This window comes from Choloepus didactylus, chromosome 19 (genome assembly GCF_015220235.1).
Source record: "Choloepus didactylus isolate mChoDid1 chromosome 19, mChoDid1.pri, whole genome shotgun sequence".
Lineage (NCBI taxonomy): Eukaryota > Metazoa > Chordata > Mammalia > Pilosa > Megalonychidae > Choloepus > Choloepus didactylus.
This window is the reverse complement of record NC_051325.1, coordinates 53,594,400-53,657,500: the sequence shown is the minus strand read 5'-3', so window position 1 is coordinate 53,657,500 and position 63,101 is coordinate 53,594,400. Positions and strand designations below refer to the sequence as shown.

At 45.9% G+C, this 63,101-nt stretch overlaps 1 long non-coding RNA gene across 1 annotated transcript; it reads left to right on the top strand.

The window, feature by feature from the left end:
• Positions 1 to 2,688: 2,688 nt before the first annotated feature.
• LOC119516165 lies at positions 2,689 to 57,387 on the top strand. Its single transcript, XR_005213214.1, has 3 exons — positions 2,689 to 2,785; positions 53,729 to 53,871; positions 55,976 to 57,387. It is a non-coding gene; the product is annotated as an uncharacterized LOC119516165 (long non-coding RNA).
• Positions 57,388 to 63,101: the final 5,714 nt, after the last annotated feature.

Sequence of the window (63,101 nt, the reverse complement as noted above, 5' to 3'; positions counted from 1 at the left end):
TGTGTACTTAGTTGTTTAATGTCTCTTCACTGCTAGAATATAAACTCTAAGGGGCAAGGATTATGTCTGCCTTGTTCTCTATGTATTGTATATGGTAGGTGCTTAATAAATGTGTTGAATAAACGAAAGAGCAAATGAAAACTATTCTTTGTAAAGCATCTCCTAATTTGAGGACACCAGAAGGCTTTCCTCTTGATTTCTCTCTTCAAACTTTGTAAACCCAATTTGGGGGGAAAATAAATGTATGAGAGAGAGAATTGACTTTGTAGACTAAACTTGAGCTGCAATTCTAGCACTGTCTCTTAACTGCATGTAAACAAGAATCACATTCCCTCTCTGAGCCCCAGTTTTCTCATATGTAAAATGGGAATTATAAAAGCTCCCTCATGGGGTTGTGCTCAGGATTAAATACTAATGGATGTCAAGTGCCCTGCACCTTGTAAAGGTTGGTTTTCCCATCTTCCTCCTCCTGTGCTCCTTCTCTTGAGTTTCCTGGCCAGTGTTGGTGCCCACTCATGTGCTGTCAGCCCCCGCGCCCAAGAGGCCTGCCTGCAGCGTGGTGGACAGTTCTAGATGTGCTTGTGACTTCTGATCTCCAGCACACAGTCCAGTGTGCTCTGCGTGCACAGGACAGAACATAAGAGTTCAGGGCCCCAGGCACAACCTTCAACCAACGAGGATCGGGCATTATGGATAAACACCCCAGCTTCCTCACCCCTTCATGGGAGGATTCAGAAGTGCACATCATACCACCTCCCAAAGGTCCCTAGTGGAATGGGGCCTCAGTGGTCCATAAAGGTAACCAGCTCATTAGCATCCCTTTTATTGGCTTTCCTCCCTTCCCTCTCTCCTGCTCCCACTCCCGCACTGGGCTTCCTGGGATTGTCTCCCAAATAAACTACTTGCACCTAGGTAAAGTAGTTGCTGGCTGTGCCCCTCAGGTCTTACCATTTTGCCCAACTTTGTCTGCCCAACTTTTTTTTTTTTTTTTTTTTTTTTTGGTTGTAGTTTGATAGTTTCAGGTATCCACCACCAGCTACCCCAATTCTTTAGAACCTAAAAAGGGTTGTCTAAAGTGTGCGTAAGAGTGCCCACCAGAGTGACCTCTCGGCTCCTTTTGGAATCTCTCTGCCACTGAAGCTTATTTCATTTCCTTTCACATCCCCCTTTTGGTCAAGAAGATGTTCTCCGTCCCACGATGCCGGGTCTACATTCCTCCCCGGGAGTCATATTCCACGTTGCCAGGGAGATTCACTCCCCTGGGTGTCTGATCCCACGTAGGAGGGAGGGCAGTGATTTCACCTTTCAAGTTGGCTTAGCCAGAGAGAGAGGGCCACATCTAAGCAACAAAGAGGTACTCGGGAGGAGGCTCCTAGGCACAACCATAGGGAGGCCCAGCCTCTCCTTTGCAGCAACCGCCTTCCCAAGGGTAAAACTTATGGTAGAGGGCTCAACCCATCAAGCCACCAGTCCCCTATGTCTGTGGTCATGTTAGCAACCATCGAGGTGTCTGCCCAACTTTTATCTGCTAGCATCTGTCACTTTTTGCATGAGAGTTTTTTTTCCTGGCTGCTGGAGTGGTGCAGCCTAGAAGAGCTGTGGCTGATGAATGGAAGAAGATGGTGTATAAACGCTCCAGCTCCCTGGCCCTTCCGGTGAGATGACGCTGAGACAGGTGATCTACACTGGCTCCCAGAGGTCCTTGGCAGGATTAAGCTCCAGTTGCCACAGTGCTAACTCATCTTGATAACTTCCTTAATACTGATTGCCTTCCCTTTCCTGGCTCACTCCTCTTCCCTTTGAGCGTTTCCTGCACCTCCCAAATAAAACTATTTGTCATTGAGTCTTTGTCTCAGGATCTGCCTCTGGAGAAACCCAAACCGAGATACGAGGTCTGCTTTGGGGGGATCCAAAATAAGACAGATATTAGACCCAATTGCAAACAGCTGTGCTCCAAATCTCCCCAAAAGGACATGCCGTTCTTCAATTAAGCAGTACCCCTATAATACCACCATGTGAGGCTGAAGCAGATGACTCCTATTCATGGGCATTAGGACCTCATATTCCCCGAGGCATTAACAAGCCTCACACCCCACCCTTTGGCACATAATCGCTCCCTTTGTGTCACATGAGCGCCTTTGTTGTATTTCACAGAAAGTTACTCTTGCTGAAACACAGAGGATGCTCTGTTGGCAGCCTTGGAAATGTCCTTCGGATCTCAGGCCGGGGGGCATCTCTTGCTCCTATTTAGTTACTCTCTGGGGATGGCCATGCATATTGAATGTTGGCAGGGAAGAGTTAGCCCGGCTCAATAAGAAATGTTGCAGAGTAGCTGATGGGACATCCCGAAAGCAACTATCACTGGGACCAAGAGACTTTATGTTGCTTTCTAAATTTTCTTGCTTTTCATAATGACAAGCATGAAGGATGTTTGTTGATTTGGGAGAATCCTGCATCTATTGCCTTCTCTTCTGAGTGGAGTATCCCAGCATTTTCTTTGGGAACCACTCCTTCCTTACTCTCTGTCCCGGAGGTTACCGTGGACTCCACCCCCAAAGAGCATATGACCTAGTGCCAGTCAATCAGAGCAGCCGAGGTATAGTAGCCACAATGATTGGTTCCGGGGTGGGGGACATGTACAAACTGGTCCAATCAGAGTTCATTTCAGGATTTGTTTGGTAGCTCTTGGGAAAACACAGGCTCTCTCCTGAGTTTAGGGTGAGTGGGGCAGCTGACAAATGGTTGTGGTTTACTGAACATCTCAATTCCAGAGAAGTTATAAATGGTAAGTTATGGGGTCTTTTGCACATCAAACATTTCTCCCTACTGTAGTATGTTGAATCTCTGTAGGTAGCAGAATCCTTCTGGTCACTTTTGCTTGTTTAAAAAAAATCTCAGCCTAAAATAATTTTAAAATCTGAGTAAATACCTTATTTGAACTTGTGTGGGTCAAGATACTGGTTCCGTTGCTATCATGAAAGTTAAAATAACTGGCCTGGGTAAAATGAAAGTTTAGTTCTCTCTCATGGAATAGCCTCAAGAAAAATGTTAGAGTCAGCAGTGGAAACTCACAAGGTCTGGAGTTCAGACTCTTGCTCTCTTGTGGCTCTGCATCCTCAACACATGGCTTCCATCTTGTGGTGTGAAGTGGCTGCTCCAGTTCCTGCCATCACATCCATATCCCTGCCAGTGGGAAGGGGAGAAGGAGAGGGCACCTCTGTTCCTCTGTTCCTGCTAATGGCACAGCCTAGAAGCTCATGGTCATAGAGTTGGATGGTCATCCTGGTCTCCACCACCTCCTCCACCCTTCTCAGCTCTGCGCCTGGGGAGGGAATGGAGGGCCGTGTCTGACCTGTGTGGATAGCATCAAAGGGTTCCTTTGCCCTCTGGCTTTTGACTGAGTTTAACTAATGAGACACATTGGCAGGAGATGGGAAGAAGGGAGCAGAGTAAAATTTCAGTATTTATTCCCCAGCTCTCTCTTGTTGGGTCACCCTTGACCAAAGGTCACAGCTTTTGCCAAACTAGCCTCTCCATAGGGCTTGCTCTTTCTGGACCTGGCAACCACCCCCTTCTTTGCCCCCTCAGGCCTTGGGGTGGTAATGCCCCATGGTTACTGTCTACCAGTGGTAAGTTCCCACAGTTACTATCTGGGGTTTGTAGTGTCCCCTCTGTTACTATCTAGCAGTGGTAATTGCCCCCACTGTTACTAGCATGGGGCTGTTGCAGCATCCCCCCTAGGTTCCCGGCACCTGGCCCACACTCTTATAAAAAGTCCATTCATAAAACTCGCCTTTGTTCAGCATGAGCACCTGACCTGCTTACTGCCAGGACCCTGACTGATGTGAATTTTTAAAACCCTTGGTGGTAGATGCCTTTGTTATCATCCCTGTTTTACAGAAGAGGAAACCAAGGGACAGCATGGTTAACTGAGTTGCCTCAAATCACAGAGCTAGTTAACGGTGGCCCCGGTGATTGAAACGAGGCAACCTGGCTTCAGTAACTACATTCTTTACCGCCATGTGGGCCTCAGCATCTTGGAAATGTGGGGAGAAAAGAACTAGGTTGTGGATCAGTCTCCAGTTCATTAACTTGCCGAGAGCCCCAGTTCCCTGTCTTTTCATGAAGGGGATCAGTCCAGGAGTTGCAAACTCAAATGCCTATAGGGACTGCTCCGGTTTGCTAAAGCTGCTGTTATGCAAAATACCGGAAATGGATTGGCTTTCATAAAGGAGATTTACTAGGTTACAAATTTAAAGTTCAAAAGCCATAAAAGTGTCCAAATTTAAGGCATCAACAAACGAATAACGTCACCGAAGAAAGACTGATGACGTCTGGAACACCTCTGTCAGCTGGGAAGGCACGTGGCTAGCATCTGCTTGTCCTTTGCTCCCAGGTTCTAGTTTCAGAATGGCTTTCTCTAAAATGTCTCTGGGCTTCTGTCTCTCTTAGCTTCTCTCGCTCAGCTCCTGTGCAACCTTGCTCGTTCTCCCAGGGCATTTCTCTCTAAACGTCTGGGGGGGGGGTGGTTCTCTCTTAGCTCCTCTGGGGCAAATTCTGGGCTTCATCCCTTAGCTCAGCATCTCCAGACATCTTTCTGTCTGCATCTCTAAGCATCTGGGTCTGTGTTGGCCCCTGAGCTCTTGAGGACTCTAGTAAACTAATCAAAACCCACCTTGAATGGGCAGGGTCACACCTCCATGGAGATAATCTAATCAAAAGATCTCACCCACAGTTGGGTGTGTTACATCTCCATGGAAACAACCTAATCAAAAGATCTCACCCATAATAAGTCTGCACCCACAAGACTGGATTAAAATATGGCTTTTGTGGGGGACTTAACAGATTCAAACCAGCACAGGGACCAGGAAATGACATAAATGAGGTAAGTGGCCTGAGTCATTGCCACAAAGAAATATGCTTTCTCTTTTTTATCTTTAAACACATGTCCCTCTGGGTCTATCTTTCCTTTTCTTTAAACACATGTCCTCTAGGTCTGGCATAGAAAACTGGGCACAGAAATAAGTCATTTAAGAATTACACTTAGATGCCTATAACAGACTTGACTACAGTAATTTAAACAGAGTAGAGATTTATTTATTTCACATAAGACCAGTCTGGGGTAGGTATGGCATGTCCACAGTGTTGTCAGGAGCCCCATTTCCTTCCATTTTAAACTCAGAGCTTCCCTTCTCAATGTTACAAAATGGCTGCTGGAGCTCCAGTTATCATGTTTGCATTCCAGGGAGCATGAAGCACCAAAGGACCCTCCTGGAAACCCCACCATTAACTTCCACTTTCAACGAGTACATTGACAGTGTGTATTTTCTCATTCTCAGCACTATTGACATTTTGGACTGGATAATTCTTTGTTGGGATAGGAGGGAGCTGTCCTGTGCCATGTAGGATGTTTAGCAGCATCCCTGACCTCTACCCACTAGATGCCACCCCAACTCCAAGTTGTGACAACCAAAAATGTCTCCAGAGTTTGCCAAATGCCTCGTGTGTGGGGGGGGGGGGGGGAAGTGGGCACAAAATTACCCCTAATTGAGAACCACTGGATCACTGTTACCTTCTAGAGAAGCTGGGAAATGTGATTTTTAAATACCTTACCATCCCCAATAGTGTAGGAATTTCTCTTGGTAAGAAAGAAGTGGAGATTGCTATTTGGATAGCAAATAACAGTCTTTTCTCCAAGAGAAAGGCTTCCCCTTTAATTCTGCTGGAAGAGAAGCAAGTGCCCCAGGAGTGATGATAAATAGTCTTAGTGTCAGAAGATACAAAAGGGAGTGCTGGAGACTATGAGAAACTGAGGATAAAGGCCCCATCTAAGGGGAGCAGCTGGTTCCCAGTTCCAATTGTCAACAATAGGGAGTGTGAGACCAGAGTTACTAGAGCTTCTGATGTTTCAAGAAAAGCTGGAAATCATATTTTTATATGAAACCTCCACATTTAAAAATATTGGGAACCAGTTCAATTTTTAACAAGAATTTTATGAGCTATATTTGACCCACAGGCTGCTAATTTGCAGCTTTTGGACTAGATGATTTTTTAAAAGTTTTTATTATGGAAAAATTCAAACACACACAAAAATTGAAATAGTGTAATTAACCCCCAGATACCCATCTTCAACAATCATCAAATTTTTTCCAATATCATTTTTGTTTATTCTCTCCCCCAAATTTGCTCTTTCTTGGCCAGAGTATTTTAAAGTGAATCACAGACATCTCATTTTACCAGTATATAGTTGTATGCACCTTTACCTTTTTTTTTTTTTTTAAATGAAAGCACCATGCTATTATCACACCTCTCAAAATTAACAATAAGACTCAGTAGGGACTGACTGAGGTGAAATTCACATCACATAAAATTAAACATTTTAAAGTGAACAACTCAGTGACATTTAGTATGTCCACAACAGTGTGCAACTACCACCTCTACTAGTTCCAAAACATTTTCATCACCCAATAGAAAACCCCATATCCACTAAGCCGTTAATCCCCATTTCCTCCCTCCCCACCACATCCCTTGCAGCCATCAGTCTGCTTTCTGTCTCTGGACTTACCTATTTGGGATATTTCATACAAATGTAATGATAAAATATGTGACTTTTTGTTCCTGGCTTCTTGCCCTTAACATCATGCTTGCAAAGTTCAGCCATGTTGTAGTTGCATCAACACTTCCTTTTTAGGGATGAATAATATTCCATTATATGAATGTACCACGATTTATTTATCCATCTATTGGGTGTGGACATTTGGGTTGTTTCCACCTTTTGGCTCTTGCAAGTAGTTCTGCTATAAGCATTCACGGACAAGTATCTGTCTGAATACCTATTTTCAGTTCTATTGATTATATACCTAGGAGTGGAATTATTGGGTCATTTAGTAATTCTGTTTAAATTTTTGAGGAAATGGCTGGGTGACTTTTAAGAGGCCTTCCAGCTTTGCCATTCTAAACCCTTTTGATTGGATCCCCCCTCCCCCTCCCACCTCTCCTTCTACACATGCATACAGGCACGTAGAAACAGGGAGGCAAACACACAAACACAGACATACACACAAACACACAGACATACACACACTCACAAAACATCACACATAGGCATTCTACCACACGGAGACACAACATACAGACCCACAAGGGCATACCCCGAAACAGACATCACAAACACACACACAGACACACGTGCCCTCCTTGACCACCTCTTCAAGACAACACACACAAACCTTGAATTTCAGCCTGTAAGCACTTTAGAATGGTCTGGAACTGGTGCCCGCCTGATTTCCACCCACTTCCCATCATCTTCACGCTGACTAATTTTTGACCCTGAACTTGTTCATCACTCACCCAGGCCTTCATTTTCTTTTATGCAAAACAGGGAGAACAATTCCAACTGCCTCCCGACAATGATGCAGGGAACAGTGTAATTAAAGGATTGCACACTCCTTGGGCGAGTATTAAAGTGCTTAATAATTACCAAACCAATAGCAGAGATGATGAGGCGAGTATAAGCTCCAGCAGAAGCCCAGAGTAAACAGAGAGGCCGGGAAAGGGCCCTGATGTCTCACCCTTCTGATTCTCGACAGTTTGGGACCAAACAGCCCTCCTGTCCCTTAAGCTCTTCCACTTGTGTTCTGTTAACACACGAAGACTTTTTTTGGTGGCCTGGCAAGAGGATGACAATCCAAATTCCCAACTCAAGCCTTTAAGAGAGAAAGGCATTTTGCAGCCCGGATCCTAAATTAGAAGATGATTTCTGGGTGTTTAAGTATCTCCCTTTATCTGTGGACCATTTTCACTGCTGCTGACACAGCTCTGCGGCCGGGTGGGGCCAGGGTCAAGGGGAGGCCGGGCAATAGATTCTTTAGGTGCGCCCTTGGAGGAGATGCCCAAACAGGCCCCTGGCTCCTCCATGGTCAGCCGAGGACACTCCCAAAATATCCAGGGAACAGATGCTATTTTGGAGGTTCAGCCGAAAGGCCTCTTGTGGTCCCCACATAATCTGGTTTCACTCTGAGCTTGTTTCTAAAGAGATCCTGCCTGGTCTTTTGTGCTTCTAGGAACCAGGTTTTCTCCTGGGGTCACTGAGTAAAAAAGTGAATTAGCCTTATTTCTCCTGGCCTTTCCGAGAGAACCAAACTATCTTGATTTTTAAAAATCTTTTAAAAAGTTTTTTATGCTTTGCTGTTTCTTTCCCATTGTTTTTTTTTTTTTTTCTGGTTTACTCTCTTTTTTTAAATTGCATTTTTATTGAGACATATTTGCATAACATACAATCATTCAAGGTGTACAATCGGTTGTTCATACTTGTGCATTGTTCACCACAGCCATTGTTATTGATAGCAGAGGGGACAGCAACCAAGCGCTTGAGATAAAAACTTAAGATGCCAGCTTTCAAAATTCAGTTCTTTCTGGAAGGGTACAAATGAGAAATGTTATCGTTCCCATGATCAGTTGCTGCCCTGGAGTCAATGGAAAAGGAAGAATTTTCGTTTCCTGTTATTCTGCTTTTTAAATACGTATTAGAGATCAGCACCCTTTGATGATTTCATTTGCAAAATATTCTAAAGGTGAGGAGTGGCAAAGTGAGCAGCATAATAAAATACTAGTGATGATGATGATGATGATACCAAGGTAAGAGCTGCCATTTATTTAAGCACTGATGTGAACTGGCACAGAGCTAAGCTCCTCATAAAGCTTCATCTCACTCAGTTTTCTCCACACCCCATGACAGAGGATCTCCACTGCTTCCAGGAAGCCCTCCTTGATCCCAGCCCCGTGCCCTTACCCCAGGCCCCAGTCTCTCTGTCCTTTGGGCAATTGTGCTGCCTTCCATGTGTTCCTTCTGTGCTCTTGCCATTGTGTATCTCATTCAGCATCTTTATCTCAAGGGACCGGTATATAATAGGCACCAAGTTAACATTTGTTGAGTGAATTAAATAAGACTTTGGGCAAGTTACTCATTTTTCCAAGCTTCATTTTTCTCTTCTCTAAAATGGCGATAGTAATAGTAATAATAGGAGCTCACATTTATTGAACCCTCATGTGGCTGCCCTCCCCATATGCATTCCTTATTAACAGACTTTGGTCTGGGCAGTACTGTGCCTCCCTTGCAGCTAGGGGTGGACAATGAGAAGCAAGCAGAAGTTGTTGGGTGGGGCCCATAGCTGGCAGATACACATCTTTTGCCTCCTCCCCTTCCTTCTTTCTACCTGGAACATGGACATGATGGCTGGCAGTCAGGCAGCCATTTTGATCTATGAGGTAATATTGAGGCTAGTGGAACAGAAAGATAGAAGAAATCTGGGACCCTGATGCTTCTGTACCTGTCACACCAACCCTGGATGCCCTACCTCCTGACTTTTTTTTTTTTTTTCCTTTTTAATTTTAATTGGGATTGTTCAGATACCATACAATTATCCAAAGATCCAAAGTGTACCCTCATACAGCTGTGCATCCATCACCACACTTAATTTTTGTTCAATTTTAGAATCTTTTCATTACTCCACACAAGAAATAAAGTGAAAGATGAAAAAAGAAAAAAAGAAAAGGAAACTCAAATCCTCCCATATCCCTAACCAACCCCTCTCAATTGTTGACTCGTAGTGTTGGTATAGTACATTTGTTACTGTTTATGAAAAAATGGTAAAATACTACTAACTGTAGTATATAGTTTGCAATAGGTATATATTTCTTCCCTATATGCTCCTCTATTATTAACTTCTAATTGTATTGTCATACATTTGTTCTGGTTCATGGAAGAGATTTCTAATATTTGTACAGTTAATCATGGACATTGCCAACCATAGGATTCAGTTTTATACATTTCCATCTTTTGGCCTCCAAGGTAGAGAGGCAAAAGAAAGAGGGAAAAAAAATGGCAGCTAGGCAGCAGCAAAAGGAAAAATAACCTTAAATCAAAGTGAAGAGTCAGACAACACCACCAATGTCAAGTGTATAACATGCCTCCCCTATCCCCCCTCTTATCTGCATTTACCTTGGTATATCGCCTTTGTTACATTAAAGGAAGCATAATACAATGATTCTGTTAGTTACAGTCTCTAGTTTACATTGATTGCATCCTTCCCCCAATGCCTCCCCATTTTTAACACCTTGCACAGTTGACATTTGCTTGTTCTCCTTCACAAAAGAACGTATTTGTACATTTTATCACAATTGTTGAACACTCTAGATTTCACCAAGTTACACAGTCCGTCTTTATCTTTCCTCCTTTCTTCTGGTGTCTCACATGCTCCCCACCTTCCTCTCTCAACCATATTCATAGTTATCTTTGTTCAGTGTACTTACATTGCTGTGCTACCATCTCCCAAAATTGTGTTCCAAACCACACACTCCTGTCTTTCCTATCACTCTGTAGTGCTCCCTTTAGTATTTCCTGTAGGGCAGGTGTCTTGTTCACAAAGTCTCTCATTGTCTGTTTGTCAGAAAATATTTTGAGCTCTCCCTCATATTTGAAGGACAGCTTTGCTGGATATAGGATTCTTGGTTGGCGGTTTTCCTCTCTCAGTATCTTAAATATATCACACCACTTCTTTCTGGCCTCCATGGTTTCTGCTGAGAGATCCGCACATAGTCTTATTAAGCTTCCTTTGTATGGGATGGATCGCTTTTCTCTTGCTGCTTTCAGGATTCTCTCTTTGTCTTTGACATTTGATAATCTGACTAGTAAGTGTCTTGGTGTAGGCCTATTCAGATCTATTCTGTTTGGAGTATGCTGCGCTTCTTGGATCTGTAATTTTATGTATTTCATAAAACATGGGGAATTTTCATTGATTATTTCCTCTATTATTGCTTCTGCCCCTTTTCCCTTCTCTTCTCCTTCTGGGACACCAATGATACGTACATTCTTGTACTTTGTTTCATCCTTAAGTTCCCGGAGATGTTGCTCATATTTTTTCATTCTTTTCTCCATCTGCTCCTTTGCATGTAGGCTTTTAGGTGTTTTGTTCTCCAGTTCCTGAGTTTTTCTTCTGCCTCTTGAAATCTGCTGTTGTATGTTTCCATTGTGTCTTTCGTCTCTTGTGTTGTGCCTTTCATTTCCATAGATTCTACTAGTTGTTTTTTTGAACTTTTGATTTCTGCCTTATGTATGCCCAGTGTTTTCTTTACAGCCTCTATCTCTTTCATGAAATCTTCTCTAAACTTTTTGAATTGATTTAGCGTTAGTTGTTTAAATTCCTGTATCTCAGTTGAAGTGTACATTTTGTTCCTTTGACTGGGCCACAACTTTGTTTTTCTTAGTGTAAGTTGTAATTTTCTGTTGTCCAGGCATGGTTTCCTTGGTTACCCCAATCAGACCTTCCCAGACCAGAAAAGGCTCAGGTCCCAGAGGGAAGAAATATTCAGTATCTGGTTTCCCTGTCTTAGAAAATTGGTACACCCTGTGATGCCTCAGGTCACTGTGCTTTTCTGCCCAGCAGGTGGCGCCTGTTAGCCTGTAATTCCTGACTGGTGTGAGGAGGTGTGGCCGTGTTCCCCCAGGCTCTGGGGTCTGGTTCTGAATGGAAATGGCCCCACCCCTTTCCTCTTACAGAAGATAGACCACCTAGGGGGAGGTCATTAGCATTTCAGTGGTCTCTCTTTCTGCTTGTGCTGTCTCCACCCTTCTCTGAGTCACAGCACTAGAAACTGAAAATGGCTGAGGCTTTCTCCACTGAGCCAAAAAAGAAACAGCTAGCCCCCTTCAGACCTAGTACAAGGTGACTCTCCAGCTCTCCAAGGTCAGTCGTCACCCAAAGCCTCTGTCTGTTTTCTCGGGATGCGTACCTGTAGTGAGCAGTTCACACTTGCTACTTAAAACCCCAGTTGGAGCTCAGCTGAGCTATATTCGCCTGCTGGGAGAGAGCTTCTCTCTGGCACCACGAGGCTTTGCAGCTCAGGCTATGGGGGAGGGGGTCTCACGACTTGGAGCCGCAGGTTTTACTTACAAGATTTTATGCTGTGATCTTGGGCATTCCTCCCAATTCAGGTTGGTGTATGATGAGTGGATGGTCTTGTTTGTCCCCCTGCAGTTATTCTGGATTATTTACTAGTTGTTTCTGGTTTTTTTTAGTTGTTCCAGGGGGACTACTTAGCTTCCACTCCTCTCTATGCCGCCATCTTAGATTCCCCTCCTGACTTCTTAAATGAAAGAGAGTGAAAGAGAGGAATAGGAGAACACCTCTGTCTTGTTTAAGTCACTTACTTGAGTTTTCTGTTTGATGCAGCAAAATCTAATTCTAACTGACTAGACATGGCCAGGTCCACGTGAAATGCTTGTTATGCACCTCAGTTAATCTTTGCAACATCCCTTTTAGGTAGGCATCATTGTTATCACCCTCATTTTATAGATGAGGGAACTGAGGCTCAAAGTGGTTAAATGACTGGGACTTGAAGTAAGCAGTCCACCCCCAGAGCCTGGTCTCATGATCATACATTATATTGCCCGCTTTAGTGTGGTCTTGTGAGGGATGTGGACATGCTATAAAGACTGAAAATCACTGGACACATTCACTCACTCACTCATTCACTTACTCTAATTCATTTATGTAGTTAATAAACATTAGTTAATAAACCTGGAGGTTATGAAAACAACTAGGTTGCGTCTCTGCCCCTCAAGAGTCCCCAGGTGAGCTTCTGTTACTTTCTAGGGCTGGACAGTGAGCCAGACGCCTCCATAGAGTGATGCACTTACAACCCCGGGGAGATCATCCACACAGACCTCAAAGTGAAGGGCGCCCCCTAGGGCTGGGCAGCCGACAACCCACGCAACTGGATGTGGTACCCTGGAGATGCAAATCCTGGTTTCCAGCCTCCTACTCGCATGCACTTTCCTCTGCTTCCTGCAATGTCTTGGATGGTTCCCAGCTCCTTTCTCTCTGTCTGTGGATGCTGGTCTCTGTCTTTTGTGTTGGAAGTTTTTCTCAAATGTAAGGGGTTCCTGGGACTTAAGTTCATATTTGAGAGGGAGGTACTAAAAAGTGATTTGGAAGTTCCATGTGTTCCCCTATAATATGGCTGGGCAGTGGGCCAGCTGGTTCATTCTGGGACCCAAACGCCGTTGTCAACCAGTCTTTTTGCTGGACAGGGCCACTTCTACTTCTCCATAGAGGACTCTCTGGGGTCCTGCCTGAGCCAGGCTGCCTGTGTTCTGAAAGCTGAGCCAGGAAGGATGCTGGGGTCTGATCACTTTGTTCTCAGCCCTCACTACATTCCCACTCCCTGCAATACTTGGTGTTCCTAAAGCCCCTACCCTGTCTATCCCATTGTCTCCGAAAGCAGTCCTCAGGCCCCTGCCAGGGTGGGAGGGGGCATCTGCCTGGCTACACAGTCTGGCAGAAGAGAGTGAGGGGTTTCTTTCAGCAACTTCCAGCATTGTCCCTGTGCCTCAGTCCCACCCTGCTCCCCCACCTTCAGAGGAAACTGGTGTCACCAATAGTTTCCCTTGCAAATGATAGATATGACCGATTTAATATGATGTTTAAATGTAGTTATACATTAATGTAGTAGGAGGAAAAGAAATTCAAATGAAACTGAAGGAACTGTCCAATTTCAAACTAAAAAAATTTATCACAAAAGGTATTGGTTTATTTTAAAAAATTCTTCTAAAGATAAATTAGTATGAAAAAGAGTAACATGTTTGACTCCTGAATTTTAGTTAGTTATTTCAGTTTTGGACTGAACGTGTTGACATTTGCTATGAAAGATGACAAAATTAGTCCATTTTTTCTTACATTTTAAAAAATTGAGGTATAACATACATGTTCTTCTTTTGAATGTCTTTTAAATGTCTTCCCACTGCATTTGAAATGTTACAAATGAGTGCTTGGTTCTACTCATTACTTTCTTCTGCTTAGGAAATCCTGGTGTGAGTTTTACTTACCAGATCATATGCAGCTGACCCTTCTTTTATACCCTGAATGGTATTCCATTGTATGGCTTGACTGTCATGTGTTTATCCAGTCCTCTATTAATAGGCATATTTCCAATAATTTGCTTTTGTAAACAATGCAGCAATAAATAAATGCCTATATATCATTTAACAATGTCTGTGAATAAATCTGTTGGATAAATTCTTAAAAGCAGAATTGTTAGGCCAATGGGTACGGCATTTTTAATTTTGATGAATATTGCCAATGTTTTCACCATATGGAGTTGTATCAATTTATACTCCTAATGAAAATGTATGAGAATGCTCATTTTCTGATACCCTGCCCAATACAGTGTATTGTCAAACTTTGGGAGTTTTGTTAACCTGATGGGAGACTGGTGTCTCATTTATTTTCTTTTGAGTGAAATTGAGCATCTTTTTATATGTTTAAGAGCCATTTGTTATTCCTCCTATCGGAGCTGTCTTTTTATATGATTTACCCATTTTCCCCCTGGGTTGTTGGTCTTTTTCTTACTGATTCGATGGAACTCTTTGTATATTAAGAAAATTACCTCAGTCTGAGAAATAAATAGCCAATATTTTTCCCGATTTGTCTTTTGAAATTTTATATAGTAAAGTTGTTTTTAGCCATAAAGATTGTTTTTAAATCTTTATGTTGTTAAATTCATTTATCTTTCCTTTTAGGAGATCTGGGCTTTGCTTCATTATTAGAAAGGCTTTTATAGTTGAGGTTATAAAAGGTTTCAATCAGGTTTTGTTCTACTGCAGTTGTGGCTTCATTTTATTAGTTTAAATCTATGATCCATTTGGTTCTGGTTCAGGTGTGAGGTAGGGACCCAACTAGATTTTTTACTCCTAAGTTGATTTAGTTGTTTCTTCTCATCCTTCTTGCCTCAGTGTAAATGCCACCTCCTTTTTGACCACCCTATCCAAAGTATTTTCTGTTTCATTACCTTGTTTGTATCTTCCACTTATTTTATCATAATTTGTAATTTAAACAGATTTGTTTATTTATTTTATTTTTTTGTCTTTCCCAAAAGATGTCAACTCTTTAAGGGCAGGAATCATATCTGTTTTGTTCATCATTGTATTCCCGGCAGCTTGCACAGTGCTTTGTCCCTAGGAGGTGCTTGTGATTGACATTTCTTGTGGCTGTTGGCCTTCCAGCATTGGGTGCTCCTTCCTCGGGTGTGGGCACAGGTTTTCCCTCAGGGAACCACACCTCCACACCCCTGACTCCACCCTTGGCTTCAGGGGGAGGCATGTGACCAATCATTGGTCCAACCCCCTGGCAACAGTGATTGGCTGGATTGGCCCATGCTTGTCCAATGAGATGCAGGTTCAGGACTGTCGGAAATAAAGTGGTACCTGTAAGGGAATAAACGCTCTCTCGGTTCTGGAGGAGAAAAGAATTTATTTACAATCTTGCAAGATGGGGCGTCCAGCCAAACACACGGAAGGCTGGCGCGCCAGAGGAAGACAGTGGCGATCTTTAAATCTCCTACTCCTAATTCGCAAGTCCCTCCCCTGTTTCCCCATTGACTGGGTACTACAGAGGTTACAGCCTATCCGAGAACACTAACTAATTCATCTTTTGAGATTTTAATTTGTACAGCCAATCCCAGAGAGCCAACTAGCTCATTATTGAGATTTTGAACTGATTAGCCAATCCCCCCCAAATTTTTATTTATTTATTTTTTTTTTGCTGTGAGTTCCCACCTTTGATACTACCTCATGTCTCTTTACATCAGGCAGATTCTCTCTTCTCTTTGTCTGGGGCTTGTTTAAACTGGTTTTGCCTCCATTTCCCTTATTCCATGCTGTCTCTATGTGAAAACGAAACTTATTCCTTTCTTACAGATTCCCTCCTCTTTCTTTTTAAACACTTTTAGTTTTCACATTTTAGATTCTCAAATTTGCTAAGAGCTTTTTTACATTTCTCATCATAGGGATCTTTCTTATTTTTGATTCTAGTGGTTTTGATGGGTTTTTGAACTAGCCTTTGAGCACACAGGATTATGTAGCACCCAGCTGTTATAAAATTTTGGCTGGAATGATAAGGAAAATTAAAATAGCTGTTGCAATTTCTTTCCATTTCTCGAACCTATTTTCCAACCATTCTATGAGTGGGTTGTTAATGCTAGAATTCTTTTTTAGTTTCTGAAATAAGGCTGTTAAGCCTTGTAGGGCTTTGGTGATAGTTTTATTAGGTGTGGTATTATTGGGGATGAATGTGCAACAATTTCCCCCAACTATAGCACAGACGCCTCCTTTTTCAGCTAGCATCATGTCTAGGGCCATTCTGTTTTTCCATGCCATTCGGCTAGTGGCATCTAACTGTTCTGCTATTTCTTTAATGACATTCCTGGTATAGTTGATAAATTTTACCTGATGATTGACATTTTTATTGATGGTGATTCACCAGAATAAGGACGATTTAAATTCTGCAGCTAATTGATTTTTAGCTTTAAACTCATTAGGAACTTTCTGGGGAACCCCTATACTATCTACAAACATTTTTTTTTTTTATTGAAGGAACTAGGTACACTTTGTACATTTTTTTTTTTTTTTTTTTTTTCTTTTGCCTTGGGTTGGTACCTTTTTATTACTTTCAAATGCCAGGGTAAATGAGATAGCCAATTGAACCAGAGCACAGGTTCCTTCCCACATTTCAGGTAGTGTTGGCCAGAGGATGCCCTTCCCACAGTACCACCAGAGGTCTGCTCGGGGTATAGTTAGGCTGGAGAAGTTGCCAGTACTATCCTTGCTCACATTCCACACCTGTGTACACAAAGCCATGGTACCAAGATCCTGGAGCCCTTCTTCCCATCTGGAGAGACAGGCAGAGTGGTTTCCGGGACCAAGGCGAGACGCTGGTATGGCTTTGACACTTCCCTTCTGGACTGGAGGGAAAAGGGAGGACAACGTACTACAACTTTCACCAGGAGCAGCATTTTGAAAGAGGAGTGTTATACATTTAAACTCCCTTTCATGCTTTTTTATCCCCAAGGGGAAGGGCATAATCTGAACAGTGGGTTGTTTGGTCGTACAAGCATAACAGTCACTTCTGTTTAGACTCTGGATGGTATGTTTGCCTCATTCTACCCAGGCATTTGTATTTCCATAACCTGTCTCTATTTCTGTGGTTTGCTTTAAGTCTTTGGCCTTAAGTATTCTAATGACCTTGGGGTCAATTTGAACTGGAGAGTTAAATTCTAGCCAAGTTTCCTTTAATGGTTTTTCCTTTAACCTGGGTAAGACCCATCCCTCATACTGTGTGGTCCACCAAGCAGTGTTTCAAGAATAACAGGGGTTAGGTGTCTCATAAGTTATACTCTTAAATGTTTGCCCCTGAACAATCTTGCTTTCTATTTGAACAGTCTGCTTACATAAATGCTTATATTCCTCCCTTAGTTGTTGCTGATGTTTTAGATTTTTACAGCTCATTACTTGACAAACATCAAATTGTACAGTTTGAGATTTTAAGCCTTTGACTACACTTATAACCAGCTTAGTAGAACCTGTTACTTCTTGAATATAGAACATTATGATCAGTATAAGCAATTTCATCATTAAGCTATACACAGAGCACAATGCAAACATAGGGTTTAATCCAGCCCTTCCTCCCTCCTAGTATGTTCTTTCAACTGTTGCCTATTTAAAGTGATCCTTAGGGGATCTGAGGTAGGAGTCACTTTCCAGGATTCAGGTTGAGTTGCTGGATACTTATCGTCTGGTTCAGGCACCGGTCCCTTCACTCGTGTGTAATGAGTCCAGCCTCTTTCTGCCGTTCGGACTGCCGTCTCAGTTGTCAGCAAGACTTGATAGGGTCCTTCCCAGATCGGTTGAAGTTTGGATTTTTTTTTCACAACTGGATCAGAACCCAGCTACCAGGCTGATGTCGATGGGCAGCAAATTCAAGAGGCGGGGTCTGAGCCAGCAGTCCATGGTGCCTGAGAGATGATAAAGTAGAAGACAAGGCCAGTATATAATTCTTAAGAAAAAGATCCTTTGTGTCTAGGGAGGGGAGCTCTCCAGTCCTCCTGGGGAAAGGCAAACCAAAAAGCATTTTATAAGGGGAAATTCCCAGTTCTTTTCTAGGGGCAGTCCTGATTCTTAGTAGAGCTACAGGTAAGCACTTGATCCAAGGTAACTTTGTTTCCAAAACTAATTTAGAAAGATGTTTCTTTATGGTTTGATTCATTCTTTCCACTCTCCCAGAGGATGGTGGATGCCAGGGAGTGTGGCAGTCCCAAGTGACACCCAGGCTTCTCATGACATTTTGCAACACACGGGAGGTAAAGTGACTGCCATTATCAGAGTCCATATTTTCCACTAACCCATAACGGGGAATGATTTGTTCAAGGATAACTTTAGAAGTTCCCAATGCTGTAGCTGAGGATAGAGGGTAGGCTTCCACCCATCCAGTGAGGTGGTCGACAATTACCAAAATATATTTTAAACGACCGATTGGTGGCATTTCAGTGTAATCAACTTGAATGCTCTGGAATGGTCTCAGGCCCGGCTCTCTTCCCCCTTGTACCTGTTTTCTTAAAACCTTTTTATTAATTTTTTTGACAAATTATGCACCGCTCACAGATTTGTTTAGCAACTGTATAAAGGCCTACATATTTAAATTGTTTAAGTACTACATCACACATGGCTTGTACCCCCCAATGACTCCCCTGGTGTAGGACTGCTAATATCTCCCTCATCATTTGTTTATTTAACATTTGTCTGCCATCTGGGAGAAACCATTTCCCCTGATCATTTAAGGTTGCTCCTAACTGTTTCAACTCTTTTACTTCTTTGGCAGAGAATGTAGGGACCCTAAATTCCTTAGGGATAGAGGGTATTAGGACCATTATTTTTAAAGGGGGGTAGAGAGAGGCCTCCTTAGCCTTTTCATCAGCCAACCTATTGCCTTTTGCCTCAAAAGTAGGTCCCTTCTGGTGTTCATTTATATGCACCACTGATATTTCTCTAGGTAAGAGTAGATTGGTTAATACTTGTTTCACCAATTCCCCATGAACCAGTTCTTTTCCTTTGCTATTGATTAATCCCCTTTCTTCCCAGATCTTTCCAAAGGTGTGGACTACCCCAAAGGCATACTTAGAGTCAGTGTATATTGTACCATCCTTTCCTTCTAATAATTTGAGGGCTTGATTTAGTGCATACAATTCACAAGTTTGAGCTGACCACTTATTGGGCAATCGGCTAGCTTCTTTTACTTCACAAGTTATTCCATCTACAACTGCATAGCCATTGTGCCTTTCTCCTTCTAGGACTTTGGAGGATCCATCTATGAACAGTCTTTCCCCCGAGTGCAGGGGAAGATCCCTTAGGTCAGGTCGGACTCGAGTTTGGTATTCAATTAGGTCTAAACAGTCATGCTCAGGGGTCTCTACTTGCTCAGGCCCCTTCCAGAGGAAGGAGGCCGGGTTTAGGCTATGATCTGTTGTTAAGACCAAATCATCTTTTTCCATTAGGATTGCTTCATATTTTAAGATTCGAGAATCAGTTAACCATTTCCCTGCCCTTTGAGACAGAATAGTTCTCACTTGAGGAGTACTAACTACTAATGCCCCTCCAAAGGTTAATTTCCTGCTTTCTTCTACTAAAAGGGCAGTTGCTGCAATGGCTTGAACACACCTAGGCCACCCCCTAGAGACTGGATCTAAAACCTTTGAAAGGAAAGCCACCGGCTTTCTTTGGCCTCCCCAGATTTGGGTTAGGACCCCCAAAGCTGTTTCCTTATCTACTGTAACAAACAGGTGAAAGGGTTTTTCAAGGGAAGGAAGTGCTAGAACAGGAGCTTGCACCAATGCCTGCTTGAGTTCATTTAATGCCTTTATTTTCACTTCCTCCCATTCTATCTTGTCAGGCTCTTCCTTTAGTAATTTTTGGTATAGCTCTTTAGTTCGAGATGCAAAAGAATCTATCCACAATCTACAGTACCCTACCAATCCCAGGAATTTTCTTAGCTCTCTTTTTGTTTGAGGAAGAGGCAACTCTACTATGGCCTGGATTCTTTCTGGATGGATTTTTCTTTTTCCTTCACTTATGAGGTGGCCTAGGTACTTAACTTCCCTTGCTACAAATTGCAGTTTACTTTTAGATACCCTTAATCCTTGTTCCCCTAAAAAGTTCAGTAGATTTTTCGTAGCTTGAGCCACCACTTGCCTTTCTTTACCTGATATTAATAGATCATCTACATATTGCAGAAGGGTGATTTCAGGTGGGACTGGAAATTTTTCCAGTACCCTCTCTAACTCTTGCCTAAAGAGATTGGGGGATTCCGTGAAACCCTGAGGTAAGACCATCCATCTGTATTGCTGCTTTCGCCCATTGAAGGGATCTTCCCACTCAAAGGCAAACAGGTCTCTACTTTCTGGATCAAGGAGACAGGCCCAGAAGGCATCCTTTAAATCTACTACACTAAACCACTTATGATGGAAGGGAATTTTACTCAGGAGAGTGTAAGGATTAGGAACTACAGGGTGTCGAACCTGGACAATTTTATTAATGGCCCTTAGATTCTGCACCATTCTCCAGCTACCATCTGGTTTCTGAATGGGGAGAATGGGAGTATTAAAAGAGGACATACAGGTTTCCAAGAGTCCATCTCGAAGGAGACCCTCAATGATGGGTTGGAGTCCCTGTCTTCCTTTAAGAGGAATAGGATATTGTTTCTGGCACACGACCTCCCCTTCCTTTTTTAACTTGATTTTAATTGGGGAATTTGCAACCCTCCCCTGTTTCCTTCTTTTACCCATACCTCCTCCTTAATGTCTTTTTCATTTTCTTTAGTGAGCAGGGCCAAAACCTCAATCCGTCCATTCCTTACCTCTAAATCCAGTCCCATAGGTATTATTAGGTCTCTTTTTAATAAATTACTCCCAGCTTCTGGGATGTGCAACAAGGGAGCTATGATTTGATTATTTTCCCAACAGATGTTAGTAGGTTCAAGAATGGGAACTTTAAATCCCTCCCCTTTTACCCCTGTGACGGTGAGGGAACTGCCAGAGAGCCTGGCCCCCTTTCGAAGATGATTTACAGAGGAGCAAGCTGCTCCAGTGTCTACTAAGAATGTAATTTCCTCTTGATATGGGCCCACCTTTAAATTTACTAAAGGCTCCCGGTGGGCTTCTGAGATGAGGAGCCTCTGACTCTCCTAGTCTTCAAAATTCATTAGCGGTATAACTCGACCCTCCTTCTGTAAGTCTGGGCACTCCCTTTTGAAATGGCCAGGCTTTTCACAATGATAACACCCTGCAGAGTTCTGCATTTTCCTTGCTCCTTTTTTTAATCAGCCCAGCCCCCTCCCCTATTTCGCCTCTGTCTGCATCCCCCATTTCCTGTTTCTAATCTTTTCTTGACCAAGTGGTCAACAGTGGTTATCATGATTTTAGCCTGCTGCTTTTGTTTTTTATCCTCCCTTCTTAAAATTTCTTACTTCTGCACTCGTTAATGGGGCATTTACATACCCGACTTCCTTTGGCCCCATAGGCACCTCCCTCAAGGGGTAAAGGGATTTAACGGGGTGATGTTCCTTTACTCTCTTTCCTTCAAGAGTTTTTGGGAATGGAAAATTCTGTACATCCTTTTTGCACTGTGTTAATTCTTTCCTCAACCATTGATGGGTCATATCTGGTGGGGCAGTTGGCGCCAATGGGCCTCCTGATTCCCCTGGAACCTGTGTGGACCTTATTAGGTCCTCAGACTCTAACAATCTCTGCCCTGGGGGAGGAGGGGAATAGTAGGGAGGAGGAAGGCTTAATAAGGGGTCCCAGGGTTTAGATTCTACCAACTCATCTTCCAAGTTTGGGTTTTTATCTTTCACAGGGTAAAGGGGAGTTTTTTTGTTCTTTAGCCAGCACGTGGCATAATCAGACTCCTCCTTAGAAAAGGCTTTCTTCTCATTAACATAAATTACAAGGTTGGCACAGAGCCAGTCCTCCTCTGTCCCATACTTTGGCCAGAATACGTCTGGCGGTGAAATGCTTTCTTTAGTCCAAATGTAACAACAATATTTAATCATTTTCTTTTTGTCCTTTCCCTTGGTCCGATCGCTATCGGTCCAATATTTTAACATCCTACCTAGTGGGCTATCTGGAGGGATGTCCCCGAGGGACTCTATAGGTGCCCCCTTTTCTTCTTCCCTGGCCGGCCAACTGCCTCTATTTCCCATCCTGAGTCTTGTCTGGGCTTCTTTCTCTCAGTTCCTTTCGCTTCGTCTGTCTCTGGCCCTTTCCCTCGCGGGAGAAGGGAACCGCAGATTGAGACTCCGCACTCGCTTCGTGCAGTATGTCGCACGTCTCAGTCACACACAAGCAGCTCCAGACTCATCAGGAATTCCCGACCACCAAGGCAATATATTACTTTCCTTACCTTGGTCCGTGCACGGAGTTGCCTGGTCAAACAGAGGCAAGCCCTTTCCCCCTTTTCTCATCCACAACCGGCAGATCCAAGCGTCTGGTCTCGGGCCCTTTAGCTGCCGGAGATGGGCCCCCAGTGGCGGAGTCCGAGACCGCTCAATCAGCGGGGCGCGCCTTCCCTTTGTCCACCTCGGGGGTCCCCCTCTGAAGCTTCGGATCCCGGACGAGCCCCCAAGTTGTCGGAAATAAAGTGGTACCTGTAAGGGAATAAACGCTCTCTCGGTTCTGGAGGAGAAAAGAATTTATTTACAATCTTGCAAGATGGGGCGTCCAGCCAAACACACGGAAGGCTGGCGCGCCAGAGGAAGACAGTGGCGATCTTTAAATCTCCTACTCCTAATTCGCAAGTCCCTCCCCTGTTTCCCCATTGACTGGGTACTACAGAGGTTACAGCCTATCCGAGAACACTAACTAATTCATCTTTTGAGATTTTAATTTGTACAGCCAATCCCAGAGAGCCAACTAGCTCATTATTGAGATTTTGAACTGATTAGCCAATCCCCCCCAAATTTTTATTTATTTATTTTTTTTTTGCTGTGAGTTCCCACCTTTGATACTACCTCATGTCTCTTTACATCAGGCAGATTCTCTCTTCTCTTTGTCTGGGGCTTGTTTAAACTGGTTTTGCCTCCATTTCCCTTATTCCATGCTGTCTCTATGTGAAAACGAAACTTATTCCTTTCTTACAAGGACTGCTGGACATCACTGAGAGGGAGACACATCCTCCCAGGATAAAGCCCCCTGGGGTTTCCTAAGGCCAGTGACTTTCTGGGATAAAGGGATCAGCCTCACCATTCCTAAAAAATTCTTGGCAAGGCAACTTTGGTCTCTCTTGTTGATCTTGCAAACAAAAAAACAGTGTAATTCCACATCTGAGAACTTTGGTGCTTCTGTTAAACAGAAGTTTCCATTTCTTTTGTTTTCTACACATATTCCTTGAGTTCTTAAAATACATAAGATGAGCTGAATTCTGGGACTGGCCTCCACTCCTGATGGTGATCTTTTTGCAGCTGCAGAGTGCTTCTAATTTTTTAAAAATTAAAATAATATATATTAGAGTTTTTAAAATACATAAAGTATAATGACAGAAATAGACTAGATAATGCTTGTTGACATTTAGAAAATAATGCAAATAACACTTGTACAAGAGAAGTCATTCAGAGAGGTCCAAAAAATAATGCTTGGGTGTAACAAACCACCCCAAAATTCATGGGATTAAAACAACTAACATTTTTTTAGCTTGCAGACAAAAAATGGTACCTTGTCTATATCCTACTATTAACAGTTTCCTGTCGTCGTTTCTAGAAACTTTTTATGTATATACAAGAATATTTATACATACACAGAAAAATAATGTTTTGCTTTTAATTTACAAAAATGATTATAATATGCATTCTGTTCTGTCCTTTCATTTTTTTTCATTTAATTATATCCTGGACCAGTGACTCGTAGAAAAATGAACAAGGATATGAACACATAGTTCAACAGAAAGGAAATACAAATAACACATAAGCATACTAAAGGATGTTCAGCCTCCTTTATAATAAGAAAAGATACAAATTAAGAAGTACACAGAGATATAATTTCTCACCTATCAGATTGGCAAAAATCCAAAAGCCTGATAATGCAGTCTGTTGGCAAGGCTGTGGGGAAAGAGGCACTCTCAAACCTTACTGTTGGAAGTGGGAATTGGCATAATCCTAAGGAAGGCAGTTTGGCCACATTTATCAAAGTAGCAAGTGCATGTGCCCTCTGATACAGCAACCCTAGTTCTGTGGGTGTGGCCTTCACATGTGCTTGCTCAAGTCCAAAATGATGTGTCTGGAGTCTTGTTTAAAATAGAAGCTTCTTATCTACCTCCCCCATTGTAAAAGAAGCTCTTTTTATTTTTTTAAAGAAACAATTGTATAATATTTTAATTTTTTTTCTTTGGTCATCTGATTAGCTTTCAGGGGCTCAGTTTCCCACTCTGCCTTATCTTCCTCTCCAGCTCCAGCTTCCCAAAGACAGAATAGGAAAAGCACATCTTTCCAATCTTTTACACCTTAATATTAATTAAAAGAAATTTAATTGAACTGGCTTAGACTCTACTTTTAGAGAGTGGTCTTTAGTATCTAGTATTGGGGACAATCTCCAAATACTTACAGGGACATAATTAAAAAAAAAAATGTTACTGATGCAGGTATGATTAGAGCATTACAAGCAGAGACAAGAAGTCTAGACATATTCTCAGTAAAGACACTGAAAAGAAAGCAAACTCCTAAAGAAAATTGTAGGCTCTTTAGTAAAGAGAAGCTCTGTGTGGGCAGGGGCTCTGTTGGTCTTTCTGGTTTCTGGGTCCCCAGCTCCAAGAACAGCCCTTGAACAAAGCAGATATTACCGAGACAGTGCTTACAAAATGTCCACATTCTCTTCTATATTTCTGAGTCTCCCTTGCAGTTAGGTTGGAACTATGCAGATCATTCCTGCCTAGTGGGATGTGCAAAAGTGACTTAAGCCACTTCCAAGCCTAGCCCTTAAAAGATCCCATATGAATGTCTAGCTCTCTCTTTGTCTACCATGTCCCCCGCTGAGACCACCTGTTCCAGATGGCATAGCTACAAGACGGAAAGTGGTGCTCAGTCTGTATCCATATTGCGAAAGCAAGAAGTAAACCTTTGCCGTGTTAATCTCACTGTGACTGGGAGTTTATCAGGAATTAGGAGCCAGAGGGCTTAAGTTTAATATGCCAAAGGGTGGTTTTGTTCAAGCAGACATAGGGGCACTGGGGGCAGGCCATTGTCCTTTGAATGGTCATTAAGCATTTGTTGAGCAGTTATATGGTAGGAACAGGAATAAACTGATATAAGTGAATCAAAGCTGTATAATTCGTTCAGTTAAACAAAAGAGAGAAGTTATTCCATGTATATATTTTATGGAATTTTCTAAACCAGAGCAAGTTCTTTTGAGTGGTATTATTTAGACTATAAAATAATAGAGACTGAAATATGATAGAAGTTTCTCTCTCACACATGAAATTGTCAAGGTCCATTGTCACCAACCGTTGTCCTCTTTCCAAGGTCCAAATGGCCCTCATCCCATTGGCTGGTACCTCAGTCACGTGGCCCCTCCTTGCTGCCAGGGAGACTGGGAAATGTAGTCTTTATTCTGAGCAGCCATGTGTTTCTAGGCAGCTTCTACCACTATTGAAAGGGAAGACTGATTGGGTGGGGGCAACTCGCAGACTCCACCACAGGAGGCATTACTAAAGAGTTTAGAATTTAGATTCTGGAATAAAATAGATTATTCACCATATGGTTTCAGAATTTCCGCTGACCATGACTGCCAATTTCAGGAGGCCTCGCTTGGCTGATCTTGGGGTTTGTGGTATGCCGGATGGTTGTAGAAGGCAGTAAGCACATGTGGGTCCTCAAACTAATCAACGGTGGAAGATTAGAGCCAACAACGTGTATTTTTAAATTTCTTCTGGAGGGTGTGGTCCTCAGAGCTAGAAGAGGGATTAATGTTTTGCTGATTATACAAGAAGTTGCATGTAGAAAAGTAAGATTTCTTTTGGTTCCAGACTTCTGGTTTCTTTCAGCACTGTCCTAATGCCAGGAATAAATTGGTGTCCAGGGAATTCTCTTAATCTGCCCTGATCTCTGTTATTAACAGAGCCCTTCCCCCATCCCCACCTGAACAGAACGTGATCCAAAATAAGGGAAGAAGGAAAGGGAATTTTTATTTGGAGGACCCATACTAAGTCCTAGGCCTTGGGCTTGGAAAATAATTTACCTTCTTGTGATGACTGTCTCTGGCTGCCGAGCGTCCATGGCCTTTTTATCTGTTAATAACAGCACAATTTTCTCAGGGAACCCTCCTGACTCACTCTCAGTCCCTAGGGCTCAAGTGGCACAGAGTTTATGCAGAATTTACGCAGAATTTAAGGTAGGCATGTGGCCCAGGCCTGACCAATCCGGTACTCCATCTCCTCCCTGCTGCCACAATGGTGCATTTTGGGACTGACTTGTGCTCTGAGGTAGCCAGTTAAGCTCAATTCTGCACTTTTGTCTGAACCATTGGGAAAGAGTTGCACTTGAAGCTAGCGCAACAGGGGCCTAGAGCTGTTGGTGTCTACTTTTGCCATCATTCATTCATTCATTTATTCATCAAACGCATATTGAGCACCTACTATGTGCCAGGCACTATTCTTGGTACTACAGCTATAGCAGTGAACAAAACAGCAAAATCTTTGCCTACAAGGAGATAAACATTCTAATGGGGGGAGGGGACAGACAATAAACAAATAATGTGTTATCATTGGAAATAATATGATGTGGACTAAGAAAAACAGGATAAGGGGGAACAGTAGTATGGGGGATTGCTATTTTATATAGGACTATCAGTGAGGAATGCTTTGAGGAAGCAACATTTAAGCAGAGACTCAGGGGTAAGTGAGACACCATCTTCCTATCTGCAGGGAACAGCATCCTCGGTAAAGAGAACAGCAAATGCAAAGGCCCTGAAGCAAGAGCATACTTGAAGTGTTTGAAGAAAAACAAAGGAGTCCTGAGCAGAGAGAGCAAGAGGAAGGGAAGAAGGTGAGGCTGGACAGACAGGCAGGGGACAGATTGTAACAGGCCTGTCAGGCCAGGATGAAGAGTATAGATTTTACCCTGAAGGCACAAGGGAGCACAAGGGAGCAGGAGAAGAATGTGATCAGATTTGCACTTTAGAAAACTTAATCTGGCTGCAGAGCAGGAGGCAGACTGGAGAATTTGAAATGTGAGGTGGGCAGTGTTTTGGGGGCTCTGGGATAAGCCAGGTGCAACTTAGAGTGACAATTCTTAAATCTAAAGCTCTGGACTTGGGTTTTCCAAACATTAGTAATCCAGTCACTGTCTTCATTATGTGTGCCCTCTACTTTCTGTGCCATTATTGACTTAGTATTTTTCTTTAAGTGAACACACTTATTTTACTTAAATAAATTCATTTTAAAGGAAACCTTAGACCTCTATTGTATCGATCAACTCAGGCTAAGTTTTGCGGCAATAACAAAGCAACCCAGAATCTCAGGGGATTGTTAATGACAAAAGTTTATTTCTCATTCATATTACATGTTGGCTGTGGGTGAGCTGCAGCTCTGTGACTTGTCATCTTTACTCTAGGATCCAGGCTGAAAGAGCCCCATCTCTGGGGCAGGCCGTTCTTATGGTAGAGGGGAAGAGAACAGATGGCAGAACCAGATGAAGGCTCCCAAAGCTTCAGGTTGGAAGTCACACATGTCACTGGCACTCACATTCTATTGGCCAAAGGAAGTCAGGTGGCCAACCCTGACGTCAGTGGGGAGCAGCCAGTAGGAAAGATTGGCAAATACTTGGACAGTAATACAATCTACATGTCTCCTGTAAATGGCCAACCAGCACCACTTGCTCTCAATGGAAAGTGACCACAAAAAATTAAATACCAGTCAAATAATGTTGCCTGCTGAAGGCAGTAAGTCTGAGGACAGCTCTCTTTTTTATTTAAAAGAGAGATTGGCAAGTGTTTAAAAGGTGGTAAGGATATATTAACATCAAATTGAGATGTTTGCCTACATGTAATCAGAACAATTGAGAGAAAATGGAATGTTCTTCGATGGTACATCCCTGGACCCAGTAAAGTCTCATGAATCGCCACTAGCACTTGGCCTGTACTCTCAGAATTACTCTCAGGGTGGGTGGAAGGGAATTAAATGTTTGTGGGAAGAATAATGATAGCCAGGGGCTTAGGGCTGCTGTGAGTGGTGCCCCCTGGAGTTGTGCAACAAGGGGGCCCTGGAGATGATTTCCATGGGATAACTCATTTAATCCTCCCTTCTGCTCTGCTAAGTAGGCGGCATTGCCTCCATTTTACGGCTGAGGAAACAGGTTCAGTACTTGGTCAAGACCAGAGCTAGAGGGGATGCAGAGCGGCTCCCAGACTCCCTCCAGAACTGCGGCCTGAGTGGTGTGGTTCCAGACTTGGCCACTTGGTGTCACTCTCTCCAAACTGTCAGAAGAAGGCCAGTGGCAAACTGATCCCAGGGGAAGAAAGGGCCCCTGGCCGGCCCTCCTTCCTGCGCTTTCATGCTTGGGGGTGAGGAATTCCTGCCCGTGCCCTGTGTGTCCATCGTGCGCGGGATGAGGACTGGGTCCAGCTCTACAAATGGCCCGTGCTCAGCGCTTGAGAGTTGCAATGACGGCACAGTCAGGATTCAAACCCAGATCCGAGAAAGAAGCTTGGAGTTTTAGTGCCCAGCAAGTATGTTGATGCCTATGTTAATCCCCACTTTTTCAAAGAATGTATTCCAAACGCCTAACCACGACTGCAATGTTCTTGGCAATGGAAATAACCTTCCTGGGGGAATGGTGTTTTTTTTTGGGAGTGGGGGGAGTTGTGCAGGAGGGTAGTGAAGTTAGGTTTCCTATGACTCTGGAGAAAACATTGAGAATTTTTAAGAATCATTTTTAAAATCACCCAATGTTCCTTGATAATTATTTTTAAAATTAGAAATCCACCTAAGTATAAAGAAGAAATAGAATTCACCCCTAATTCACATCACCTACGCAGAGATACATGCTATAGATACTTTGGTGCACATCCTTCCAGGCATTTCTCTCTCGCTCATCTGCCAATGCCTTTAAAACAAAAATAAGTAAATAAGGGCCCATGATCACATGAAAAGAAGTTCAAATACCAAAAGACTTACAGTGGGTCTTCGGCCTCTGATCCACAGCCCTCCTCCCAGTCCCCTCCTCCCCGGAAGCCATAGATCCCTATCTCTTAGGGATCCTTACAGAGATAACCAGAGTGTAGATAAACAAACATGTACATGGATTCCTAAAGCTGTTTCTCTAAATAGAAGCACACTACATGCCCTGTTCTGCATTTCTTTTTTTTTTTTTTTTCACTTAACAGTGTATCTTGGAGATCTTTCCAGATCAGCACTAGCAAAGAGGCCCCATTTTCCACATATTTCATTTTCTGAATATAGGAATTTATCTAACCACTTCCCTGGCGATAGGCAGATAGGTGTTTCTAGCTCTTTGCTGCGGCAGACAGTGCTGCATTTAGCATCCCTTTCATATAAATCTTTCCATGTACATGTACCTATTACTGTAGGATAAATTCTTAGCGATTGAACTGCCCAGTCAAAAGGCAGGTGTATTTTAAAATTTTGATGGTCATTGTCTAAATGCTCTCTAAACTTTTACCTACCAATTGACATTTGAACCAGCAGACCACGTGAGTGCCACTTTCCTCACATTCTGGCCAAGGCCAAGCATTATCAGACTGCTTGATCTCTGCCTTGCTGATAGGGAAAAAGGTGTTCACCTCTTTCTGATCTGCATATGCTTTGCTTTTACAAGTTAGGTTGGGGATTTAAAAATCTTCCTAAAGGTCATTTGTATTTTTTTTTCTGGTGACAAAGTGTTCTTGTCCTTTACCTATTTTTTTTTTTGTCTTTTTATTGATCTGTGAGAGCTCTTTATATACTAAGAAGATAAAATTAGGCCTTTCTTTCTTATACATGTTACAGTTGTACGTATTTTATAATGTAGATATATTAAACAATAATGGGCTCCCATTGTATACAATGTTCAGAGGCATGTGGTCATTTGACAATATGCTGTGGATCCTTTTTCATGACAGTGAGTATGCTATTGCAACAAAAATATTTATTTGCCATTTGTTTATTTAAAACTTAAAAAAAAAATCACTTCGGCACATTGGAAGTTCATCAAATGCAAATGGCAATGAATTTGTAGGAACACAGCGATAGCAAGTGTCATCAGGGAGGGCTATGAAGCATCCAGTATGTGCCATTTATTTATGTATTTTACTAACCTAGTCCTTACAACAAGTTTGTGAAGTAAGTAACTTCACCTCTGTTTTATACATGAGGAAACTGAGACCTAAAGGGGTCATGGGGTTTTTGTGAGGTCTCCCAGCTGGTCAGAGGAAGAGCTGGAATTCAAACCCTTGTCACTCTGTCTCCCGAATCTTTGCTGCAGCCTTCCACACCTTAGACTCCCACGTTCCCAGCTAGTTTGGATTAGAAACGGCTCCATCCTCTTCCTCCACCGTCCCAGGCCGGGAAGCGTCATGCAGTTTAGGGGCCAGACCACCGGGAGGCGCTGGGGGCCCGTCCCTCTGCCTCGTGCTTGGGGCTGGAAGCAGGCTGGGTCCAGGCACCACGGGACAGGACAGTGTGTGGGGCCTGATGATCCTGGGGGCTGGGATGGCTCGGGGTCAGAGAGGATGTCCCCTGCCAGGCCCGGAGCAGCCTCAGCCTCAGTCCTGGGTGACCTGCCTTCGGTAGCCCGTGGGATCTCGCAGATGTCTGGCCATCCACCCAGCCCCTCGGATCCCAGTAGATCAGGAGTTCTCAGCCTCGGCACTGTTGACATTTTGGGCTGGATAGTTCGTGGTTGTGGGGGGTCTGTCCTCTGCACTGTAGAATGTTTAGCAGCATCCTTGGTTTCTTGCCACCAGATGCCAGTAGCACCCCCATCCCAAGTATGAGAAACAAAAATGTTTCCAGACATTGCCAACTGTCCCCTGGGTGGCAAAATCTCCCCCTGTGAAGACCCACTGCTGTAGACCCACAGGGGTTGGGTCGCATGTGTGACTGAAGCCAGCCCTGCTTCAGGCAGTAGTAGTCACAGTTTGTGCCTAGAGGACCTCACAAGTGGGCACCTACTAACTCCCTCTGAGGTGGCTTCTGACACCATCTCCACTTTACAGATGCAGAAGGCGAAGCCCAGAGAGGTTCAGTGAGTTGCCCAAGGCTCCACAGCCACTCTGCCGTCCCACAGGAAAATATACACTGTTTGTGTATTAGATCCATAGGAATATTCTTCACTTCCACAAAGAAATACCCTCTCTCCTAGTTTTCTCTTTATCTATTTTCATTTTCCCCTTTGGTGAAGAGCCTGGTACAAGAGATTTTTCATTTCCTTATAATTCTACTATGAGAAAACACCAGCACAAAGTATCATGACAAATCACAGCTGGTGCCCAGCCTCAATGTCAGGGATCATTGGGGAGTGGTGGGGACTGTGGTGTTCTGGAGGGAGCATTAGGGAGTGGTGGGGACTGTGGCGTTCAGCTCTTTCCATCCTTGCACAATGTTTTCCAGCACTTATACTGGCCCAGTGTTGGGAGATCTTTCAATTTTGCGAGTAAAGCCAGAAATCTAGATTTTTAATGTGAAATTTCCTAATTAAAAAACTATGGCAATTAATTAAAATTTAAAACATTGTGCAGATCAAACAAAACCTGTCTGAGGCCCAGTTTGGCCTAAGAACAGCCATTTTGTAACCTTTCTGAAGAGCAAATTAAATGTACAGAAAAAAACACTTTCAACCTCTTAGTGGTCCCTCCCTTTCATCTTTCAACCATTGATTTAATTCCTTCATGTATTCAGCCATGCATTCATCCACCCATCCATCCACCCACTCATCCGTCCATCCGTCTGTCAGTCCATCCACCCACCCACCCCATTTGTTAGCTCATTTACTCAGCCGTCCTTGTTAGGCCCTCAATGGGTGCCTGACTGTAGACCAGGCACTGGGGACATAGTGAAGACTGTGACCCATTTTCTGTCCTTAAGAAACTCGCCATCTAGATTAGTGGGAACGTGAAGGCCAATCATAGCCACGGGTGGAACCAAATAGTGTTAAACTCTGACTGTTATTTACCAACTAGGTGACCTTGGGCTAAGTATTAAACCTTTTGACCCTTAGTTTCCTCCCCTGTGAAATGGGGCTGAAAGTAGGAACTTACCTCCCGCTGGCAGACAGATTATCAGGAAGGCCGGGTTAGGCAACATCTGCAAATGTGGGGCATGTGGGGCTGTTTCTTACAGACCCACACTGTGATCATGGCATGCAGCAGGGAAGTGGGGTGCTTGGCGTGAGGCAGGGCTGCTAGCTCGTTCGGGGGTCTGGGGCGGTTTTGTGGGGGTGGCGGCGTCCAGCATGTCCCACCATGCCCGACTTGGGAGAGGCGCTGCTTTGTCATTATTCGGCACAACTTCCCCCCAGCGGGGTGGACACCACCCGCCAGCCCGGAACGCACTGATTTTCCCACCCTTGCTTCTCCTTCTGAAGGGCAGCTCTGACCACCCCACCCCACCCCACTGCCTGCCCCAGTTCGTGGGAAAACTATATGGAACAGAAAGGGCATGTGGGCTCCCTCTTCTCCAGATTTGTTATTTTTTCCCCATTTACATTGAAACCATGCTTATTAAAGAAGATTAAGAAAAAAAAAACATCAAAAGAGAGAAGACAAAAATATTCCTTATCCCATCCTTCCAATTCCAATACAACCACACTAAACACTCTGCTGCTTCTTTTCCGTGAGCCAGGGTATTGGGGTGTGTGTGTGTGTGTGTGTGTGTGTGTGTGTGTGTGTGTGTGTGTGTGTGTGTGTGTTTGCATAGTTATAAATCATACTGCTCAGCTATTTAGTGTTGTTTTTTCAAAAACTTTTCCATTATATCCCAAGCAAGCCACCACTCCCCCAATCTTTTTCATGAACATTGTTTTAAAAAATTTTATTGTGGCAATATATATACAACATGAAATTTCCCGTTTTAACCACATTCATGTGTCCAATTCAGTAGTTATAGCCACATTTACAATATTGAGCTACCCAGTGTAGTTACTTTATATTATTTGTTTTTTTTTTCTTATTCCTTTGTTTGGATATGGTTCATTAATTTTCTTGGGGTATGCTAGGAACATGTTGGAAGCAAAGTAGTTATTTTAGGTTATTTGTTCTTCTTAATCCTTTGTTTTGTTTGAAATATTGTGTGTTTTTTGTTGTTGTTTGTTTGTTTTAATTTTTCAATAAAGTTAAAAAAATATATTGAGCTACCATCAGCCGTCACCAGAACTTTTTCATCACCCCAGACAGAAACTCTGAACCTATCCTTCCATCCTTCACTTCCCCCACCACATCCCAGCCTGTAATCTGCTTTCTAGCTCATATTTGCTTATTCTAGGTATTTCATATCAGTGAGATCATACAATATTTGTCCTTTTGTGTTTGGCTTATTTCACTCAACATGATGTCTTCAAGGTCCATCCATGTTTTTATGGCTGAATAATATTCCGCCATATGTGAGTACCACATTTTGTTTATCCATCCATCTGTGGATGGACACTTGGGTTACTTCTACCTTTTGGCTGTTGTGAATAATGCTGCTAGGGTCATTGGTGTGCAAATATCTGTTTGAGTCCCACTTTCAATTCTTTTGGGTGTGTACCTAGAAGTGGAATTGCAGGGTCACGTGGTGGTTCTGTGTTTAACTTTTTAAGAAACCTCCACAGCTGCTGCACCGTTTTACATTCATACCAGCAATGAATGAGTGTTCCTATTTCTCCATGGCCTTGCCAACATTTGTTATTTTGTTTTTGTTTATTTAATAATAGCCATCCTGGTGGGTATGAGGCAGTATCTCATTGTGGTTTTGCTTAGCATTTCTCTAATGGCTAATGATGCTGAACATCTTTTCATGTGCTTATTGGCCATTCGTATTTCTTCTTTGGAGAAATGTCTATTTAAGTCCTTTGCCCCTTTTAAAATGGGCTTGTTTGTCTTTTTGTTGTTGTCGTAACAGTTTTTATATATATTCTGGATAGTAAACTCTTATCAGATGTATGATTTCCAAATATTTTCTCTCATTCTGTAAGTTGTCTTTCCACTTTCTTGATAACGTCCTTTGATCCACAATCATTTTAAATTTTGGTGAAGTCCAATTTATTTTTTCTTTTGTCTCTCATGCTTTTGTTGTATCTAAGAATCCATTGCCTAATACAGGGTCCTAAAGATTTCCTCCTGTGTTTTCTTCTAATGGTTTGATGATTTTAGCTCTTACATTTAGGTTGCTGATACATTTTGAGTTGATTTTTGTATATGGTGTGAGGTAAGGGTCCACCTTCATTCTTTTGAATTTATACATCCACTTTTCCCAGCACCGTTTGTTGAAAAGAATGTTCTTTCCCTGTTGAGTGGATTTGGCATTTTTGTCAAAAAAACAATTGCATCGTGAACATTTTTGAAGGGCTACATTCATTTATCCAGCAAATATTAATTGAGCACCTGCTGTGGTCTGGGGGAGATGGACAGGGTGTAATGATACAGCTGACCTTCACGGAGCACACCCTCTGGGCCAGACACTTCTTCACAGCCACTCTAGGAGGCAGGTACCATCATTAGTCCCACTTCCCAGATGAGCAAACTGAGGCCCAGGGTTGCACAGCCAAGAAGCGGGGCCTGCATTTGAATCCAGGTGGGACAGCTCCACAGCCTGGGCTCTGGCCACTCTGGGCCACTCTGAGTCACCCACAAACAAGTGATCCCAACTCAGAATGATCAGAGCTGGGACTGGGAATGCTCAGGGGCCTGTGACAGCCTAGAGGAGGCCCCAAGCCCATTCAGGGGCATCAGGGCGGGCTTCCTGGAGGAGGAGGTACCATGGGGGTCTTGCAGGCAGCGGGAACAGGGATATGAAGACCCCGAGGTAGGAGCTGATGCTGAGGATTGACATGCTGACGATGCTCACTCAGGTTGGAGAGGCAGGCAGGCACTCGTGGGCTTGGAAGTCCTGGGGAGCCCCAAGGGGCTTTAAGCTGGCGAGTGGCATCATCCATGCCCTGCTCTGGGCCCCACAGCCCGTCCACCTGCCTTGAAGCACCCAGCACACAGAGCACTTTTTGCCTGTTTATCGCCTCTCTGCTCTGGAGGTGGAAATCCAGACTGATGTCTTTGCTTGTTGCTGGGGCCCTCACATGGGGTCTGGTGGGTGAAATCCATGCAGGGATGAGTGGCCGTCAGAGGTGGCCATCAGAGGTGGTAATTGGTCAAGATGGTGCCAGTGTTGGCTGCCCCAGCCGTGGAGACAGCCCCTATCGTGGCCTTTTCGGGGCTGCTCAGGCTGCAAGGCCTCTTCTGGAACATGCTCTGGGACTCTAGGTTTGCCAGGACTTTGCTCTAACTTGCCCACAGTGTCTTGTTTGGTTTAGGAGAGGCCCTGGTAAATAAAGTTCATGGGGCCGTGAGCCCTTGCCGAGCCCTCCCGACATCCTTCTCGAAGGTCACGAGGAAGTGGTGGGAGCCGGCCTGCAGGCTGCCGCCTTCCCACCTCACCCTCAACGCGGACGCCCCCTCCTCGCGGCCCCACTTGCCCTCTCTCTCGCATGGCACAGCTGGCTGGGAGGTGGGGAGACTTCGGGGGCCGCACCCCCCTCTTCCCTTGGTGGAGGGCCTCCAAGGCAACTGTTTACCCCAGTCCCCTCAGCCAAGCCCGCTATCTTATCAGCTCAAACACTTCAGAGTTCAGGCCAAGAAGCCAAAGTCAATCTTGAAAAAAAGTCTTTAAAAGACCAATACGAAACCCCAGGAAGGGTGGGGTGGGGTGAGGGAGGTGGAGATGAGGTGGGGAAAGGGTGAGGTCTTAGGTTCTCCAACAGAATAAAGAGGACTTCAGTGATTTTCCTGGGCCCGCAGGTATATGTGCAAGGGTTTTCAAGCAGCACTGCTTGTCGGAACAAAAACTGGAGCCATCCTAAATGTCCATCAGCAGAGGAGTGGAAAAATAAATAAAAGTGCTACCAGTCTTAAAAAAGATTGAAACTGATCAGTATGTAGTGGGGAAAAAAGCAAAGATATAAAACAGTGTGTATAATCAGGTCCTTTTTTGTGCTGACAGAAAATGTGATGCTATGTGTCCCTACCTGCCTGTTTATGCATTGGAAGTTCTGGAAGCGTTTACCAGCTCCCTGGGAGTATCAGCTGCCTCTGGGGCAGCAGGCAGAGGAAGACTGATTTCTCATCATACGCTGTTTGCACAGTTTGAACTATTTAGAGCCACGTTAATGTAATATGACAGAAACCAATTAATCAATTAAAAATATTGGTGATTTCACAAAGGAAAGTCTAAAGTTGTATGTAATGGTGCCTAAGAGTCTCCCCGAGTACCTCTTTGTTGCTCAGACGTGGACCTCTCTCTCTCTAACTGAACCATCTCGACAGGTGAACTCGCTGCCCTCCCCCCTACGTGGGTTCCAACTCCCAGGGGTGTAAATCTCCCTGGCAACGCAGAGTATGACTCCCGGGGATGAATGTGGACCCGGCATCGTGGGACTGAGAGTATCTTCTTGACCAAAAGGGGGATGAAAAATGAGATGAAATAGTCTCAGTGGCTGAGAGATTCCAAATGGAGTCGAGAGGTCACTCTGGTGGACATTCTTATGCACTCTATAGATAACACCTCTTAGGCTTTAATGTATTGGAATAGCTAGAAGTAAATACCTGAAACTACCAAACTCCAACCCAGCAGTCTGGACTCCTGAAGACAATAATATAATAATGTAGATTTCAAGGGGTGACAGTGTGATTGTGAAGACCTTGTGGATCACACCCCCTTTTTTATCTAGTGTATGGATGAGTGGAGGAATGGGGATAAAAACTAAAGGACAAATGGGGTGGGATGGGGGGATGATTTGGGTGTTTTTTTTCATTTTTATTTTTTATTCTTGTTCTGGTTCTTTCTGATGTAAGGAAAATGTTCAGAGATAGACTGTGGTGATGAACGCATAACTATGTTATCATACTGTGGACAGTGGATTGTATATCATGGATGATTGTGTGGTGTGTGAATGCATTTCAATAAAACTGAATTTAATTAAAAAAAATATTGGTGATTTCATTGCAAGCAAATGGCTAATGATGCAAAAGGTGAGAGGGGAAATGACTGCAAAATGTCTAGTGACTTTAGGCACAGATCACATTACTGAAGATCTAGCTCAAGGGGAAGCTTGGGTCTGTCTAGTCTTCTCAGAAGAGTTAACCACATTCAAAGTGGGCTTCAGCGTTCCCTTGCGTTTTGTAAGCCTCACTGCTTACACTTTCAAAAACATCATCTCATTGAACCCCCATGAGTCTAGAAAGTAGAATCAAATTGTTAAATAGGTTACTTGATTAATTAATTCAACAAGTATTTATTGTTTTAGACAATGAATGAGATGGACAAAATCCCCGATCTCATGGAATCTATGGGTCTAGAAGGAGTACCAACAAATCACAAGAAAATGACTACAGCAGCACAACAAACACATATGAAATAAACCACATAGGGCAATTTCAGATAGTGAGAAGAGTTGGGAAGAAAACGACAGCAGGCAATGTGACTGGTGATGGCTGGGTGGGCAGTGATCAGGGAGGGCTTCTCGGAGGAGGTGACATTTGACCTGAGACATGAATGAGGAGAAGAAAGTCAGGAAGACATAGCTCTGGGAAGTAGGAACGGCCAGTGCAGAGGCCCTGAGACTGCACCACGCTTTGCTTGTGGGAAGAGAAGCATGAGGCCCATGTGGCTGAAGCTTAGCGAGGGAGCCAGGAGAAGCCCAGGAGATTCATTTGGAGAGGTTGGTAGAGAGTCCAGATGAAGAAACCGAAGTTCTGAGAGGTTAAGTAAGTTGCCCAAGGTCACGTATTTAACAGTGGATGAGCCAGGATGTAGACCCAGGTTTTCCAATTCCATATTCTGTCCTCTAAACATTCATACATGTCCATGTGTGGCATACACACATCAATGTGTATTTTCTTGCAACCTATATTCTGGAATCATTGGGTGTGTTGTTTTTTTTTTAATTTTAATTGCACAGAAATGTGCATATATCACATGTGAAGAGCCCAGTAAATTCTCATTGGTGAAAACAGCACATTCCAGTATTCCCAAAGCTCCCTCACGCCCTCTCCCAATCTCCCTCCTACCCCAAAGGATAACCACTATCCTGACTTTTAACCCCATAGATTAATTTTGCCTGGTTTTGAACCTAATATAAACGGAGTCACACAGTGTGTGCTCTTCCCTGTCTGGCATCTTGCACTCAACGTCACGACTGTGGGATCCGCTGCGTTTTGGTAGGTGTTGATTTGCTCCAGACCAAGATAGCACAGAACACGGGAAAGCTTCCCGCCCACGAGGAAGGCCAGGAGAGAGGGGCTTGCGTGGGAAGCAGTTCAAAATATGCTGTTTAGTGAAAAAGGTACGAAACAGTACATGTAAAGCAATCCCATTCTTGTTGGGGAAACAGTTCTCCTTATGTGGAGTCCGAATGATCCTGGAAAATATGTCCGATTTTCTCCCAACCATGGTGCGCTATGAACTCTTAGCAAATCGAAACTGCCACGGGATGGCAGGGACATGTGGAACAAAAAGTAGGATCTGCCAGCTGGATTCACCTTTTGGGTACCCTAGGACCCGCCTGCACTGTTAAATTGTCTCTCTCTCCCTCACTCTTTTTGGCCCAAGGTGCCTGGTAAAACTGAGTACATTAGATGCCTGTAAGATGTGGTACTACCATAAGGTCAACTTTTTCACAGGGGTTCTCTCTGCAGGGTGGTGGTGGTGGGGAGAACAGGTGGGCTTTATTTTTCCTTATCTGTCTATTCTAACTTTTCTACAAGGAATGAGACTTACTTGGATATTAAATAAAAATGGCAGTAGCACAACAAACCAACAAACAAAAGGAAGACAGTCTTATCAATGGCTTAGTTGCTTCCAGAAGGCAGGTCCAGAAGTGACATGTCAGCCAATGCACGGGAAACAGAGCAACTCCCCTCAACTCAGTGCAAGCTGTGGAGCCATGCCCAGGTGTCCTCCAAGCTTTATGGTGGGTAAAAGGGTGGCCCTGAGGCCAGAGGGGCCCTGAGGACAGACGGAGGGTCTGAATTCTGGCCCTGCTCAGGCCGGCGGGATCCGTTGCAAGAGCTCATGCAATAGTAACAACAACAAGGGCTGGCGTTTACTAAGTGCTTTCCGGGTGCTTCCACTGGGGGAAGGGGGAAGGATGCTGAGCCAGCCCCCACCCCAGCGCCACAACCCAGAGCTCAGGATGGCCCAAGGAACACAGCAGGCACTGGGCACGTGGGAACTCAAACAGGAGACGGGCTGGCTGAGTGTCTGAGCCGCAGCCTGGAAGGCCAGAGCAGGGTCCCGCAGCCCCAAGGAACAGCATTTCCAGAGGTGCACAGGGCTCCGGCACGGGTGAGAGGTTCCCCGAGCCACAGCAAAGGGTGCTACAGGGGACAGATGGCCAAGGAACTTGCCGTCTGGGTTGTGCCTGGGATTCTTGATGCCCTTCCGTTTTCATACTGAGAATCGTGAAAAAACCGGCTTGTCCCACCGTGAGGCAGACGCACTTCTCTCTTCCTCTTGGCCTCTGTGGGGGCAACTTTCCTCCAGCAATTCTCTCATTTACTTTCTTAAGGTGCCTTGTGAGAGTAGTAACACCTAACGCTCACAGACAGCTTCTAAGAGCCCTTGCCCACGGCTTCTTGGGTCCTCAGGACAAACCTCAGAGGGGTGTATAGTTGGACCCATTTTATAGAAGAGGATGTTGCGGGGAGGAGAAGCCATTTGCACAGGGTCGTGCAGTAGTGAGCGATAGAGCTCCCTCTTCCCCCCTCCCTCCCTTCTTTCCTTTCTTTCTTTCTGTAAATCTAAGGGAGGCCTACACTTGTGCCAGGCCTGGTTCTAGCTCAGGATACAGCATCAACAAGCTGCCTCTGATGCAGATATATATACACGTTTGTGTGGAAGGGAGCTCTAGAGACAGGTCAAGCAGGGTGAGGGCGGAGCGTGTTGGCCTGTGGGCCACGGGCAGGTGGTCAGACCTCGGGGAGTCGGGGAGGAGCCGTGGGTATATCTGGGGGCTGGTAGTTCCAGGCAGAGGGAAAAGCAAGTGCAAAGGCCTAGAGGGCCTAGAAGCTGGATGGCACAAGGACAGTGTGGCTGGAGCAGAGTGAATGGAGGGTCCGGGGGAGATGAGGTCAGAGAGAGAATGGGGGGTGAGGGGCTGGGCCGTGCAGGGCCTGGAAGGCCACTGAGAGGGCTGAGCTTTTGCTCAAGTAGGGGATGCCATGCAGCGCTCTGACAGGGTCTCACTGGGGATCCTGTGGCAGCGAGTGGGGAGCGGATTGCAGGCAGTGAGGCTGGGAGCAGGGAAGGGATATCAGCTCAGAGCTGCTGACCCTGGAGCCTGCTCTCATCTCTGTGGTGACCTCTGAGCCCCACCAGGGCTGGTAAAGGGGTGGCCCCATTTCACAGGTGGGGGAGTCTGAGATGTGGATCGAGGTGGGGCTGGCACCAGAGGCCCTGGACTGAACAATGGATTTGGGATGCCAACCTAGGATTCAGGAGTGTCCCTGGTGATGGGGACTATTTGTTTCTGGAATTTGAAGTAGCATTCATTGGAAGGTACAGACATGGTAAAACAATAAAACCACTGAGACTCAGATAAAGTGGGGGAAGGTGCTGGTTAGGCGGCTTCTTTCACAGAATTTCTCTCAAGCAACAACAGGTGCCAGGCAGGAAGCACAAGGAAGTGTGTCCAGAACCCAACCTCTGCTTCCTGCCTCCATGGCCACCATCTGGTCCAGCCTCTGGACTATTGCAGTAGCCTCCTCCCTGGTCCCCTTCCGTCCTTGTCCCCCCACTCCTGCCCACACAGACACACAGACACATACACACACACACACACACACTACGTCCATTCTCCACAGGCAGCCAGAGGGATCCTATGAAAACCTAAGTCAATCCATGTCCCTCCTCTGCTCAGAACCCTCCATGGCTCTCACCTTACTCAAAGTAAAAAACAGAGATGCTCTGAGGCCCTACAAGAGTTATTCCCCTGGGACCCCTTGGACCATGTCTCCCCCACTCCCCTCCTCACCTTCTCCTCTCTGGCCACCCTGGCCTCCTCACTGTTCCTTGCACACCAGGAGCCCTCCTGCCTCAGGGCCTTGGTGCTCACTCTTCTATCTGCCTGTTGTGTCCTTCCTGCAGATACCTCAAGCCTCGCTTTCTCTGCTGCTTCAGGTGTTTGCTCAGATGTCACCTCCTCAGTGAGGCCTTCCCTGACCACACCACCTAGCTCTCCCTCTCTGTTCTCACTGCTTCGTTTTTCTCCTTAACACTTATCACCATCTGGCATTTTATGTACTTCTTCTCCTTTTTGTTTATTGTCTGTCTGCCTAACTGGAGCACAAGTTTCATGAGTGAGGAGTGTTTGTCTGTCTTGTTCACAGCTATAACCCAGGCACATATACAGTGCTCGATAAATATTGGTTGAGTGAGTGAAGTGTAAATGAGAAAAGAAGAAGAGAGTGAAGCAGTCCTGAGGGAGGTCAACAGGGAGTAGAGTGGACTGCGGCAAACCGGCAGGTGCGCGCCCCATCTGAAGAGAGCAGACGCCACTTGACTCAGCCTGAAGTTTCCAAGTGGGACCAGGGACCCAGGGTGACCAGAGCCCCCCTATTTCAAAGAATGCCAGAAATCTCAATATTTATGTGAAATGCCCTGATTTTGAAATCATCACTGAACAAAAAAATCCAGATCTGCTGCTTACTTAGGTGGAAGGCTGTTGTTTGTGACCTCTTACCTGGGCCAAAGGCTTCCCAATGGGTTGTGTAGAAGCCTAAATTTCTCGGAAAACTGACTGGATTTCCAAGAGGGAGTGTTTCACATGTGCAGGCGGCCTTTAAGGGTTTCTGTGAAACAAACGGCATTTTCATATTTAAGTTCTTGAGATGATTTTACTTGGTCGTGAGTTCCTTTCTCCCCTCACAGCCCTCAGTTCCACCCCCGGATTACTGCTGGGCCTGGGCATCTTTCCTCCACTCTGGAGCAAAGATCAAAAGTAAATATTGGCAGAACATTGGTTTTACTGTGTCCCAGATAATGGAAGAATGAAATAGAAATAGTGAGATTTTATTGCCCCTCCCACAACTTCCACCCCAACCCCACTCCCTCAATATTTACTTATTAATTTTACTTCCTACAAATTCTTGGTGTTAATTTTACTGCCACCAGGGCTGCCGTGGAGGGTGTGCCCTGCCCAGCCCCAGGGGCACCGTTCTGTGGCTGGGCCTATGAGCAGCACCCCCCTGCAGTGCTGTGGTTGCCCTAGGTGTGTTTATTCAGAGAGTCCCCTTTTATCAACTGTGGTATAGGAAGCAGAGTTGCTTTTGCAAATTTTATCTGCTTTGTAAAAGTAACCCAAGCCCACAGGGAAAAATTCAAACAGTGTAAAAGAGTCTCTGTGAAAAATATGTCTCCATTTTATCCCCGTCTGACATTTCCCAGTTCCCTTCTCAGAAGCACTCATTGTTGCCAGTTTCTTGTGGGTCCTTTTAGAGCTATAAACAAATCTCTCTCTCTCCACGCACACACACAAAAACACACACACATGTATATACACATATATAGACACGTATATATGTGTGCTACATATATGTGTGTATGTATCTACGATGTTTCTCTATATGTTATGTTTCTCTATCATTTCCCATTTGCACCACCGACGGTTTATACCATGGGTTGACAAACTACAGCCCTCAGGCCAAATCTGGCTTGCTGCCTGCTTTTGTATGGCCTGTGAGTTAAGAATGGTTTTTATGTATTTAAATGGCTGGAAAAAAGTCAAAAGAATAATATCTTGCAACACATAAAAATTACATGAAATTCAAATTTCAGTGTCCATAAATAAAGTTTTATTGGAACACAGACACCCCTGTTTGTTTGCATATGTCTATGGCTGCTATTGTGCTGTAACGGCAGAATCGAGGGGCTGTAATAGAGACTGTATGGCCTGCAAGCCTGAAGTATTTACCATCTCGCCCTTTACTGAAAAGGACTGGCAACCCCTGGTTTATACTATACATATTGTTCTGCACTTTGTTGTTGTTTTTTTCACATAATGATAGATTCTGGAGATCTTTTGGTATCAGTACATACTATTCAGCCTAATTCCTTTTAACAAAGGCTCTAGCCTATCTCATTGCCTCCCTGGGCCATAATTTATTTAACTAGTTCATATGGGTGGACCTCCAAATTCTTTTTAACTTAAAAGACTGCATGTCTTAGGAAAGTTTGAAAATTCCCCACAAGCACAAGAAATCTCAAGTGGTCACTTTGTTTATTATTTATATCTGGTTCTTTCAGAAATAGGATTTGGGGCAGCTTACAACAGGAGGGGCAAGCCCAATAAAACCATAAAACCACTAAGACAGAGGTGAAATACCAGGAAGGAATCTGAGTCAAGATGCCTGCCCTTCCCGCCTAAGAAAGCCTGGATTATATTTGAGCTCAAGGCTGTATTTGAATCATATTTGTAGATGATGCAAAATCTTTGTGGGTGTTTATTTTCCTCAAGAGGGAGATTGGAGGCAGAATGCCTCTGAGAAATTGGAAAAAATGCCAAGCAGGATAACATAGAACAATGTTTTCTACCCTCACGATTGCCAAACCTTGAAGCAAATTAACTATTATTTACTTAATCTTTTTCTTTAACTCATATTTTAAAAAAACAACAAAACCTTAAGTACAGTTGTTTTATCCTGAGAAATAATATCCACGAATTTATGGGTCTGATGAGTTAGCTATATATGTATTTTTTCAAAGGCATTTAAATAATAAATATTAAAATAAAAAAAATAAAGTCATCTGTGTAACATCTACAATAATCTTGCAAACCAACAGTGGTGCCCGTGCTAAACATTTAGAAAATGCTGGGGCATCAGACGCTGGGGGCTTTCCTTACCAACTGTCATCCCTCCCTCCCTTCCTGCTGTAGCCGGCCATGTGCCCAGCCCTGGAGAATGAACCACATTTGCTCTAAGCCAGCCATGGCCGTCCTGTTCTGCTGGATCTGTGATTGGTCTAGGAGAGGTCACGTGACCCAGTTCTGGCCAAAGGAAAACTGCTGGAGGCTTCTGGGAAAGAGTTTACTCTCCGATAAGGAAGAAGCACATGAAGAGACCCATTTGCCTCTTTCCTTCCCTTCCTGCTTTGGACACTCTCATGTGAAGAGGTGTTGAATGAGCTGTGGCAGCCATCTTGTGACATGTGATGACCAGCCTGAGGACGAGTTGCTGATTTGCTGATAAAAGCAGAGTAGCAGGGAACACAGAGCCTGCATCCTTTATGGCAATCTTGAGATACCAAATATATCCTGGGATCTCCAATCTCCAGATGTCTTTTAAACAAACAATACTTGCTGTTATAGTTTAAACTGCAATAATGGAGTCAATGAAACCATCTTAATGGATCCAACTGGCTTTGTGCTTTGGAGCCAGACTTCAGGGTCAAACACACTCATGGTCATAGTCCAGCTCCACCAATTACTGCTGGCTCTGTTATCCTAGGCAAGTAAATTAACTTTCCTAAGCCTTGGTTTTCCTGTTCATAAAATGGAAATACTACTTCTTATTTCAGAGGGTGATTTTTGAGTAAAATTTTTAAATGCATATAAAGCCCTTAATATAGAGTAAGTGCTAACTGCCATTGTTGTTGTTGTTGTTACTATTATTTTGTCTTTAATATTAATATAATCCTCTAAAAATAGGAGGAATGGCAACATGGACAGAGACAGGAAGTTGACAGTGCCCAAATAAAGGTCACCAGCTGGGCACAAGATGAGCAGAAAAAGATCTGAGTGTCAGAGCTGACCACAAGCTGCAGATGAGTCATTGCCTCGGTGAACAGGCTCAGTGCAAGCCTAGGAGCTGGATTATGAGTGTGACAGGCAGACTCCTGGCTGTGAACCTTCTGCCCCAGGATGCATTTCCAGGATCATCATCTCTACATTTGGTCATTTCATCCATTTAAAGGATGTGGAAAAGCTGTCCTGGGTCCCAAGGCATGGAGACAGTGCCTTAGGGCTGTTTTAGGTGAGAGAATGGAAGGATTTAGGGTCAAGCTTCTCATTTTTCCAAGAAATTTAAGAAGCAGCTGTTGGCCATGTCTACAGCAGCCTGAACCAAAGGAAATGGACCAGGAGGTGTGGCTTGAGCAGAATGAGCACTGGATGGTGAGTCAGTAAGCTCGTGACTCCACTGTGTGACCCCAGGGAAGTTTCCTTGCCATTCCAGACCTCACTGTCTCTGTCTGTGCAGTGGGGGCAATGAGGGTAAACAAGATCAGTGGCTTTAAAACTTTGTTCCAGGGATTCCTATAATTCTAAGGAGGTGACTGACAAAAATAAGTGCATTTGGCTACAAGTAACTGAAAATCCAGCCGACTTTGGCTCAAACAAGTAAGGGTTTGTTTTCCCCACGTAATAAAAAGCTCAGAGGGAGGTCATTGTTGGTCTTGATTCAGTGGTTCCAGAAAATCAGGGCTCTTGCTGACGTCTCTGGAATTCTCTTGGCCTCTCTTACATGGTGGCAGGATGGAGGCTTTGGAGTTCTCAAAGTTGGAATGAGGAAGAAGGGAAGCACCAGCCACATCTATCCCCTTTATCCCAAAGTAAAAGCTTTCTCAGAATCCCCAGCAGAGCTCTCTTCCCATCACGTGTCTGCCCAGCTGAAAGGTAGGCTGGGAAAGTGAGGATCCGGACACCATCATGAGAGATGAGAAGGAGAAGGGAGTGGGTGACCACAGGATCTCAGGGCAGCACACCCCTAAACCCAGCCCCCAAGCTCTCGGGCAGCCAGAGCTGCTCTCGTTCCTCTGTGGCCCACCCAACCACCACAGAAGTCGTGAGAGCGAGACCTGAATTCGAATCCTGACTCTGACACTGGATCTCTGTGAGACTGTGGGAGAGTCACTTCACATCCCTGAGCCTCTTCTTCTCACCCGTATGGAAAATACCATCGAACTCCTAACCACGGCTCTGTGGACATGCAACCTGTGCAGCCACCCCCTGCCCTGTGCTCAGAAGGGCCTCGCCCTTGGTTTAATGCTCTGCTGTGGCTGTCTTGAAATTCTTAACAATTTCTGAACAGGGGCCCTGTATTTTCCTTTTGCACTGGGCCCTGCTAATTCTGTAGCCTCCCACATGGTTTATGAAGCCCTGCATGAACTGCTTCCTAGCTCTTTCTCTGACCTCATTTCCTGATGTTGTTATTTTTATTATTACTATTATGCTTTTAGTATTCACATAATCCTCTAAAAATATGGGATAGTTACCATGGAGAATATTACTTGTCATGCTGAGATAGAGTTTGGGGCACAAAATGTTTATTAGGGATCAGCCCCTGTGAAAGGAAGAGGGAGGAAGCAGGATTGGGCAGAGGGAGACGGTGAACCATGATGCAGGCCCAGCAAAGCCTCAGCCAACCCAATGGAGAATTCTAGAACAAAACTATTGCCTGTCCAGCCCTTTATGCCTCTGCCTCGCTTGGCCATCGGATGGGTGCTGTCCTGGAAGGGCACAACCTGGGACAAGGTGGCTCTCTGCAGCTGAGGCAGCCCCCAAAGGAACTGTCTGCTGGAGGCTGTCTGATGACCACACTTTCCCAGCTGGGTAGCAAGGCCTGGGGCGGGGGGGTGGGGGGCAGGCACATCTCCATGCCCCCACATTGTTTTGGTCTTTCAGTATCGATTACTATCTTTTGGTAACACATTTGGGGGGCAAAACTTTAGAATTTGAGCAATGGGAAAGGGAGGGAGTGCAGCAGAGGGCTGAGAAGCTCGGGCTTTGGCGTTGGTGCTTTGTCACCTGTGGCCCCAAGCAGGTCACGTCACCTCTCTGAGCCTCAGTTTTGTTTTATGGAAAATAAAGGTAATAGTATTTGCTTCATGGGACTGCCCTGAGGATAAACAGCCGAGAAGAGGCTTGGCACACGACTTGATGCCATGTAAGCAGTCAATAAGTGGTGACTGTTATTAGAATATAAAACTCTGAATGAATAATGAATATTTGTGGAATGAAAACGGAAGCCTGCTTCTTCCTGGAAGCCAGTTCTGGTTCTCCCTCTTCTCTGCTTCCAAGGCAATTTACATGGATCTCTCATGTTCTCCTTTTGCCAGAGCTCCTCGATTTCCAGTCTAGAAATATCCATTTGTATAATCAAGATCTTCTGGCTGAATGTAACAGAAACAACCCAACTCAAATTGGCTTAAGACAAAAAGTGTGTGTGTGTGGGTGTGTGTGTGTCTTGGTTAATGTAAATGAAACATCTTGAGATGGGTTCAGCTTCAGGAATGGATGGATCCAGAAGCTCACCTGCTATTAGGAATCATGCTCTCCCTAACTCTCAGCTCTGTTTTCTTCTATGTTACTTAGGGTCCTCCATCATGTGGTAGCAAAGATGGCCCCAGCATCCCCAGTCTTCCATCCTGCCAGATTAGCAAAACCAAATTGATAGAGACTGCCTTTTCTAGGTAGTCCCAGCAGAAGTCGGGGATCCCGAGGGGATGGAATATGCTGATTGGCCAGCCCCAATCCTGTACTCTTGTTGGGGAGGCAGCCCACCTGCTCTGGAACCACCTGAAGCGATGGGGGGAGGGGTGGTTCCCCAAACAGAAACCAGGGTGCTGTTACCAAAAGATGGGAGACAGACAGTGGTCAGGTGCAAAACAACTGGGATTCTTAAGGGCAGGAACCAGCCCCTCAACCACCCTGCTTTCTCTACCTCCAAGCCCTCTTTTGGACATTCTTGGTACTCAATAAATGTTTGTTGAATGAATGAGTGAATGTACAAGTAGATTTACTTGGTGCTCAATAAGTGCTAAACGGATGAAAGATTGTCAAGTAAGCTATTGAAATTTAAAAGAAATTTAAAAGAAGCCCCTCTGATTTATCAGGAAGGGGACTGATCTGAGGAATCATTTCTTAGAGGAAGGCAGGCAGCTGCTGCTTTCTCAGGCCCTGCCTGAGATTTTATTCTAATCTCACAGGTCATGGCCTTGATTCGCCTGCCCCCGGGGCAGAGCACGGCAGAACCCCTGCCCACCACAAGTCCGGGCAGCCATCGGGTGAATCAAGAGTGGCTCACTCTGCTCCGTGCAGAATACAAAGGAGGCTCCGGGACAGGAGGTGGTGAGCAAGTTCTGATAAAAGCAGGTGTCATCCTGCCTCTCTCCTCATTGGCTGCCTCTAGCAGGTCATACTTTCACCCAGTTCTCCTTCTCATCAAAGACTTCCAAGGAACCCTCTTTGTGCCCCAGTCACAGGGCAGATGTCCTCAGGCCCTGGCAGGGTGTTGACTGGGGGCCTGGGGGAGTCAGGCACACATGTCCCAACTAAGGAGACTCTGGGCCTTGGCTGCAGCCCATTGTGGCCCCCTGAAAAAGTCAGGGGGTAGGGGGAGTGTAGCCAGACCTTCTGATTGTTAATTGCTTTTTCTTGTAGTATCTGTGGCTTCAGCTGGTCTGGCCGCTCTGAATGGTCTATGCCCAGGCCACTCTGGTTGTTAACTATTTTGAATATTTTTCCTGGAAATATCCTTTTTTTAAAAATGCTGGTGATAAATTCTAATTTTATGAAAACATCATGTAGGCCAAATCAAGCAGGCTGAGGATTGCATTTGGCCCCTGGGCCACTGGTTTGGGATGTGAGACATGGAGATTAGGAACCACGAGGTTGGAGTCTAGAAGACCTCTTCTGGACCTGCCACTTCCTAACTGTGTGACCTTGGGCTAGTCCCTTTGCCTCTCTGAGCCCATCTGTCAAGCAAAGGCTTTGAGCATGTGATTATGGAGGGAGGGGCTCACCCAGTGCCAGTCGCTGAGGCTTGATGATCCAGCACATCCAAAAGCCCACTCAGATAGCAGCCTGCAACAAACGAAAATATAAGTAGAGTTCTTAAAAGAAAATGCAAGCATCAAAAATCCCTGGAAACATACAGGTCTTTGGAGTAGGGAGAAGTGGGAGACTGGCAGATTGAGATTTGTTGCCTGCCCGAGCAAAGGGAGAACCAATTTCTCTACAAATCAGAAATCCTCCATCAGGACAGCTGCCTGGAGGAGGGCCTGCGTCGATCAGGGTTAGGAGTCAGGCTCTGGAGCCCAGCTGCCTGGGGTCCAGTCCTGGGCCTGCCATGTGCTAGCTGTGTGACCCTGGATGAGTAGCTTAACCTCTCTGTGCCTCAGAGCTTCAGGGGCGCTATTCTTATGATGGTCCATGTGAGTGGCAGCCTCTGGAGCAGGGCAGTACCCATCCATCCCCGACAGCCCTAGGGTCCTCATCTGGAAAATAGGACAATATTTGTGAGGTGAGAGGTATTAACACAGGCAACTTGCATGCAACTTGCCTGCCAGAAGTGCTATCGCCTCTGCCCTGTGCCCTGGGCTCTACCGCATTCTCACAGGAATCCTCACTGCTGCTCCACAAAGAAGCAGTAGCACTCTCACCCCATTTTAAGGAAGAGTAAACTGAGGCTAAGAGAGGGTCAGTAACTTACCCAGGGTCACCCAGCAAGTAAATGGGAGGTAACAACAACAAAAGCAATAAGCGTAACAAAATCGGAACCGCTAACACCGACTTAGCACTAACTGCCAGGTGCTGGGCCGCTGCTTTAGGCTGGAGTCTGGCTCCAGTGTCCCTGCCCTGCTCCTCCGCACCCTCGCCCCATGGGCGTGTTTCCCATGACCCTAAACTCTAGTTCGGACCTGAGAGACGGTCAGCTCCAAACAGGCCCACGGGAACCTAGTCCTCAGGGTTCGGGGTCGGTTCCCAGCAGGGCGCCTGGCCCTGAGACCAGCACCTCACCTTCCTCCCCTTTCATCCTTGAACTTCAAAGCACTGTACACTCACACGCTAATTAGAGAGGACACCTTTCCGCACCCCAGACAGGTAGGGATTGTTAATTAACTTCTCCGCAGGGCATGCCTCCCCACTCCCCCGCCGAACACTGCCAGTTCTAGGACAGCGACTCCCAGGCTGTGGCCCAGGCAGCCTTGACCGTCACCTCTGCAGGGGCCCCCCTGGACCCGTGATCCAAAGTAGGCCCACTTCTAGCTCTAACGCACCGCCCTGTTCCTGTGCAGCACTTGTCACGGTTTTTAAAATATTATGTATTTCTTCACACATTGACTTAAAATACTAGCAGCAGCTCCATGTATGAGCACCCACTGTGCACCAGTCCTGCACTGGTATTCACTTCCTGGGGCACAGAGGGGTTGGATAACTTCTTCAAGGTCACACAGCTAGTGAGGAAGCTACATGATCATTATGCTTTGTTTGTTCCTTTGTGTCTGTGTTAGTGTCTGCACCCCCCCATCCCCCACCCCAAGAACACCTGCTCCAGGAGGCAGGGGCTACGGCTGTCTTGTCCCCTCCCATGTCCCCAGTGCCTAGGACAGTGCCGGCACATAGTAGGTGCTCTGAACCCTGGGGGTTGGATGAATCCAGGACCCTGTGCTCAGCCTGTGGGAGACAGAGGCTTTGTGTGAACACAGCCTCCTCCTGTGCCCCCAGGAGGAGGAAAACCACAGGCTGGCGCTTTCCGAATTCCTTCTGCTGTTCACACCTCCACACCTTTGCCCAGGCCGTTCCCTCCCGCTTGCTCTCTGAGCCCCACCATCCATTTCTGGGGTCTGTAGGCTATGGCCTGGGAGCCAAATCTGGCCCACCACCTTTTTTTGTAAGTTAAGTTTTATTGGAACACAGCCATGCCTGTTTGTATTACCTGTGGCTGCACTGGCTTTACAGCAGCCATGTTGAGTTTCTGTGACAGGGACTGTGTGGCCTGGAAGGCCTAAATACTTACTACAGTCCTTTACAGAAAACTTTTGAAGACCCTTGGTTTCTCTGACTCCAGCTGATCTACATCTAGCCGACTCCTCCTCATCGTTTAAGAATGAATTGGAACCTCACCTCCTCCAGGAAGCATTCCGTGATCCCCCAGCCTGGGTTAGGGGCCCTGCCGTGTGCTTCCATAGCCCTGGGCTTCCCTCTAATACAGTGTTTCTTAGCCTTTTTTTTTACCTCCTCCCTTCCCAAGGAGAATTTTTAGACATTTTATTTCCTAATCACTCTCCCCTCTGAAATTTTAATACTAGAGAGAGATTACGTATCTGTTTACTTACTGCGGCCCTTCGGATGGCCCTAAACCATTATGATAGCTAAGATATTTTTTGCCCCAGTTGAGAATGCGTGCGAACTCACACCAATCACTCTGAATTCAGTCGGCTGGTATGTTTCAAGCACCTACTGTGTGCCAGGCCCTGTTCCAGGCCCCAAGAACACATAGCAGTCCCTGTGTCTCATCTTCTTTCTGTGGGTCTGATTCCTCACCAGACCTGGGGCAACTTGGAAGCAGGGACACATCTGATTAACCTTTGAATAAGAATTGTTGCCCAGAGCCTGTTGAAAGAGTTTAACAACTTATTAATGTGAGTAGTCAAGGAAACATAAAAGTACTAGAGGATGGGTTAATTGGGGAAAATAAAATTGCACTGGATCAGAGACAGGAATTGCTGAACTGATGGTTGATTTTTGGAGATTCTCAGTGTGCCCACTGCCAGTTGGTCAGTCAGTCAACAAACATTTATTCCTCGCGTAATCTGGACCATTAGGCTCTATGATGTAGATGCCACAAACTACAGGTCCAAACTATGGATGTGTATTTTGAATGTTCTTCACAGTGTTAAAAAAACAAAAATAAGACACAAAATTAAATTTGTTGCCAAACTTTAGAAATTGGGAGATTTCATTTTAAAAAATCCAAATTTCTGGCTTCTTAGGAACAACCTGGCAGCCCTGGGCCTGCATTCCTTGTTGGCAAGAGTCAGAAGGAATACGCAGCAGCTGCCCCTTTAGACAGGACATGTGCCTGCCAGTTTGCCCCAGTCCCCACCCCTCCCTGCTGCCTCCTTGACCCTGAGACCGAGAGTCTGTTGCTGTTGGGCATTGTGGTGTTTTCCTACACTTAGCCCTGTTGCGTTCCTTCTTATACTCACTTGTGTTTCCTGCCAGGCTGCTAAAGGCTTTTGAGTTTTTGGCCCTCAAGATGTCGTGGCAGGAAGGTCACAGAAGGAGATCCTAGGGGTGTTTCTGTGGCGGTGGACTCTCAGATCCAGCCCCCACCCTTCCCCTACTCTGCCCTGTATCACAGGGAACTACATATCCCCACTCACCTTGCCCTCTGGCTTCCTCCTGGGTCTGGCCAATGGGAGGGAAGGTCAGGGGGTACGGATTGGGGGGAGTGGAAGCCAGGGTCTCCCTCCCCCAACCCCTGTGCCTTGGACCTTAGCTGAGCTCCTCTGGCTCCAGCTCCCGCCTGGCAAACCCTCCCTGCCTCTGGCCCTCACCGACCAGCCCTGGCTTCCGGCCCTCAGTAACGCCCCACCTCCCCCATCCCTCCAGCCCCAGGGGGAGTAGGCAGCTTTCTGCTGCTGGATTGCCTCTCCCTCTTCTGTTTGGCTTCTGGGCTCCTCCATCACCCATGTGACCAATTCCCTGCGTTAAAGCCCCTCTGTTGAAGGACCTAGAGTATGTGCTGGAGGCAGAAAGGGCTTCGGGCTCAATGTCCTCTGTTCACTGCTGGATTGCCAAGTTCTCCAGGGAAGGGGCAGTGTCATGGATCTCTATGAACCTGGCCATGCCTGACACTCAAGGACTCAGAAGGAGGTTCTGCTGGGACAGGAAGAAAAGGCCCTTCCAGAGTTGCTGGTGACAGACACTTTGACAAGCTGAGGTATAGTGCAGGATCAGTTCTGCTCTTGGCCACACAGCGAGGGAAGACTTGATCATCTAGCCAGAGCCTTTCTCTGACTGCTGGAGGGAATAAGACGTGAGCCCCAAACTGGGAGGCCACAAGCTAAAACCTGGCACCTTCCTAGAGCTTGATATAGAACCCATTAGGTGACTGGTCCTGACTTTGGCTCTTGCCAGACTGGAGGGAGCTGAGGTGGGGGGATTTATATGGGAGCATCCACATATTTATCCATATCGACACCATAGCTCTGTTGCATTCCTTCTTGCACTCAGGAAATTGCAGCCCTATGCTAATGGTGATCATGTAAGTGGAGGATGATTAATAAAGTAATTAAAAATGAAAAGGTACTGTACCAAATGTCCTCTTCACCAGCTTTTGCTGGACAATTCAAGGAATTCTCCACTTGTGCATGTGTGTGTGCGTGTGTGTGTGGGCTTATGTGTGTTTCTACACAGCATCTAGCTGGGATATTTTGGAAAATGAGTGTCTGTTGTGTGATTTGACATGAGGCAGGGAAGTGCCTTGGCAACTCAATCTTTGGGAATAAAAATCGGTCCACCCTTTGGTTGGTGTCTATCCTCCCCACCAGATGGGGAGCTCCAGGGGAGGTAGCAAACTGCCTGCTTAGCTCCCCACAGTCTGGCACATAGTAGGAGCTCAAAGTATTCAGAAAAGCCTTGGGTTACAGTCGGTTTGCTCCCCTGCATAGTTCTCTGGGACCGCCCCCCCCCAAGGCATTTGTACATGTCCCCTTTGCCTGGGCAGCCCCTCCTGGCTTTGAGGCCCCGATAATACGCCATCACCCCACACATCTCAGTTCAAATGTCATCTCCTAGGGGAAGCTTCCCTGATCTTCCAAACAAGATTCAGTCCCTCTGTTAAGTGTCCTGAGACCATTCCCTCGTTCATTCATCGTTTCTTTCTGTCCCTTTAGCATTCAACCACGTGTCTCTCCAACAAACATCCATGGAGCACCTGCTCTGGCCCAGGTTTTGTTCCAGGCACTCTTGACACAGTCCCTGTCCTTGTGGAGCTCCGTTTGTGTTTACTGTTTACCATTCAATAAACAAGTAACAGGTAAGGTGACTTCAGACCGTTGTGTGCCACGAAATCAACAGAGTAGGTGATGTGGTGAGCCAGTGGTGCGTGGTGTGGGGTCTCAGATGGCCAGAGATGACCTCCCTGAGGAAGGGACATTTGAACAGGATTTGAATGAGAAGAGGGAGCCAGCCAGAGATCTGGGAGAGGGAATAGCAAATGCGAAGGGCCCGAGGCAGGAACAGCCCCGGGGCCACAGTGGCTGGAACTGAGCACGTGGGTGCGGGGGAGAGCAACAGGAGGTGAGCTCAGAGGGGAAAGGTGGCGACAGCTCAGGCAGGTCTCGAGGTCAGGATGAGCCCTCTGGATTTTTCACCTGGTGCAGAGGGCAGCCATCCAGGGGTCTTAACAACACGGTCCCGTGTTTCTTCACCCTTTGTAATTCTATATTTGTGTGACTATTGAGTGATGTCTGTGATTCCACCTGATTGTGGGTTCCCCGAGCGGACAGGCCCATCAGTTCTGATGCCCAAGTATCTGCGTGTCTGGGCATAATACATGTCGGTCTCAGGCGTGTGCCCCCAGAAGCAGACGCCGAGATGAGGGTTTGAGGGGTTTATTTGGAGGTGATCTCAGGAAACACTGGTTAGGGAGTGGGTAAATGACACAGGGAAGGGAAGGCAGCCAACACAGGTGTGTTTTGGGACACCCCGTGGGTGATTGGAGCTCACGTCACTAGGGTACTTGTGGAGCAAGTGTAGAACCTCCTTCCTAGTTGTTCTCCCCAAGACACAAGAAAACTGGACTTTTACTCAGCTCTCGTCGGAGTGGCTGCTCCAGGTAGAAACTCTTGGGCACTTCTGGCTTGTCCTGAATAGGCTGAGTGGCTCTGGTGGCCAGGGACAGTCCCCACGCCGAAAGATGCCAGTGCTGGCTGTTGGAAGCTGTTGGGCCGGCGAGCAGGAATGGGGAGTGCGGAGGGGACTGGGCTGGCATGGCCAGTGTTTGCTGCAGGGTGCTGTCTATACTTAAGTAAAGGGGCGATTCCTTACTGATAGAACAGCTGAGATAGAGAAATGCCTCTGAACATGTTAGCATGAGCATCACTTCCTCTTGAATTTTCAGTGCTCCCAGAGTTCCTTGGGGGATTAATTTTTGCCCCAGTCTCTTGGTTTCTGTGTGACCATCATGGAAGGTTCTGGAAGCCTGCCTTGCCAGCTCTGGGGCTTACCAACTCCTAGGAATTTGGTGAGGAGAGAGAGAAGCAGTTTTCTCAACAGTCCACAATCGTTTATCAGCATTCAGCCCTCTCTCAGACAGGCAGCCTGGTGGTGTGAGCCCTGCATTCCAGGAGCAAAACCCCACCCTCCTGCCCCCCCCCCCCCCCCCCGGCCTGGGAAAACTGGACCGCACTGGGATGGCACCATGCCCTCCACCCACCACCCGGAAATTGGCCTGGCTGGCAACGGGGCGGGTGGGGAGGAAGGCAGAGCTGTTTGGACATGCTGCTCCCCATCCCCCACCCCTGGCCTCGGGAGAAGCGGGAGATGGCCTGGGTGCACTGCAGAAGCGTGATGCGTTCACAGCTTCCCTTGCTGAAAATCCCCTGGTCCCACGAGTGGGCCTGTGTGGACAGAAGGGTGAGCTATAGAAAGACGCAGTTGGGCAGAGAGATGCCTTTCAGTGGAGGAAATCAAAGAAATCGGCCTGATCCCTGGAGCCCACAAGGCTTGCCGTTTCCCCCGAGCGCCGGCTAAGTGGTGGGCATCATCCCGTTAGAACTGGGTTCCTCGACCGCAGCGCGGTTCACATTTGGGGCTGGATGATTCTCTGTTGTGGGGGGTGTCCTGTGCATGGTAGGATGTTTTGCAGCATCCCAGCTTCCAGCCGCCAGATGCCAACAGCACCCACCCTCCAAGATGTGACAACCAAAAATGTTTCCCGATGTTGATGGATGTCCTTGGCGTGGGGGGGTGGGGGGGTGACAAAATCGCCCCTGCTGGAGAACCAGTGTCTCAGACCCACCAGCAGGCTCAAGGAAACACCCTGGGGTGGGTTGGAACCAATCAGCATTGGGCATTGGGACCTCTGACCCCCAACCCTAAACCCACTGCTTCTCTTCATTCTTTCCCCAAATTGACAGATCTGGTCCTGCTACTCCCCAGCTGGAGCAACTGGGCAGGAACTTCACCTCCCCAAGTGTCATCAGTTTTCTCATCTGAAAAATGGGACATCAAATTCCTCTTGTATAGGGCCATTTGGAGAAGCAAATAGTGAAGATTATAATAATAATGTTGATAATTACAATAAGATAGCTCACAATTTCAGAGCGCTCACTTTGTTTCCAGGCCCATGTTAAATGATTTACATGTCTCAACACATTGAGTCTTCACAGCAGACTTATTAGGGAAGGCTGACAATGGCAGCTCCATATTGTTGGTGCCTCGGCTGCCAACTTGAGGCTCTGCCTTCCTCCAAGTTGCCTTGATGGCTCCATGTCCACATTCCAGCCACTAGGAAAAGAAAAAGGGAGGGAATATTCCCTCCCTTCAAAGTACAACCTGGAAGTTGTCCACGCAGTTTAGGATCACATCCCATTGGCCAGCATGTTGTCACGTGACCACATGTAACTGCAGGGGAGGCTGGGAAATGTAGTCTCTATTCTAGGTAGCCCAGAGCTCACCTGTGGGTTCATTACCATGGAAGAGGGCAAGGTACTGAGGGACAACGAAAGCATTTTATGGAGGGGGAAACTAAGGCCCAGAGTGGTTAAACAGCTCCTCCAAGTTCACACAGAGAGCAAGGAAATAAAACAAGAGTTTATATATGAAGTGCCTGGCACCCCATAGATGCTCAAAGCCTTCTCCCAGACCCTCGTAGCATGTTGAATTGTGTCCCCCAGAAAGACCTGTCCAGGAGACCTCAGCCCTGGTGCCTGGAAACGTGACCTTATTTGGAAATAGTGTCTTTGCAGATGTAATTAAGTAAAGGATCTTGAGATAAGATCATCTTGGATTTCGGGTGGGCCTGGAGTCCTTATAGGAGAAAGGAGAGGGTGATTGGAGACACAAGGATGCAGAGAAGAAGGGCACGAGAGGACAGAGATTGGAGTGACACGTCTGCAAGTCAAGGGCCGCCAAGGATTGCTGCCTGCCACCAGACGTGAGGAGAGCGGCATGGAAGGAACCCTTCAGAGCCTCCAGGAGGAAACAACTTGGCCAACACCTTGATTTCCGTCTTCTGGCCTTCAGAACTGCGAGGGAACACATCCCTGTTGTCTTAAGCCCCCCAGTTCGTGGTAATTTGTTATGGCAGACATAAGAATATGAGACAAACTTCTTCCATACGTCCTCTTAGTGTCATCCACTGCAGTTGATCGGTTTTGAGGGTCCTCTTTAGAGAAGGATGCTGGAGTTTTCCTGGACCTCCAAGGCTGGTGAGTTTTCTCAGCCCCTGAAACCCATATCCGTCAGGCCATCTAGGTGAGATCCCAAAATAACCCAAAGTCTTCCCAGATAACTTCTCAAGCAAAGATCCAATAGCCCCATTCCCTCCATGCCCAGGTGGGAGACAGGTTGGGGCAAGATCCCAGCCAGAAAGACCCCCTAAACTGAAAGGAAAATGAAGTCCAGAGAGGGGAAGGGATTTCCCCAAGGCCACACAGCAGAGCCAGGACTAGGACCCCACGTGAGGAGCCTGCATCCCTCCGGAGGGCCTTTTCCCATTGGTTTGCCTCTCTGTCTCACGTCAGCCGTTCTCCTCAAACATCCCACGTTCCTTGATGTCCATGCCTGAGGGAGTCTCTAGAAGCTCTGTGGGTGGGGCTGGGGCCCTTTGTGGGGGACCCCAAATGTATACTTAGGTCTTTTTGTACTTCCCAAGACAGGAAAGCCTTCACCTCCCGGCCCAGGCACCTGCTCCCAGGGACCGGGTCGGGGAAGGGGCTGTGGTCTCAGTGGGTTTACAGCTGACATTCTGGTTTTCTGCGTGGAGCTCCCATCCCCTAGGCCAGAGCTGCCCTGGTTCAGCCTCTCCGCCTGGTAATCTTTGCTGTTCTATGGGGCTGGGGCTGGAGGGAGTGGCCCCACTGCTGACAGGGTGGGGCAGGGGCCTGGGGGGATTTCAGCACATCCCAGGGATTTCAGCCGAGTCTGCAGAGGTCCCTGCCCTCCCTGGTTCTTAGGTGCCATGGGCCTGCCCCTGGCCTCCCTGCTTGGCAGGCACTCAGCTGTTGGCCTTCTCTGGCCGGCTCACTGGACCCCTTGCCCGTTAGTCTTCTTCCAGCTTCTCAATCCTGGGCTGTATCCGTCCTCTACCATCTCCTCTCCTATTTTCTTATCCTTCTGTTATAATCCCTTTACTGCTGTATTGGGGATTTTTGGAAGAAGCAGCAGAGGTTTATACTATGGCCGGCATAATTTGTTGTCTGCCCATAGCCAGACTAGCTCATCTTCAAAAGCTGAACCCTGACTTTATTTAGGGATGGGGCATGATGGGTCCAGCCCCAGGAGGAATTAAGATTGGGCTGAATCATTCTCTTATTATCCCACTCCTCTTTGCTGCAGCAACTCACTTTCCCAGCCTCCTTTGGAGCAAGGAGCAGGCATATGATCAGTTTGGGCCAATGAGATGCGAGGGGAAGCCCCTCCAAGGAGATTCCGGGAATGATTTTCTTTCTGGATGAAAAGAGCTCAAGAAAGAAGGCCCCCCCCCCACCTCCACCCTAACCCTTTTGTCCTGTCTTGAACTTGATTAAGGATGTGATGCATGGGACTGTGGCAACTACCTTGCTACCCTGAGGAGACAGGCTAATGACAAAAAGCCAACACTGGAGGATGGCAGAGTGGGAAGGCTGAGAGTGGCTGGGTACCGGATGACACTGTTGAGCTGCTGCTTGACTCTAAAGCTGTCCACCTCCAGACTTATTGTTCTGTGAATTAATTAAATGGCAGGACCACGCCGTATGTCCAGGAATGGCCACCCCCCACCCCCACCACCAGCCCTGGGAGCTGATGCAGAGCAACCAGTTGGATCTGCTCTGGTCATTTGCAGGTTGCATGAGATGTAAAGAGACACAGGAATCCTTGGGAGAGCCTTGGACATTTACCCAACTTTCCTCACATTAAGGGTTTGGATTCTTTGATGTACTATCAAGTACACAGCATTTGGGGGGATGTTTGACTCAATAAAATGTCTGTATCAGAAACACTTGGATGCAGGTAACAGAAAAACCATAATGAGTAACACTGATACAGTGCATAGAACTTTCCAGGTACTTCACTTGCTTGCACTAATGCTTTTAATCTTTACAACTACCCTATGAAGTAGATACTCTCAATCTCTCCATTCTCCACATAGGGAAACTGAGGCAACAGAGCTAGTAAGTGACATAACTGGGATGTGACCCCAGGCCTCTGACTCCAGGTCCCATGCTATTAGCTGCCACATCACAGAGCCAACTAGCAGTGGCTTCAATAACAAGGACATCTTTTATCTACTTAATGGGAGTTTGGCATGGCCAGCCCTGGGGTCCTCTGACGTTGCCCTTTGCCATCCCCAGCATATTGACTTGTTGCTGCCTCATTGGCACAAGATGGCTGCTGGGGTCAAGCATCCCCTTGTCCCATGGCTGTGTCCACAGCAAGAAGCAAGGGGCAGAGGCAGCACTGTTGACTCTCCTTGGGAAAAGAAAAGCCTCCCTAAGCAATGGCTGTTGGGTGGGCAGCCAATGATTTCCACCCTAGCAACTGACAATTACCAATCACATACTGTGAGCCAGGCTCTGTTCTCAGCTACCTACATGCATTATCTCATCAAATCCTCGTACTAATATTATTCCTATTGATGATAAAGAATTTGAAGCCCAGTGAATTTAAATAACTTACCCACGATCACCCAGCCAGGAGGGGAAGAAGCAGGATGCAAACGGAGGTCATTTAGAGCCCTGTTCTCAACCCTACTGATAAGGTTGCTAGATAAAATACGGGAGGTCCAGTTAAATTTGAGCTTCAGATAATCAAAGTATTGCATAGCACATCCTAATACTGAAAAAAAAAATCATTTGTTGTTTATTGGAAATTCAAATTTAATTGTACGTCCTGCATTTTTATTTGTTAAATCTAACAACCCTACTAGGGCTTGCAGGCGGGAAACCTAAGCAGTGATGTGAGCTCAGACACACTTTGTGTAATAAACACCAAGAGCTATCCCTCTGTTCTACAAAGAAATATGCATTCTCCCATTTTTCATGAAGCCTCACCTATCTTGAATTGTTATTTGTTTTCCTCTTCTTGAGAGATACATCGGTACCAAGAAATGTCTCTGCTCTCAGAAAACAACAGCATATGTATCGTGATAAATGGCAGCTGGTGTTCAGCCCCAGGGCCAGGGAGACAGTAGGGAGAGGTGGGGATTATGGGAAAGTGGAGAGTCCCCTCTGAACACCCCACCCTCACCCCGGTCAGTGATTGCCAGGCGGTAGTATGGGCTCAGGGCAGTAAAATCTTCCAGGGTTTCAAGGGAGACAGAACCCAAGATTTTTATGTGAAATCTCTTGATTCATGAACTTTGGCTCAAATATTATTAAAATGCCCTGTGGGCCAAAGGAAACATATCTGCAGGCTTGTGGGCAGCCAGGGGAAAACCTCTGCTATTTTGCTTTCAAAGATGAGGTTGCAACTTCTGCAAGCAGTGGGCCGAAGGAGAGGCTGGGCCGGAGTCAGCTTCAGGGACTGGAGTGCTCTTGGGGCTAGGAATTGCAGTCAGGCCTGGGTTTAAACCTCTGCACTGCCAATTATGTGCTGTGTGACAGAGGGTGGGTTGCTTAGCCTCTCTGTTTCCCCCATTTACCGTGGGGATTCCTCTGAGTGAACTAACATAGTTAAGGTGCCTGGAACTTAGTGGGTGTCCAACAAATGCTAATTTCCTTCTCTCTGGGAAGGGCTGAGGCTTAGAAGTTGTCTATTTGAATATTGTTTTTCAAGAGCTTTTCTTCCTTCATGCCTTTCTTTCTTCTTTTCTGTGTCTTCTTCTTTAATTAAACAGTGTGAAGGTTCAGGACTGTGCCCTAGGAGATCTGGGATCCGTCCCTCCCTGTGTTGAGACTTGGAGAATCATCTCCTTCTCGCAGAGCCTCAGTTTCTCCCTCTGTGAAATGGGCAGATCTGATTGGAGATAAAGGTCCTGGGGTCATGCAGTTCTGTGGAGGCTTCGTGGAGAGGTTCGGGGTGGTACAGCAGCCTAGGTGGTATTGGGAGGGGGTGCCTGGAGCAGGAGATGTGAGTCAGAGTGCCCTCCCGGGGCCGAGGAGCAAGTTGATCACCTTGGCACAAAGTGGTTTGCACTGGCAAACCACAGGAAGGACAGAAGCCCGTGTCATCAGTGAGCCTGTAAACACCCTCCAAGGAGAGCTTGGTTTCTGCTTGTTTTGGATCCAGCTACAGGCCCATCCCAGGGATTTGAGGTCAAAACTCTTAATATGTTATTCTTACCAAACATGGAAACCCCTTAGCCTCACCTCCAGGGCTTTTTGTGACCTGACCTCTGCTCACCTCCCCAGGGCCTCTCCCAAGGCCTCCCTCCACCCTCCTCGTTTTTGCTATGCCAGAGTCTGGGAAGCTTCTCAAACCTGCAATTCTCTTTCTGCCTTCGGGCCTTTGCACAAGCTGTTCTCTCAGCCTGGAACACTGACTCCCTCTTCCCTAGGCCTCATCAAGATAATGCTTCCTTATCTTCCAAATTTCAGCCCAGACGTCACCTCCAAGGGGAAGCCTTCCTGAAGGCTCACTTACTTTTCCTTCCAAGCAGGTCGTTTCTGTTCCTATAACCCAGTATCTGGTACAGAGCAGAGCACAGAGCAAGCCAGTGATCAAAGTTTATTATATTAGTGGATGAATGAATGAAGGGTGCTGGGTAACTTCCCCCGGCCCAGGGAGATCAGCCTTGTCTCAGTGATATCAGGTAAGATCATGGTGTTCTCCAGCATATACCCTCCACTATCTCCCCGTTGCCCTTAGAAAAAATCCCAAACTCCTCTTGAGGCTTTAAGTTTCCCCCAAGACCTAGTCTGCTGACCTCTGACCTCTTCTCCTATCAGCCCTCCCCACCCCTGTCCCTATCCTGAGCTCCGGCTACACTGGCCTCCATTCTGTTTCTTCAGTGTACAGGCTTGTTCCCACCTCAGGGCAGTGCACTCTGTTCTCTGTGCCTGGAATGCTCACCCCCAGGCCTTCTCATCATTTAGGTCTCAGCCGTGTCACCTGCTTGGAGAGAACTTGCCCTGCGCCCAGCCCCCAGCCTCCCGCTGGTCACCCTTTCTTGTTCCTTCACAAGATGGATCACTAGCTGAAATTTCTTATTGACAAATATTTGATTGGCTTTTACTATGCAGCATAAAGCCAGCTTTACCCAGCTTCCCTTGCAGCCAGTCACACTCTTGTGACTGAGTTCTGGACAATGGGATGTGATTGGGAGCGTTTTGTGGCAGTTTCTGGAATCCTTCCTACAGATTTAGCTGGTGCCTGGCCTTTGCCTATCATCTTCCTTCTCCATCCTGACATCTGGAAGGTAGATGTGAAGGCTGGCACTGTGGCCTCCATTTTGTATAGTGAGAGTGGGGCTATACCTTAGGGATGGCAGAGAAATGAACAGGAAGGACCCTAGGACAATGAAGGATAGAGTCACCAAATCAGCCCTAAACTGTCTTCATATAGACTTCATGTGTGAGAAAAATAAACTCGATTACTGTTGATTTTTTCACTCTAAGTTTATTGTATTATATTATGATACATTTGTATGCCCTAAACAATACAAGCTAATGTAAAATGTAAGCTAGAAAACATGCTGAGTCATTTTATTTTAAAACATGATCTATAGGACTTTATCAACTTTGTCCAGAATTTTGATGGGAGTTAATCTGAAGAGAGCTGGGCCGGAGAGGGGGACGGTCACTTAGCAGGGGAGCGGCGAGCTGGAGATGGACCCCAGGACCTAGAATCTTAACTCTTATTTCTCTGAAGCTCTCAGCTTAAGGTGTCACCGACCTCTTTCCAGCTCAGCTGGGACAATGGGTAATAGGATTTAAGCCAAGATGATCTTTCTTTGTTTCTCAGAGGCCCAGAGCATGCTGGAAACGTGAGTGGAGACCTTAGCTGTGAGATCCAGTGGGGTCGAATCCCAGCTCTGGCACTGCCAAGCTGTGCATCTCGGGTGGTGAACCTCCCTGAACCTCAGTTTCCCCATCTAGTAACACCCCTTGGGGAGGCCCTCTA